Source organism: Tachysurus vachellii, chromosome 17, assembly GCF_030014155.1.
Source record: "Tachysurus vachellii isolate PV-2020 chromosome 17, HZAU_Pvac_v1, whole genome shotgun sequence".
Lineage (NCBI taxonomy): Eukaryota > Metazoa > Chordata > Actinopteri > Siluriformes > Bagridae > Tachysurus > Tachysurus vachellii.
Window position 1 is genome coordinate 13,011,228 of NC_083476.1, and position 72,089 is coordinate 13,083,316.

Here is a 72,089-nt window from a genome sequence, read left to right on the forward strand (position 1 = left end):
AATTATCAGCTGCAGTGGTGTTATAGAAAACTAATCAACTCCTTCTGACCAATCAGAATCCAGAATTCAACAGAACACTGTTATAAGTTAGAGTTATAAGGTATATGCAGTTTATACAGCTCTTATGGTTTATGGTATGGTATAAGTTACGTTTATGGAGTTACTTTTTTACTGTAAATTTTAAGTATCACTATTTTATCTGCGTTTTTCTTCCACCTTTGACAGGTGCTACGCTATCAAACTTCACTAAATTTCTCTATAATAATATGTTTGTGAATTCGTATAGGCAATTTTTAGCCTCAGACATCTTAAATTAAAAAAGACTGTCAAAACATATATTCTGTACATTTGTAAGATGTATTTGCACTTTCTGGCTTAAAGGAGATTAAAGAGTTTATATTTTAGCATAAATTATATAAAAAAAAATTTTTTTTTTTTTGGTTTTTAGTGAAAATATGCATGCATTTTATTTTGCTAGCATGCAAAGCTGTGACATGAATGGAGACAATGTAAGTAATTTCTTACTAACCTTAGTAAGAACTAAAAACTGTAGTAATTAAACTAGAAAACTGACTAAGATTACAGTAGTTTGTGGCAGTCATGGCTCACATAAATGCAGATGTTCTATTTCATTTTCTTACTAATAAAACACATTAAGTACTGAACATTCATGGTTGCTTTGCTATTAGCTCATGAGTATGTCTGATGAACTTTTTAAACAGACTATTCTCATTTTAAAATAAAAAAGTAAGAGTTCTGGCATGTACAGATGCTACAAGGTGTTCGTGTTGCAGTGCTTCAAAAGCTCTCAGTGGACTTTCCCCAAGAAGTCCCTTCAAATCATGTGACAATGCTCATCTCGCTCCCTGCAAGAAGATCTGTAGAAATAAAAAAAAAACAACAACCAACATACAAACAGAAACCCCCACAAATGTGTCTAATCTCTGGGCTTGTATATGTTCTTTATATAAAAAAAATAACACTAAATGGTCAATTACACTGCTGCAGTACTGAATTCTAGGTTCTGATTGATCAGAAAGTGTTAATTAGTTTTCAATAACAGAAGTTCTGACAGTAGTTCAGCTGCAAACCTATTGTTTCTGTATTAAACCCATGGGCATGTATGGTGAACATTGAGTGGGGTGTTACAGTAATTTTATAATAAACAGAAAAACTGAAAAATATCTATGAAAGAAAAAGTATAATCATTGAGGTAAACCTCATTGTATGTTTATATGTTATGTTTTTATTGTAACATTTATTTATCATTTGTATGTATGTACTAGGCTGTCTGTGCCTTTCTGACATCACTTCCTGGTGGAGAACCATCACCTGCAACCAGGAAGCATCTACAGTATTAACTGTTTGCTGAGGTTTAGATGCTGTTAAAAAGCTGATAAATAATCTGTCCAACCAATACATATAAACATGAATATTCTGTGAAAACAACACAAATCCCATCAGTTCTGAAAAGATATTTACAGTTTATTGATGAATTTTCAGTTTCAATGCATTGTTTATAACTCAGTACAGTGATTTTTGCATTGAATTCTGGCTGTAAAAACAAACAGCATATACACTGTCTAATCATAGACGAGCAAAGAGACATTTCAGTGATCAGATGTATTCTCATTAAGACCTGCTTCACACAGTTTCCGTACACACTTATAAACAGGTAAAATTTCAGTTTCACATTGTTCAGTTTCTCTTTCTGTACAAATGTTTACATTATTATTTCCTTAGCCTGGACACAATAACAATGTGTATCTATAAGTATTGTTGTTGAAGATATTGTTAACCCTGCAATGTTCATTAGATAAAAATTTAGATATAACCAGTTGTCTCTCTGACTCAACTCTGATTGGGGCTCTGTGTTTTCGAAACAACCAATCAGTGCAATTTTTTATTAACATACTGTATATTAGGGGCTCATCAGCAAATAAAGAATTCAAGCTCTCAGTGTTAAATGTTAATAAAGAAACTGAAACTGTATAACTGCATTCTATATCTTTGAGTTAATTAACTAACAAACAATTCTTACATTAACACTAGGCAATATGAGGTAATGTCAGTGCAGAAATACAGAGAAATTCACATGAAATGTCTCATCACAACAGTAATACAGAAATTTTCTATCAGCACACAGGTATTAGTTTTTCTCTGTCTTTACTGTGGCTTTTCTGCTGACTCAGCATTTCTGAAGATCTTTCAAACACACAAACACACACTCACACGTATGGTCAGCAGGACAGCAGTCACTCTGTGGCAGTGAGAATCATTTTAAGATGTGTTTAAAAGTCAGCAGGACAGCTGAAATCTAAAAAACTGAAAGTGCACCACCTGTAAATAATGTGTTCCAAGCAAAGGCATGAACTCATCCACATTTCTTGTTTAAAAACAGCAGGAATGGAAAAAGTAATACAAACAATACATGAATGTTGTCCCCCCCACAATGTCAATGTAAGGGTTTGATAAGGTGCATCATCTGGGCAGTGAGCAATAGGGACGGTGGATGTGTGTTGGAGAAATACTGACAGCAGAGCCAGTCCTCAAGCTCTGGGGTCTTCTCAGGTTCCAGTGAGCGCTCTGCAAACTTCATCATGAGCAACGCGCGCTTCACATCCAACCAGTTCAACAGCGTGTCCTGGTCCTTGTCCTTCCTGTTGTCAGCAGTGACACGGTCCAGGAGTTCTCGGCGTGGTCCCCACAGCAGACTCTGCAGGCCACGCTTAGCTTCTGCAATATGGATCCTCTCATCTGGGTCAGGACGCAGCAGGAGGCGGGCAAGACGCTCCAGTCCGGATGAGTAGATGGAAACGGAAGGGATGGAAGGAAGCTCCTCTATGCGGTAATGACGGTTTTGGAGTGATGGGACGGCCTCGAAAGGATTGGGCAGGTGTAGCATCTCGTAGATCAGGATACCTGTCTGGAACTCATCAACCTTGCGATACTGAGAGGCAGACACGATCTCAGGTGCCATGCGAGTCAGCTCAGCGCGCTGCTTCTCATCTGTCTCACACCGCCGCTTCGCTTTGGAGAAGTTGCTAATTAGGAGCCGAGGTAAAGGCTCTTGATTGGTGGGGCTGGAAGTTACAGGTTGTCTCTGAGGTACCAGGAGCATGTTTTCAAGGCAGAGGTCACGGTGAGTGACACCATGAGCTTTAAGGTGCTCAAGAGCATTACAGAGCTGCAACAGGAGAAAACACACACGACGCTCATACACTTCGGGATGAGAGCGATGGAAAGACTGATACTCGCTCACAAAGTCTGCCAGACTCTGGCTTGGCACGTCACGCGTGATTACCACCACACGCTCCTGTTGATCCAAGGGGGTGGTGCTTGGGGAAGAAGGCGGTGCTAGTGTCTCTTCTTGGCCAGGGAGCATGCTCAGAGGCACGCAGGCGATGAAGTGACCGCAGTCCTGCTGCAGGTTAAAGTGATGTGGGATTGACTGCTGCACAGACAGACCAAACAGGTGAGACCGCCTTACTTCCTGGGTATGGCCTTTACAGATCTGCATATAGGACAGAAGACAGACAGAGAAAATGTTACAGAGATACATGTTTGATCAGAAGATGTCACTTTCTTTAGTGACATATATAATATATAGTATATTATAAAGAAATTAGGGGTTTAATGATGCAGTCCAGTCATGACTGGACAAAATTATTAATGAAAAGACACTCGCAGTGCTGCAGAGCTGGTGCCATCTAAAATCTACAGCAGAGCTCCTTTTACTGGATATAACATTGCTGTGTGACAATGTGTCAGGTGTGGAAATTCAGAGCAAATGGGCCCAGTGTGCTTTATGTGTTAATACAGGTTGGGACCTCTGCTGTTCAAACAGTGGAATTATATGAGATGCATAATTAAAAGAACGCTGATGCCCATGTGTTCTTGCTAACTTTATGGGTAATGCTGGTTTGGACCTCTGCTGGTTAAACTGTGGAATTACATGAGCTGTATAATTAATAGAATGCTGATTCCCAGCTAGTGAATCACACATTCACACAATAAACATCAACAATTTTTTTTGTATTGTGATGCACGGAGAACATGCATAGCCATACTCCTAATAGAAATGTATAAAAATCTGTGCAAATATTCACATACACACACATACACACGCTCTCTCTCTGACCTTGACAGCGTATGGTGTGTGTATGTCTGAGGAGCAGGAGGCGGGGTAGTATGCGGCATCCCTGGTCACACACACAGCACGGCTGCAGCTCAGTTTGAACAAACTCCACTCGTGCTCGTTGAAGAAGCGATGTGTGTGTTTCTGTGGCTGTGTAAAACGCTCCTCACACTTCAGTGCCAAGCGCCGCACACACTCGCCATACAGCCCACCCAGTCGAGCGTAAACACATTCCCGACTTGCTCCACTACTCAGGAGTGTCTGCAGAGACACCGAGGATGAATTGGAGAGCTGAGGAGATGAACAGGAAGTGACGGCGTGACTTTTGAACTTAGTTTCTATGTCAGAGGAGGTGGTGCGGCTCAGGAGCTTTTTCTCTGGTAATGGAGGGGGACAGAGACTTGGATTCGGGAACAGAGAAGGACAGGAGTGCTGCGTTGATTCCTGAACAACTAGAGGGAGAGAGAGCGAGAGAGAGAGAGAGAGAGAGAGAGAGAGAGAGAGAGAGAGAGAGAGAGAGAGATTATTATACTGGTCACATGACTTCCAGTCTGAAAGTCATTCCATCTGTCTGTCATGCCAAAAACAAGAGACCTGATGGCTCGATTATATGAGCACTGGAGAGACAGACAGACTGCCTCCTCTGTGTTTGTGTTGAGTGCGTGTTACTGTTTAACTAGGTAACACCTTTAACACAGCGAGAGGTGGAATGAGAGCCGTGTGTTTTATCAGGGTGTGTTGTGTGTGGTCTGTGTACACATCGTGAGACAGCGCTGATTATTACCTGAGACAGATTTACGCACACCTGAGAGAGAGAGAGAGACAGACAAAAAAATAACTGGAAGGAAAAACAAATAGAATGAGAAAAGGACAGGGAATGAGAAAAAGTTAAACATGTGGGATGTGTTAGCTTAGTGGTTAAGGCATTGGAAAGTTTGAATACTAGGTCCACTACTGGGAACTTGGACAAGGCTCTTAACCCCCAATTGCTCAGTTGTACAAAAATGAGATGAGTCTGGGGAAGGGCATCTTCCAAATGCCGTAAATATAAATAAACAGTGAAAAAGATAGAGGACTGTATATATAGTATGTGCGTGTGTGTGCATGTGTAATGAGTAGTTTCATGGGATTAAATGCCTGTGGTACATGGCAGAAACCCTTATTTCCTCTTATTATCCTCTCATTATCTGTCCCCTTATCATTTACTACCCACTTTAGTCTGCTAGAGAGTTCGAGAGCTATTCCATTAGCGGACTCAGGGCAATCAGTTGTAAGTACACTCACCAGAATCGGTCAGAGCCGGCAGACTGTCTGAAGAGGTTGCGTTCATTTCCTTCACCGAGTGAGGGAGTGACTCCACTGATCCCCGCTGATCCAATTCCATACTGCTCACACTGAGCCTAACACAGGATCTGTACACACACACACACACACACACCCTCATCAAACTCATTAAAATAACTAATGACAACATACATGGGACATAAGCATGGATCATATATAATATTTTATATATCCAGAATATACACTAAATATTTCCGTTTCATTACAGTAACACTTCACTTCGTTTTTAATTTGCTGTGTTCAGTTTTAATTCCATCCTCACAGCAGTTAGGGTGTCATGTTTTGCTCACAGTACTGCTGTAGGTTTGCTGCATGTCACTTGGTGGAATAATAATTCACTGAAACTTCCTTGAAACCTACTATGGTACCTCTCACGTCCTGTCAGTTTTTCTCTTGTTCTCTCTCTCAGTTGTATCTGTCCATCTCTCTCACTGGTTTTGCTATATTTCTGTCCCTCTCTCTCCCCATGTCTGTCTTCTGTCAGTATATTTCAGCCCTGATCCTCATGGACTCTCACAGACTCATACAAAAGTGTCACAAAACTAGGGCATCTAAATAGTGTGATTGAAATGAGACCTGGGGCATGTACGGTGACAAAAAACATTACCCAATAATGGCCAAAGGCAAAAAATCTGTCTTGTCCCTTCTCTCCTAGCAAAAAGGATTCTATACTGCCCTGGTTAGTCATTATACACTACTCTTAGCCAATCAGAACACACTGTAGTGCTCCCAGCCAATCAGAACACACTGTAGTGCGCTCAGCCAATCAGAACACACTGTAGTGCTCTCAGCCAATCAGAACACACTGTAGTGCTCTCAGCCAATCAGAACACACTGTAGCGCTCTCAGCCAATCAGAACACACTGTAGCACTCTCAGCCAATGAGAGCTTAGTGGTTAAGGCGTTGACCCACTGATTGGAAGGTCATGAGATTGAATCCCAAGTCGACCAAGCGTCCACTTCTGGGCCCTTGAGCAAGGCCCTTAATCAGTTACTCAGATGTATAAAAAGAAGTCATGCTGGATAGGAACATCTGCCAAATGCCATGAATGTAATGGCAACCAGGACTAAACCTGAATCAGGAACACTGGTGAGTATTCATGCTGTGTGAGAGGATTAATGGTTGGTGGTGGGACTTCAGGGTAAAAGGACACCACCATCTCAGGCTCATCATTGCTTGCTGTTTGTTGTGAAAGCATGATGAGTTTTATCTGTCAGAAAAATGATGAGATCCAAACAGAGAAAGCAGTGTGTATGCATTAGCAGCAATCTTCCTCTCCCTGGGCACGTATGCATATACACACATACTTCATACGGCTTAAATAAAATACAATTCAAATTAGTATGCAATTGTATTCTATTTAAATTAAAGTTGATAAACCTGTAATAACAAGGAATTCATTCGGCTCTAATACAAGCTCATTCAGAGTGTGAATGAATGTGTGTTTGTCATAGAGGGTCGTGGATTTGTTCAGTCTAACAAGAAGACTGTGTGTGGCAGGACTGAGCACCACAGTAATAACCCTTTTTATTTACTACACACTGCCAGAGTTTCTTATGCTATATCATAGTTTATTAAGCGTTAGTGTTGACATTTAAGGTACAGTTTCACTTCTGACTACAATGCTCTTACTCTGGAGACATGTTCCTGTGGATGAGCTCTTACCTTTGAAATAATAATATTATATATTAATGTAAACCTGGGATTTGCAGCTGCACTTTTGGCAGAGCTGAAAATTAATCAGCACCTTCAGATCTTTCGGAATCCAGAATTCAAGAGTGCTATAGTGTATCGTTAACATACACAGATAACAGCTCTACACTGCGCACAGTTTTCTCCTTCACCTAGACACATACATATTTCCTTTACTGTTATTTTGTGTTTGAACATTTCAAAAGAGTCAAGTGCTTAAAGTTTAACCACAAAAGCCAAAAGAATGTTCAGAATTTATTAAGCTGTACTGATCTAATTCTGTAGACTTTTTCCCCTTTGTCCCTTTGTGCACGTTTATGAATAACAGTCACCATTCAGAGCAAGAAACCACATTGGCGCTGAGACATTGCAGCATGCTAAATCGAAGGCTATAAGAGTCTGTTACTTGTCGGTTAATTTAGCATCAAAGTTCTTGTACAAAACAAAAAAAGCAAGGATTAAAGTGGATCCATTGTAGATGACACAAAGAATAGTATATAGTATATTAACATGTAAAATTACTACACTGAAAGTGTTTATTTAAAGATGGTCCTTACCGGTGATGTTTTTTGGGTGGAGGCAGTGGAGGTCTGGGCTCACTGCTGCAGCTGCTGTCAGATTTCATCTCCACTTGTTTCTCACTGGGACTGTTGTTTCTCTCAGTCGTGCCAGGCGTAGACTCACACTTGTCCTTCCATTCTCTTTCTGCTTCCTTCTTCTCCTCCTCCTTGGCTCTAGGCTCTGAGCTCCACAAGCTGCTCAATACTGTGGAGAAAATTTGTTAAAGCTAATCACTGCTACGGTATAATCACACTACATATCTGAAATTACTGTGTTATTCGTACTAAACATACCCTCATACAATCCCATGAATATTTTTACCTGGGCAGGAGGAGTGGGCTTCACCCTGAGACAGTTTAAGGGGTGGAGACATGTGGAAGTTAAATTCAGGAAGAGGAGACAAACTAGACGTGCCAAGTTTTGGAGAACGTGAGTTTCTTTTGGGAGGAATGGGTGGGCTTTTTTTGGTCTCGGTTTGTGTGGACAGGTCTGCAGACACTGGGGTTGTTCCCATGACGACAGGGGAAGATGGCCAGCTGAAAACAGGGCTGGAGGGATCATCAGGGGTTGTAGGGCTGAAGCGGAGCCACTGAGTACTAACAGCAGAATCAGGGCTGCTCAGGTAAAAGGTGCGGTTGTTATCCCCCGTGTGGGCAGCCATAACAGTGATGGTTGCCCTTTGACCTTCCCCATCATCACTGACCTCGGTGATGAGATCAGCGTTTTGGCGAGGACGGCATTTCCTCTTTGAGCTTTCTGCATAGATCGGCTCTGACTGGATCGTGGCCAGGCCAGTCAGTGAGTCCGAACTGCTGCAATGTGAAAAATCCGACATGCTGACGTTATTAAGGGATCCTGGGGTTGCCACAGGCGATGAAAGAACACTGTGCATCTCTGCGGCTGCACCATTAACAGCCCCATTTATATTTCCTGTAGCTGTGTTTGTTATGACCTGCACTTCCTGTTTATGATGATGTAGAAGTGAATCACAGGAAGTGATATAAGTGCATGTCTGTGTTTTGGCCACCTGAGGACTGAAATTCTCTTTTAGCTCAACGGGACTGCGGCAATCCTCCTGCATGATAAACACACAACCTGTGGTGGGTGGTGCTTTAGGAGACACAGGAGTCCTGCTTGAATAATCCAGCTTCGTGGAAATACCATTCTGCAGAATCACATCCTTCAGAGTTTTACTGCAGCCATTACTGTCGATGTAGGGAGATGACAACTCCAGAATATTCTTCAGTCCAATCGAACTCTTATGTGCCTTCAGAAAAATAAATGAATGAAAACATGAAAGAGACAAAAAATAGGGGTCAGTTTGGGTGTGATTATGTGATTAGAAGTGACTGAACACATACAGAGTGGTAACAGAGAGCTCCATTTTGACATTTAATGGAATCTTTGTGTGACTGGTGCACATGCAAAGGAAGTGCAAATGTTTTCCCTCAAATACCTGCTGTGTGTTCATGGTAAACTCTGCTGTCTTCTCGGTTGTGTCCAAGTTTATCATTGTGGGCTTGACGGCAATAGTGGGCTTAATGTAGGTCGAGGCCGAGGCACCTACATCCTCCTGTTCGTCCCTGCACAAGCTCTTCCTGCCTTTAGCGTGGGCACTACGTGGGTGGAAGCAGTTTTTACAGGATCCTGGTTTCCACACGTGCTCTGCAAACTCACTGCACGCTGACATTTTATGCAACACACTTCCACTTTGGGCAGGATATAGCTCTGGATTACAAGTGGGTGAAACAAGTGGAGCACAGAGAAGGCTCACAGGTCATGATGCGTACAAGCGAGGCCTCAAAAGCGAGGCCTAAAACACCTAAGAGGGGGGAAAAAGCAGAAAATTAAAACAGGTTCTATACACAGCAATTATGTACGTGGTAACAGTTAATGCAGCTCCAAACACTGATGGGAGTATATACTGCGTGTATATTGTGTGACTCAGTGACCCTGTATAAGGTACATACTGAAGTTACAGTCTAAACACCCAAAGCAGCAGCACAAAGACTGTTTCATATTTAAAGATCCATTAAATAGAGCAAACATCTGCAAACAGTTTTCATTTAATCTATTTATCGATAGTTAAGTGATTAAGTCCTACTGAGACCAGTATGATAAATCACTAAATAAATCATCTCAAATAAAAGGTACAACCCAGCATAAAATCCTAGTTTATTTTGCAGTCTATTTAAACAACTGCGTAAAGTTAAAATTTAGATATATAAGTATTTGATTAGACCTGTATGATGAAGCAAATAGAAACTATATAAAAAAAATTCAAAGTTTTTTTGTTTTTTAAATAAAGCCGTTCTGGTCCAGGCCTGGTCAGGGTGAAGCTGTTCTGCGACACTGTTCTTTTGCGTCTTGTGTTTTACGTGCAGAAGACAAGAGTGCTCATGCTGGGGCAGGTTTTTTCTGTGAAGTACCACAATTTAGCACAATTGTCAAATCTAATAAAACACTCATGAAAAATCTCACTGGTGAAAGCAGGAATGCTAGGAATGTGAGTGTGTGTGGGGGTTAGTGACTCACACCATGGTGAGTTTCGCACCACAACGGTGCGGAACAAGGTCAAACACACATACATGCATACACAAAGGAGGACAGAAACTTTACCTTTGTCCTGCTTTTAGTTTCATCACAGGAAGTCAGACTGCTCCACCCATTACACACACCCAGTAACCAGAGAAATACAATCGCCTGCTTGCTACAGGGTTTCTGTCATGTGACACATATTGATAACGCTTTACAGCTCTTAAAAGACCACCACAAAATGACCAGTTTCTCTGGTTTTACTATGTGTTTGGGTAAAACATTTTTGTTTTATGGTATAAACTACTGACGACAATTTTCCCAAATTCAAAATAAACATATTGCCATGTAGAGCATTTATTTGCAGAAAATGTCAACTGGTCAAAATAACAAAAAAGCTGCAGTGTTTTCAGACCTCAAATAATGCAAAGAAAATAAGCTTATTTATTTTTTAACCCTTATTTTCAGTCACAGCTTTCATGTGTCTTGGCAGGCTCGTCACCATTTCACATTACTGTTGGGTCACTTTATGACACTCCTGACATAAAAATTCAAGCAGCTCAGCTTTGTTTGATGGACTGTGACCATCCGTCTTCCTCTTGATCACATTCTGGAGGTTTTTATTGCGGTACCGGTCTGGAGATTGAGCTGGCCATACGTTTATTGATGTGGACATAACCTTGATGTGGTGGTCCACCTTCCTCACCATCGACTGGAAAAACCAATCCTCAAAGTTGGGGAACGGTGGGGAAAATTGTCATAGCAAAAGGAAGCAAGTTTTCTTCCAGGACGACCTTTTTCCTGGTCTGATTCATGTGCCCTTCACAAAGAATAAGTTCCAGCCTTTCTAACGCACCCCCAGATCATCACTGATCTGCCACCAAATTTCACAGTTGCTGTGAGACACTGTGGCTTGTAGGACTCTCCAAGCCTCAGTCTAATGATTAAGCAACCTGGTGCTTTGCAACTCTGAACATTGGACATCAGAGATGATCCAGTCCTTGTAGCCTTTTGCAAAACTCAGCCTGGCTTTTATTTGCTTCTCAGTGATAAAGGGCTTTTTCAAGCTTTGCATGACTTCTGCATGATGTCTGCAGCTTGACCTTGTTCTTATGAACTGCGGTCTTCGAGATTTTAAGAATGGAAGCAACCTGACGCTCACTATAACCCTCTGTCAGGACAGCCAGAATTGAACCCTTCATTTCCTCACTCAGAACATTTCTTTTCAACTCTTTTGGCATAGTTAATAGTTATTATTTGACTCCAATTAGTTTTGAGGTACTTTTTTATGGAGATGGATTTTTTTTTCAGAGCTGTACATTCAGCTTCAGATCATTACAACTGTTTATCCCACAGCACTGTTCACTACAGATTTAGTTTGGTGTTAATTCAGTTTTGCTAACAGCAACTGCAAATGAGATTTTTATATTAATGCACTTATTCTAATACATTATCACTTCATATATATATATATATATATATATATATATATATATATATATATATATATATATATATATATATATATATATATATATATATATATATATATGTATATGTATACACAATATATGTATATATATACACATATATGTATATATACACAATATATATATATTCCCTGATGTTTCACTTACACAGACTTAATTGTTGATTTGTTGAAGAATTGTTGATATAGTGGAGATTCTTATTAGAAAATGTTTAGTTAATATTGATGGAAAGATGTTTTTCCAGTGTCAAAAAACATAAAACCATAAAGTTTTCCTACACTTTGTGTTTTTTTCTTCCCCATACCAAAAAGAGTATGATTATTAACTATAAACAGAAGGTGTGATGCATAATATTATGAACAAGTAAATTATAACTATTGGTAAACTGATGTGATTTGATGAAACTCTATCACTTTGAAACCTGCCCCTATAGGACATTAAAATTTCTTCCTGTTTTACTGCACCTGTAGTTTATTACCGTTCAGCATTAATTAAACTGACAGTAATGCTAACACCTGTATTTACCGATGTGTGTTTGAATGTTAACTAAAACTAAAGTTTATTCAATCCATGACTGAAAACGAGGCCACAGAAAATAACTTAAATTAAATTCCATGTTCCTATTGTACTGAGAAGTGAAATGAACCACTAAAGAACAGATTCACTTCATTTGCTTCTCAATGTAGATACTGAAGTGGACAGACAGGATAATGTGAGTTCATTATTTAGAGAGACATTGTGTCACGCTGTAGTGTTCAGCTAAATGTTACAGAGACCTATCATACAGTTTTTTTTTTTTTATTAATACAGAAGATTTGTATGATTTTTCTTGTCCGGCAGCACAGAACACAGGTCGGATATTGTATTTCTCATGCTTCTTGTGGTTTCCTCCGGGTTTTCCGGTTTCCTCCCCAGTCAAAAGACACAAGCTGTAGGAGCGGAGAAGCTCAGCCATGGGGTGATGACTGGACTTTGAAACATCTTTCTTTTTCTGATTATTATTACATTTCTCAAGAAACCAATTGTTCCTGGGTTAAATATTTACTCCAGATGCACCTGAGATAAAATTGATTCAGAGACAGTGTGTGTCATGAGCACATTAATAGCCAGTAACAGTGTTAAGGTACACTAGTTAACTTAAATAAGGGTGTGAACTCTGCTCTGGGTTGGTGTCTTGTTGCTTGATAATTACAGCAGGGTTTAGTTTGGGTGTGAGAATCCTCTGTTTGTCGATTGTTGTTAAATACAAATGGACTGGATTTGGCTAAAAATCTCAAACTGTATACATCTAGTTTTACTCAGGCTTTACTAAAAAAAGAGTGCTATCAACAATACACAAGTAATTTTATTTTTTAAAAAAAGTGTTCAATGATGTAAAGGAGACAAAAAATAATTGTTGATCTGGGTTTTAAATTCTATATGGTAGAATAACCTAGTTAAAAAATTGTTTCAAAAGATATCAAGCTATTAAATCAACCACTTAGAAAAAAACAAGTGCTGAAAATGTCATTTGTTACAAATTCTTAGTAGAATACTGTATTTGCACATGCTCGCACATGCAATTAAAAATAAAATTTGAATAAAATAAAATAATATTCCCTAATTCTCAACATCTTTACATACGGCCTCGGTTATCAATCTTTTGTTGCGCGTAGTTGTGAGTAAATGTCTGCATAAGGCTAAGATTGATTTTTCTGATTTCCAATGTGAATACGTGTGTTAGTATGTTAATCAGCCGAAATGTGCATAGTGCACTTCACAGCTCCTATTGATGTAGTAACGGCCACAAATTTAAGGAGTCTTGAAGTGCAAAGACATCTGTGAAAATGAACATGGTAATTGAGGGGAAGTTATTTTGACTCACTACTGTGCTTATGAAAGTTTTACTTCTCTTAATTTTTGATTTTGAATTGACTTGCTTTTTTAAATTTTTTTGTTTATATTTTTTTAAATGAACGGCAATAACATAAAACTATTTTTTAACAATAATTTTCTTTTGGCATTTATAGTCCCTGACTCAGTGGACTCACGTGAGAACTGCTAAATAACCAATTAAAACTCAATACAAATTATTTTAATTTGTGTTTTAATTAGTTTTAATTAACATGTTCCTTGTGCCAACGCTCATATGAAAGATCTGTTTGTTGATAAATGAGGCCCATTGTTTCTGTTAAGACAAAAAAAAATCTAACTAGCACAGCAGTGTTCAGTGTTGCTGAGTCAAAAAAAATTGTGGTTTAATTTTAGTCAGAAATGCTGCGTACTTCTGTGAACACTTGATAGACAATATGTGTGTGGCTTAAAGTAGGAAACACGCTTGGAGCAGCAATAGAAGGTGTTTACAGCAGCAGTGGATTAAAGAGTTTACAGCACAGTCGTGGCCCTGTGCCGAGAAACAGAGCTGTACAGTGATTCAGGGCGAGTCCTGAGGGAGGGGGGTGTGAAATTTTTGGGGAGTCGCAGTCAGACACAAAAGAGATGAGAACCACTGGAGTAGGGAATACAATTGGGGAAAACTAGACATTAATGACAAAAAGGCATTTTGAACTGTATTTGAAAATAGGTGAGGTAAATTTTAAATCATACTCCATGAGCAAGTATGAAACAGTAACTAGTACACAAACAGACCTTACTGTCCATCCACATACGTCTCAGTGCCTAATGATAGTTTTATAAAAGAACTGACACCTGGTGATATTTTATCAGAAAAGTGGATATAATTGTATTCATATAGATCAAGATTAATTTCATATCGCCATGAGTCAGCAGACATCAGTCTGCACAGAATAAAGAAATCAGAGACACACACACACTAGAATGCACAGGAAAAAAAAGACCTCATAGACACAGAGAGATTGAGAGATACAGAGACACACACATACAAACATATATACATACATACATATATATATATATATATATATATATATATATATATATATATATATATATATATATATATATATATATATATATATATATATATATATACATACATACATATATATATATATATAAATAAGAGAGAGAGAGAGAGAGAGAGAGAGAGACACACACACACTGGTACAAAGCAGCAACACACTGGCAACCTGCTTGAAATTCAATTCAGATTCGTCTACTGTGAAATAACGATTAGCAATTTGAGGTGAGAAACTGCAGAAATCAAGCTGACTTTCATGTTGTGATGTTTATAATGTGAAATATTGCACATTATTACACTTTATATTACACAGACTTTTTAAACAATTATAAACAGTTGATATTTCGGTCACATTATCCACACCAGGTTAAATGCCCACTTTTTAATGTGGTCCCATTAAAATATTCTGCTGTGCAACATGCACAGTGAAAATATCTTCCTGCGTTTCAGGGACTGCATTATTAAACTTACAGTTAACGCATGTCCTATTCATAAGGAAATCAGCCCCTGAGGGCTGAGACGGTGTTTGTTCAGGAGACGGAGTGGAATGCACCTGAACATCCTGACGTTAAGACTCCAGGCCTTCCAGGCCCACACGTCAATAACAAAAACAAGACGAGACACGGCATAAGTTACAGCGTCAGAGTGGGTTTCACTTAACCACTCACCAAGGCTATGTGTGCGTATACACAGTATCAGCCAGGATCTATGTATAATCACCTGCCATTTTAGTCAACACTCATTATTTTATTCACTAAACACACTTCTGCTCTTAACTTCTACAACGTAGTGATGATGTGCAATTTTATACTGGAATCATCTGCACATCAACAGCATACTAGAGAGCTTCAACTCAAACAAAGCATATTCAGATCATTGCAGATCTGCATCCAAAAACAAAAACACACTTTATATTCACTGTTCATATAAATACGGATTCCAAAATTTTTTACTTATGTAGATTTATAGCATATAATTTGTATACATCTGTATTGACAGTTGTGTAGTGTAGTGAGGGTTTAATACCATAATTGATCATGTCGTTGTTCAGACCTCAGGCATAACTACGGATTATTCAGAAGCTGCACAAGAGTTACGTTTTAAGGGGTGGAGTTTCAATACTGACAATTTGATGTAACCACATTTGTCTTTTGGAATGTAAATATGCTTAGAATACTATAGAATGCCTTTCCATACCAATATTAAATACATACACATTACGCTGTTAAATATTAAATATTGCATTTGTAAATAGAATTGTCACTTCAAGCCCATGAAAAGCAAGGACATCACAGATTAAGTTGTAGGAGCTGGAAGCACAGCAGAAATGAATGCTTTTTGTCGGATAATTTTTTCCTTTTTTTTTGGAGGCTTAAAAAGGAAATACGTGTGCTCACTGAGTGTATTTTCTCAGTGAACATCTGGAGACATCTGTGACGGGAAATTTACACAGGTGATTTTAATAGCCCAAATAACCACCTTAAGTCATAATCTGACTCTTAATAATTAATACTGATGCCAAGTCTTTGGCTTTAAATCATCAACTCATACTGTATTAGCTGATTAATATAACGGTGAATATACATGTCTGAGTAGCAAATGACCCATGTGAATTGAACGTTACTGAAACTCTTCCCGTGTTCAAGAAAAGGAAGCAAAATTGATTAATCCGTTTTATTTTCCAGCATGTATCCCAGTCTCTCCAAAGGCCATTGGTAAAAAATTGATGTAGGTGATGTATGCTGTAGTGCAGCTTCACAAAGTCACACCAGTTTATTGATTATTTTATTTTACACTGAAAAGCTAGACACGTAGCAATTCTGTGTTTAGTTAGCTCCATAACATCATATTTCCAAATACTGCCATTAAAGAGCCATATTTTCTGCATTATTGGCTGGTAAGCTGGAAGCTGGCTCTGTGAAGCCAAATCATTATATTCATCCAGGAACAATAACAAAATAAAATATGACCATTAGTTTTACAGAAGGTGGTGAAGGTGGTGACAGAAATGAGTCATTGCTAATCCTGATGCTAATTAGTTTGTTTCTTATCAGTGGAAACTGGGAAGAGAAAATGATGTCACCATTTCAAAATTCTACATCATTTCCTTTATGGACAATAACGGGCATGGTTCCTGCATGAACAGGAACTTGTACAGGAATCAGTTCCTCAACTCTGCAGTCCCTCTAAAAAGTTTAATGTCAATGAGAACACTTACACCTGCTGCATTACATGAAATAAAGCCTCCAACTTCCTTCCAGTGCAGTGTTCTATATAACAAAAGGGGAACCATTTAGCATTCAGCTCCCTACTCCCTAAAAAGGGACACTTCACAGGCTGTGTACAAAGGCTGTCACTTGTAATATAACCAGACCTACACACTATATAACAGTAAACACAGGGTATAAAGTAAACGCTCTTATCCAGTATAAGGCTATGAAAGGTTTAAAACTGAGGTACTCCTTAGGTACTCCTTATACAAACACAGTACACAGGGTAATGAAAATACATGTCCATTAGGCAGCCATGGGACAGTCAGCTTCTCTAAAAGTTTACTACATTTAGGGAAGGATAATGAATCCTGCATTGTGTGTAGTGCACTAGATGTTATTTGAGATTCAGGTTCCTACATCAGAGCACATGTTCAACAGAAAGCCATGTGATGTTCAGCTTCATTCTCCACCTCCAATAAGTTTAATGAGTAGGATGCCTTATTGAAACCACCCTTACACACTATTTAACCCATATGCACTACAGGGCTTCATGATTTTCTAACAGTGGCCCATTTAAATGTATAATAAACTTTAAATCCATTTCTCAACTCGAGCAGGAAATCCCATATTTTTCATTCACTTTATAAAGCAAAGGCATGTTAATGGAAACTGGTTTAAACTCAAAGGCAACATTGATGGAACCTGGTTTGAGGTAAAATTCCCTAATGGGGTTTAAAAAAAAAGACAAAAGAACTACATCCGGTTTAAAAAGCAATACTAAACAAACAACAAAACCTCCCCAAAAACCCTGCAAACGCATGTGACAGGTTTAAAGGGTGTTATTTTGATGGTAAGAAATAAAACAGCTTGGCTTTACCTCAGTTAAACAGCGCGCGGGTCTCGCCTCAACACTCCGGATTTCCGTTACAATTTAAATCCTGAACTTGTATTTTTCGTTATAATTTAAATCCTCAACGGTTTTCTGTATCGTGTTTAAAATGCGACAGGTTGCAGCGGGAAAGACAATGTGAGGCACGCGAGCCCTTTGATGTGTTACAGCCTCCGCAGGATCAGTCAGACTGAAGAGACCTAGAGCAGATGGGCGGGGCCATTAGAGAAGGGGTGTGGCTAACAAATCCGCAGGAGGGACATGTTGCCAGATTGGGACTGTTATATTCTCTCTCTCTCTCTCTCTCTCTCTCTCTCTCTCTCTCTCTCTCTCTCACACACACACACACACACAATCACATACACTCACACACACACACACACACACACACACACTCTCTCTCTCTCTCTCTCTCTCTCTCACACACACACACACACACAATCACATACACTCACACACACACACTCTCTCTCACACACACACACAATCACATACACTCGCACACACACACACAATCACATACACTCACACACACACACACACGCACACACTCTCACACACACACAATCACATACACTCACACACACACTCTCTCTCTCTCACACACACACACACACACACACACTCTCACACACGCACACTCTCTCTCTCTCTCTCTCACACACACACACACACACAATCACATACACTCACACACACACACTCTCTCTCTCACACACACACAATCACATACACACACACACACACACACACAGACAAGGTGAGCATACAGAAAAATGTGATCTCTGTAGTGTTTGTCCATGTCACGGGTGCTGGTAATAGAAGAGTTTGTTTCATTTCAGTTAGTCTCAGAGTTTACACAGAATGGTGCAAAATACAAAAAACATTGAGTGCACCCTCTTTGACTTTTTAACCCTGTTTGTTGTGTCAGCATGCAAAAAACATAGGACCTTGAGGTGGAGGTCTACAACTGCACAAGACTATATAGGTTTACAATCCTGTCAGTCAGAAACAAGAATCTGAGGATATCATGGGAAACTCATTTCTGCAAAAAACTGAAAGACCCCTATAGAAAGTACCTGCAAAAATGGGTGTGCAAAAGAAAAATAAAGAACATGCTTCAACATGACTGATGCCAATGATAAAGACTTCAGGAGACACAGAGACGTGGGAAAGTCAGTGGAAAAGCATGCACTGTGCTCCTCCTCATTTCTCTCTGTGTTTCTGACCGTGCATGTCCCGAAAAGACTGACATACTGACTAGCATGCCCAGTTTTAGTATACTTTCTAATCAGTTCTGGGAAAATTAATCACTAGAATTGTTTATTAACAAGTTTCACATGAAGCATTTATACTACTTGAATTGGACTGGTTTAAAATACATGAATATGCAAATAACTAATTTCGGTAGTTATCTAACTGCTAATAGACTATCTCACACTAATCAGTGGGATTTCAGTATCAGGGTCTCAAGTTTTATTTTCCAACTGATTTATTTCGATTCTTAACATAATTTTCAGTTTGTTATTGAGATGATGTAGAGGTCATTTAGAGTTTTGAAGATTCTCAAAATAAAACTGACTAAATCCATTCCTTCCATTTCTTATTGCAAAATGTTAAACTATTTCCATGTATATCCTGCTGGGACGAATTAATATAACACCTCAAACAAATGAGTCTGGTTTCTTTGTTCACTCACCTTTCTTCCAGCTTAAAACATGCATTTTCTCATCAGCACTTTCTTTGTTGGATGTTCTTTTGACATGCCACACTGACCTTTGACCTTTAGAGTTAATAATTCAGTAAGTCTATCTTTCCTTTTCTTTGCTCTCAGAACGAGGGACGAGAGTCACATGTTTGGGAAAAAAGATAAAAGTAAGAACGAATCGGGGATTCAGAAAAGTTAAAGCTGATTAGTAGATGAAATATAGATATTGATAGTTTGTTAGGTAGATCAATAGATGTGTTAGGTGCTAATGTGTTCCGAACTTATGGGCTACTGTCAACATCCTCATCTGACATTTATATGATGCCCATCTAACACACGCGCAAGCTGATACAGAACTGTTCTTAGGATGGTTGAAAAGATTTGATTAAGTGTATGAAAGGAAGTGGATAAGGGGAAGTGGAATTAGAGGAAGTGTTATTCAGTTTTAACAGTTGCTCCTCTAGTCGTTGTGTAAAGCTATACATGGTTAAAATGACATTGAAGGGCGGAGATAATGCTGCACTGCATTAATGACAACTGTAAACTGACACCTGCCATCATGAGAGCTCATGATGAGAGCTTTTGAAACAGGAAGTCAGAGCGATGGAGTTTTGAAGTGCTTGACTGATTTATGCCAACAGTGTAACAGTCAATAGTGTTAAGGGTACACTGCACCCCAAACACAAGTCTCAGTAGCTTAATCAACTGGGTAAACATGAAGAACGGTAAGACTTTTCATGAGAGACATTTTCAACTGTGAAAGATTTCTCACCACTATCTTAACCCGTGCATGTCAGTTTGAAACAGAACGAGATCCTAGATTGCAAGATTTTGGAGTTATGCTGTATATCTCAGAGAAGGTTGACCAGCAGCTATGCTTATAGGTGCAGATTCATTACTGGAAAGCATATAGGAGTGGTAAATAAAATCATTAAACTTACTCATACCGATGAAGAAACCCAGATAGTGTATTAGATGGAATCGTGTTCTTCATCAGACTGAAGTAGCGACATTCCTGTATTGAACAGCACCAAGCTGATAAAACATTCCTCTGAAAATTTCTTGCCACATAACTTCACAAACCACACCTTCGTCTAAATAATTGAACTCCATCCAAAACATGTTTGTTGGAAAAGGGTAAAATGTGCAGGAAAACACACAGCAAAAAAAGCACAAACAAACATATTTACTGCTAACGAGCTGCTATAACAGGGCAAGGCAGGTTCAGGGGGTGGGTTATACATTTAAAAAGTGTTTAACTTGATGAACGATATACTCGTGTAGGATGAATCAGCAAAGACAATTATAATTTATTATCTATAATAATGACTTTAAAAATTTAAACAAAAATACCTCCAAATCCCTTCTTGTATTTATTTTCTAGAAATCAGTCCATGCTTGCAACAGGGAACAAAAGCTCTGAAACCCCAATTTTAATTTCAGTGCTACAAACATAATTCATCACTCCATATTCTAACTATGAATCATTTTTGAATGATAATATTATATACAGACCTGTGACTATATAATACAGCTTTGGCCTGAATGTTCTGTGGAATGCAGCACACAGGAACTTCAAGGTCATTTTTTTTTTAAACGGATCCAGTTTCAAAAGAGACGATCGGTAAAAGGAAATGTTAGAGACTGAGAATGAAAACTCTTCCTTTATAACATGTTTGTACACCATTAAGTCAATTTGCATTCGTCAGTGAAAAAATGCTAAACTGTCAATGTTTAAAATAAAGCGCATAATGCTTTAATAAAGAACGTGAATTTAAAAATATCATTCATTCATTCATTCATTCATTCATTCAATATCAGTTTTATTATATCAATATCAGCATTCAGCATAGTGTTTTGTTAATGTTGGATACTGGCTGTATTCAAACTGATTAACACTGTGTTCTTCCTCTATTTATTTACTTGTGTGTAATTAAAGCATACACTACACAGAAATCAAGTAAAATGAAACTTCTATACGTTGTGAACTTCCACATTTGAGTGTTGCTAAAAACAATTATTATTTTCAAGATATTCCATTTGATTCCATCATAAACAAACCATACACATGAAAAATATTTGAACATCATTTCATCAAACTCTGTCCTGAAATGACACACACATGTAAATTTACATATACAATAATAGATACATATGTCATGGTATGAAAACACTTTCTCACAAACACTAGCAGTTGGAGCACAGCTGGAATAATTTCACACAAATTCTCCTAACTTCTTTAACAGTGTTATTATGTGTATACACACACACACACACACACACACACACACACACACACACACACACACACACACCCCAAAAGGTAGAGGATTAGAGTTCAGAGTCCTGCTGTGTTTGTGCAAGATAATGGGCAAAACATGTCCTGAAATTCCTCCACCCTTCCACACACACATACACACACATTATTACCAGTCATGCAGGTGGCGTCACCAAGGGAGGAAATTTCTAGAAAGATAAGACGTTTTACACACACACACACACACACACACACACACACACACACACACACACACACACACAGAGGTTATTGATGTCCATAGGGAGCAGGTTTAAGTGTGTAACTGTACACCTATGGGTGTGAAACGTGATTTAAAGAGCATTGTGTGTGTGTGTGTGTGTGTGTGTGTGTGTGTGTGTGAGAGAGAGAGAGAGAGAGAGAGGGGTGGGTGTCATTTTCTAATACTATTGGTGCTGGTGTTATAGAAACAATTTCCCACAGCTCTTCATGCATAAATCATAATACATGTGTGTTGTAGTTTAATGCTGCTGCTATTTGAAAAATAAGTTAATTTAACTATGTGGTATTGGTTACATGGTTAGTGGCACTAGCTAGCACTAGTGAGCAGGCTGCAGCAGGTTCCTGATCACAGAGATTATGAAATAATGTCTTTAGCTAATGTTGTGAGAGACTTAACTGTAATTGTGATGGATTTGTGAACAGTGTGTCCGCTGTTACAGCATGGGGAAAGTGAAAACAAACCTTTCATTTAGGAGTATTGCATAACTTACAGATCCTTAATTACCTGTAGGTTTTTATTTTCACAGTAAATATAAGTGCATGAACAGTATATTGATATAAAGGTCTGGTAGAACAGTGATACATAATTTTATCACAAACAAATTTACATTCACGTGTATGATTAGTTATTAGCACATCAAAATTAATACCTTAAACATGCTTTTGATGTGAAAACACACATGTAATGAGACCACTGTTGCTAAGCAAATGAACAACATAGACACATAACTAACGACTGAAGCTAATGATTTTGCTAGATAGCTTTTAGATGTTAAGACTTTTATACTGACAGAAAAACTTGAAAGTAAAAAAGAGACAGATTCATCTGGAATGGCAACATTTCCTTCATGTTTTGGAATATTAGTTTGAAAACCTACTACAAATAAATTTTCTCTTAGCATAAACCAATAACCCACCATACTAAAAATCAGCAACGTTGTGTTAGGCCTCATAAAGAAAATTTAGAGTTCTGGATCAGAGAATAACAAAAGAGTGAGTTGCTCATGTGAAATCATTTCATAAACATGTGAACATAAATAAATTAAAGCTAAAGACTAAAGAATGATAGCATTATACTATGTAAAGAATGCATCTAACATTAGGCAGTTAATACAGAATTCACTAAAAATTAGTATTTAATTAAATATAGATCAGAAATCTAAATGTTTTGATTGGCCATCATAATCAAATTGTTAATTCATTTACTTTTCTATTACACCGCAGCAGTGTTAAATTCTTGAATCTGAAAGTGTTGAGTAATTTTCTACATTTTTCTGTAGCAATAGCTCATTCACTGGGACTAGTATGGCATTGAGAATAAAAATAATATGCATCTTTAAAATGTATGGCTGGAATCTACAGTGTCACTGCTTTGTAACTTTTTATGCTTTGCGGTTTTACATCCTGTGTTTCTTTTTTTAGCCTATCTAACTTCCGAGAAAGAGAAGCTAGTCACTGTTTTACCTTATAATGTAAATGATAACAGGGAATATTTGTTTCAGTGGGGTTCCACAACATTTAATGCAACAATAAACAAATAAAATGTTTCATTCTTTAATGAAGGAAAAATATCTTTAATTATTGGCAATTTGGTGTAAGTGGTATAAGAAGAATAAAGACACTTGTGCTGTTATAGGAAAATAATGAACATCAGTCCATCAAAACCTCAATCAAGAAGTAAGCAAAGCTCAGAATTAAACCAGAAATCTTGTCATGTGGCAACTCTGTAATAATAATAATAATAATAATAATAATAATAATAATAATAATAATAATCTGAAGAAGACGAAGAAGCTTGCACTTGCGACTGCAATGAGTGTTTGCTACAGCAGAAAAACAAACCAGGAGAAAACACTGATCTCAGCAGGTGTGTGTATGTCATGCTGTGTGATGGATTACTCAGAGTGTGTGTGTGTTTGTACGTGTGTGTGAATAAGCGAGCCAATTTTCAAGGTTATTTGTTATTTGTTGATTTCTGATCTTCATGCATACGTTCAACTGTGTATGTGTTTTGTTTTGTTTAAAGATTCAAATTTTATTTCTCGGTTTCTTTTCTTACCATAGGTTTTGCTTTTGACATAATTTTTCCCACATTTTTATAAAAGGTACCAATACTTCTGGAAGTGCCAATTCTTTGCTGATTATATAGAGGCTTGTTTTATTCACTGAGTGAAGGTGATGACAGTAACAGTGACATGTCAGAACAGAGTGAGATAAACATAACTGAAATTCAGGAAGGGTGATACAACAACACAACTATAACATCTGGTTTTTACACACACGTACACTCACACACACTCTCACATACACACACACCGAAAACCACAGAAAACATCATGGTGGTTGTCTAATGCTTTTCTCACAAGCAAATACAACGTTCTCATAAAACCAGGTGGATGAAAAACCCTGAGAGTACACACACCCACACACACAAACACACACACACGCACACCCATGCAGGCACATACTGAGTTAGAATATTCTAGAATAGCTCTGCAATAATGTACAAGACAGAACATGTACATGAACATTGCCACTGATAAAGCTTACACAGGTTATACAGTATACAAATTGTATACTTTGTAAACTTTGTATATTTTTGTGATATATGTTCTATGTAACATTCATCATTTTAGATATTATCTAAACATCCGTGGAGCACATGATTCTGTGCCTCTCACTCTGTATTCAGCTCATTTTCCAAGTCATATGTGAGGGGAAGTGGGATTTAAAAAATGGCTAAAAATAATAGTCATTTACTGAAACCTGATGATGAATCTTGGCTGAAAGCCTTATCACACACACACATACCGCGCATACACACGCACACACACACACACACTCACACACATACACAGCACACTGTGCATTGCAGTTCCTGGAAACATAAACAGGTAATGTTTCAACTTGACAGACACTATTTTCATGTTGGTGGTTTCTATGTTCAAGTGAGTGCAAGGATAAACTAATTGCCCCACTTCTTAAGCTTAGAGTATGACAGTCAGTGTGTTAAAGCCATTAGCAGTCCATTAACACTCCCGATACACTTCACGATCACTAACAGCAAAGCCAGATGGTGTGTGTTTTTGTGTGTGTGTGTGTGTGTGTGTGTGTATGTGTGTACTGTATGTGATGCAAACAGATATACATACAGATACAAATATAAGGTGTATTATTCATTTTTTTTCTTGTCTATGATTGGTAGCCTGACCTAAACGCTGCACTCAACCGCCTTCTGGACAAAAAAAACAAAACTTATCAGGTGTCGGCACACACACTGCCCTCATTGCACATGTTTTTGTCATTCTACATCTTTTTCCAATGCAAATCTTTGTGGGTATGTTAATGAAATGCTTAAATGGCTTTGTTTTGATTATCAACAGCACTCAGAGTTGCCAATTTAGTGATTTCATTAAAAAAAAAACATCTGGCAAAACTTCAACAGTTTTTTTGTCTTAGCATAGCCACAAGATGCTAAATTGTGATTAGGAGAATTGAAGGATGTAGGTGATTTTATCACATTTTAATGTGGTAATCTTTTAGTGGTGGTTCTCCTTTAATTTTAGTGGTGGTTCTCCTTTAATCTCCAAACATGCCTACAGTTTGAAGGATAAATAAACTTGGTATCATTTGCTACAGCTCACATTATATATTCACAATTTTATCCATTATTAATTCAGTTCTATACATAAGCAATGTCTTTATTATGACGAGTCTCTTCTGATGTCTTCTATGTGGGGAAAAAACTATAAAGAGTTTATACTATTAATTTACACAAGAAATATAGCATTCTTGAAAATACCAAAAATAAATAAATAAAAAAAATAATTGAAAATATCCCTTTAGCATCAAAAATTAATCTTTAAATTAATTTATGACATTTATCACCGATAAGACCTGTCATTCAGTTAAATATTCAGCACAGTATTTAAGTCTGATAGTCCTGAACTTAAAATAAAATTTGATCCCAAAGCTTCTTGGTGTGAACATGAGCTACTCCTCAGAATGTAGGCGAGATCTTCAAAACCAATTGAAGAGGAAAAGAAGGAAATGTGTGGCTGACAAGGGAATCAAGGGAAAAGCCTTCACTGATCAGGTCTCTGATTGTTGCTCACAGAAGTACCACAAGCGCCACTGCCTTGGCCCACTTCCTGTTTCCTGTTTCCTGTGAGCATCATGACACGGTGTCCCAAAGCAACAGAGAAACACTCAGAAAGTGAGTCAATATCAGGTGCTGTCATTAACAGGCACCAACAATTAACACTGTTAGGTCATGGAACAATACAGTGTCACTTCCTGGCATCCATCTGTTACTTCCTTTTAAGAACCGTTCACTAAAGACAAGGTTTCCGTAAGATAACATTCCTCAAGGACGATTAACAAAAGAAAAGATATCTGTTAGATAAAGCGATGTGTAAAGTGGAAAGAGAGAGAGAGAGAGAGAGAGAGAGAGAGAGATGCTCAATAACATTTAATACATATTGCATTAGTATTATATATCATGTGTAAGATTCAGTACAGAAGTATTATCTGTATCCACAGGAAGCAGAGACTTTACAGCTCAACATGTCACTCAGCAACAGATTCACTCACACGCTCTCTGTTTTGCTTCCTGTTTTTTTTTTTTTTTTTTTTTTCAGTTTTTAATTTAGAGTCAGAAGTTCAGCCTTAGAAAACCAATAGAGCAGTCAACACCAAATTCAACCAGGATCAATATTTCTACTCTTATTACAAATGCAGGAAAAACTCACAATGCATTTCATTATGGAGCACCAGTGCTCAGAATTCTGCTGAGGAAACAATAAATCCTGCAAAACTAGCAAAAAGGAATTCAATTAAAAAGTTATTTGTCTGGCAATAAATGTTACATTTTCATGAGCTGAAATACCTTTTAATAGCGCATAATGGAATCAACTGAGAACTTCTTACATTTCACAATTTAAGTAAGAATAAGAATAACAGATTGGGGTTAGAACACAGCTGAGCAGATACTATGTGAACAATTTAAAACATAGCATTTATTATTCTTGTGCTGAAATTATCCAGCATCATAAATTGCCAAGTGCACAAACAATGTCATTCAATAAAAAAATGAACCGACTGAATGTACTGACTGTGGCACTCAGTGTGTCTGCAAATGTATACTCTTGCTGTCCCTCTAGAGAAACCATTAAAAGTTCAACATACTCTACAAAACAGTCTTTCTCCGTACAACTAGTCTCCAAGTAAATACAATTTGAAGATCTTCTGAAATCAAATTTGATGATTCAGAGCATTTTGTACCTGTCTCTTAATGTTACAAATACTAACAAGTCACTACACTGTTTGGCCAAATGTAGGGTGACACTCCTGTATATGCTTTTTGTACATCCAAGTAATGATTTATAACAACCACCACTCTTCTGAGAAGGCTTTCCAACAGATGTTGAAGCTTGGCTGTGGGGATTTGTGTTCATTCAACCAGAAGAACATTAGTGAGGTCAGGTGTTGGGTGAAGAGGCCTGGTACATAGTCAGCATTCCAGTTCATCGCAAATGTTTTCAGTGGGGTTGAGGTCAAGATTCAGGACACAGATTCTTCACTTCCCACCAACTCTGACAAATCATGTCTTCATGGAACTTGCCTTTTGCACAGGGACTTTGTCATGCTGGAAATGGTTTTGTCCTCTTAGTTTAAGTAAAGTGAAGTTGTAATGCTACAGCACACAAGACATACCATTGTTCATATTGTCCATATGTCCATATAGTGTGTACCTGAAAAAAAAATTCTACTTGAAGCAGAAGCAGGGTGTGACCAATGAGCGATCATTAGCAAGGTGTGAGTGTGTGTCACTGCTTAGTGCATAGAACAGAAGGCACTGGTGTTCCTGTGTGTAAACATCTCTGCATGCTTGTTACACTGAGCTCCTGAATAGCTTTGTATGCTCGTAAACCACTCATCTGTTGCTAACCACACTCGATAATGCTGTTCCACATGCTCAGGTCAGCCACCTTTGATTTCTGTATTAATGACTTAAACTTATAGTCATCTTTTCTGTGCTAATGATAAAATATTGTGACGATTCATAACTAGGCCTATACTTTATAACTATCTTAATTTTATTTTTTAAATTATTTTATTATAGTCCTGTTTAATAATCTCTAGAGCCATAAACTATATCCATTTGCTTGTTAGCTTGCTGTGTTTTCTCTGTGTGTTATTACCACTTTGGAGTGTTTAACAGTGAAATGTCCTTTATACACAGTTAGGACTTCTACATCAGTAAGGCTATATAAAAGCTTCTTGTTAGTCAATTGTCTGGTCTCCATATTTAGCAATCTTGCTAAACTTCAGGTTTGTTTACTTTTTAGTGTGGTGTATCGCAAATGCTATTGACTGTTGTGTTAATTAGTTCAGCTCTTCAATACCATTTTGTTTTCCTGTTTCAGAAGGAAATATATCAACCTACAGAAAAAAATCACAGCTAAAAAAACATTTCATTGAGACTATAACTATTGAAAAATAACTCCCACAACTTGAATTTACTACTGGAAAAATTGGGAAGGTCTCCTTAAACCAGAGTTCATTTAGTAATGACATATCAGCATGGTGGCTTCCAGTAGTAACATTGAACAAACTAGCATTTCTTTAATGTTCTAAATGAGTTATGATGTACAGACTAGTATTTGTTTTAAAATGATTCAATAAACAGAAACATTAGACTGTTATATAGCTATTTTGTTATTTTTATTATTATTATAAGTCTATATGATCGACTCAAGATGCTGTTTTGAGGAATTAAATAAACATCGTTCATGACAGTTAGCTTGCTAGATTTTTTTCTAACAAAAGAAACACGGAGGCTCACACACAGAGTTTCCCTGTTGTCCTGCTTTAGAGGTAAGTTTAATAGCGCACACCTAAACAATGAGTGTAGAGAATCAGGTTACAGTGACTGGAAGCAGTCCTTTGGGAACCTGAGCATATGAATAATTTGTGCAGATTGGAACAATTTACCCTGATATGGATGTTTTATTAGTTTTTAAATAAGTAAATTATAAAAACATGAATAAAAATAAAACAATAACAACTCCTGAAACCTTAATTGCAACATTTCCTTTGGTGAATAAGGGCAGATGTACTGTAGAACAGCAATTCTACAGTAATTCTACAGTAATCCAACACCTTTAAACCTTTAAAGTTACCTAAATAGTCCATGATATGCTGAAATTGCAAACGGTGTGTTGTCAGTACAGGATTTCTGCTGTTGCTACGGTGATGACATTAATCAACACTATCACTAAAGAGTCAAACAACAAGCCACTGTTATCAGACTAAAATCTGAGTTCTTTTAAAAATGGCTGACATCATTACAGCTTCAGGTGTAGGAACATTAAACGTCCATCAATAATGTCATCTTATACGCAAAACCCTATCATTATGAAGTAACAGCTGTGTGATATAGAAGCAATAAAAGTAACAAATAAATCAGTTTCTCTGCAATAAAGTAGACATAATTCCACGACGGTTCCAAGGCTCAGGTGAAGAAACTTTATAAAAATAAGTGTAAGATTTACAAATGTAGGGCCACCTACTGTACAAAGGAAACAGATGAAGCAGGAAGAAGGGAACATTACTCTATGGTAAAATCCCCCCTCGCAAATTGATTGACTTCTGACCCCCTGAGGATCTGTCTGAAGATCAGATAACACGTGTGGACTGTGATCTCAAGGTCATATCGTAATTCCCTCTCACAGTTGTTTCTGAAATTGAATCTGTCCTTTCTGCTGAGTCAATGCCACACTTCCTATTAAAGTGATGGATTTCTTGTAGATTAATCATTATGCAGCATTAAGCTGCATTTTTCTCTTATTAAATCTAAGAGCGTGAAAAAAGAGAGAGAGGCTGTAATGAAAGAGAACATAGCTCCTTAAATCATGTACCTTCCAAAAGATTAACTGTAACTATAAATGGATTAAAATGAATTGTTTATAAATAACAAACTGTATTCGTTTGCAAAGTGCTGTGATAACACATACACACTCTTTCCCTCTCTTGCTCACTCTCTTCCTTCCATTGTTTTCAGCCCTCAACATGTCATTTACTCACTTTATTCCATTTTAGACTTTCTTCCACATTAACATTTCATTCAGTTCGTTCCCTGACTGTTTTTCCTTCCATTCATTTACTCTCTCTCTCTCATTCTCTCTCTCTCTCTCTCTCTCTCTCTCTCTCTCTCTCTCTCTCTCTCTCTCTCTCTCAACACGAATTGCATTACATTTAAAAGCTATTTTTCCATTTTTGGTTGTCCGAACACAAGATTTTTTTTCACTGAGACTGATGACTGGAAATGTACATAATGTACTCTCTCTTACACATATATACAGCCACACACACACACACACACACACACACACACACACACACACACACCCACACACACACACATATACAGTTAAAAGTTTGCATACTTTGAAAGAAATTTGCCAAACATTTATTTCAAAAATATGACTGATAATGCAAAATATTTTGCATAGATAGTGGTCATGTAAAGTCATACATTATCACATAGCTGTTTGACTCCTTTTTAAAACCTAATGTTAAATGAAATCACCTGATCCAAAGTTTATATATTCTTGAATGTTTGGCCACATTATAAACACACAGGTTGACACACAGAGGTTTAAATGGCTATTAAAGGGAAGTTTCCACACCTGTGACTCATTGCAATTTTAAATAGTGTCTGTGCATGAATAGTAAGTGAGTTTCTCAGCTCATTAGGTGATGCACTGACTTGGCTGGATACTGCACCATAGGGAAGATAAAAGAACTGCCAGTGGACCTGCGTAATAAGGTAGTTGAACTTTATAAGGCAGGAAAAGGATATAAAAAGATATCTCAACACTTGAAAATGCCAGTCAGTACTGTTCAAACTCTGGTAAAGAGGTGGAAAATAAGAGGTTCTGATGATTCTAAGCCACAGTCAAGTAGACCAATAAAGATTTCATCCACTAATGCCAGAAAAATTGTTTGGGATGTTCCAACATGACAGTTATCCGAAGCAAGGCAAGGTTGACCATCCAATGGCTACAGCAGAAAAAAGTGAAAGTTCTGGATTGGCCATCGCAGTCTCCTGGCCTCAATATCATTGAGCCACTTTGGAGAGATATCAAACTTTATGGTGTCCAAGACAACCAAAAAAATTGAAGGAACTGGCGGCATTGAATGATCAGCTATACCAAATGAGAGAATTAAGGACCTCAAGCACAATTATTCTAAAAGACAGCATGCCATTATTAATGCTAAAGGGGACAATACACAATATTAAAAACTAAAGGTGTGCAAACTTTTGAACAGTGATTATTTCCATTTTTTCTTTTTTGTTTGATTGTGCCATTCTGTCATGCCTTACATATTAACTCGAGTCCAGTAAGAAATAAAATAAATTTGTTTTGCCTTCTCACTTGTTTTATTCAAAAATGGTACACATCTTGCAAATTCTCCCAAGGTATGCAAACTTTTGAGCACAGCTGTATAAACAATGTATATAAAATGTCTACAAAAACATTAAAAATAAAAATTTTGCCAAACATTCCTTTTATAATTATGAAATGATTACAGTCCATAACACATTTTCTGACATGGTTTCAGTGATTTAATTGAGCTTTAGTTCATTTATGTGAGAAAGGTCTTTTGTTTAGCCCGCTACTCTATAGCACATACAGAGTGTAATGTGCACTTGTTAAATGTTCCTGCAGTTCCTTTAATTTTACTGTAGGTCTCTTGGCAGACTCCTTGGTCATTTTTTCCTTGTCCTTTTATAAAAATTTGAGTCGTCCTGTTTTTTCCTAATGTCACTGTGGTGCTCCAGTTTCTTTATTTGTTGATGGCCTTTACAGTGTTCCAGTAGATGGTACAGCTAATGTTTAGGGAATACTTTAGGTCGATGATATACCTCATAATGATCCATACGTGTTGGTACATATGGCACATGCTGTACCTCAAATATGTGTAATATGCTTTACTGTGATACTTTGTGATGCCTTATTGTGATGTGATGCTTTATTCTATTTTATTTTCCATTTAGCTTTCTTTATGCACAAAGTCAGCATGTGGAGCAGGTGGATGAAACACAGTCTAGCCTGTGGTAAAATTCAGAGCAGAGTGAGCCGGTCTCAGTTCAGTGTTTTAGAGGAATTTCTTCCTTTGTATGCTTCAGTGACACGGTGCGTCCGTGGAACATTGTTCACAATCATTAGTTCTGCTCGACAGCCAGCATTGTGCCTCTGCATTTGGCAAGAATTTTGCATGGCAGTTGTGCTTTTGGCAACACATGGCAAGTTTTTTTTTTTCATTTTAATGTTGTCTAAGATTTCTTGCCAGGAAACTAAATCTCCAACACATGATACAGTTCTGGAATCCTCAGTGTTACTGTCTACATGTGAAGAAAATGTGTTTCTGCCATAATATGAAGAGATATACCCAACACTGATGCCTCTTACAGTGACTGTTGCTCCCATTTGCAAAGGTGACACACCACAAATGATACATTTAAGTACTACCTGAAATGGTGAAGGAGCTTCTGTGACCATATATAATTAATATTATTTATATATGAAAAATGGTCGCAGAAGCTACATCACCACTTCAGGTGTCTGTCACCATTCAAACAGTGAGTCAAGTGTGTTTTATTACATTTCCAGTTCAGTCCTTGATAATAATAATAATAATTAAAAAGAAATCAGCCTTGGGCTATAATAATCAGCTCTAATAAATGTATTGCAGGTGCAATTCCACAGGAATTAGGGAGGAGTGCTCAGCTCAGTGTAGCCTGAAAATCTGACTATTAAACTGAACAAACAAGAATAAAAAAAACTAATTTATCATTGTAGGTCGTTACTACAGCAGTGAGATTTTTTTTCCTGAACTCACCACATGGTGGCACTAGAAAGCTTATTTTAATTTTAATTTTAATGCAATGGCGGTAAACCCATTTTAGATTAAAGTCCAGTCTACGGTTAGTCGAACATTAAGTGTGTTTAAGAATATTTAAATATTAAATGTGTCACTAAAACATGCAAATACACACACCCAAAAATACACAAAACACATTGCACACACACACACACACACATTTTACAAATTAATATTTGACCATATACATATAGGGCTGTGCATAAATATTCACCCTTGTAACTTTTTCAGAACCAAGAAGTGAGTTGCAACCTTACTGGGATTATATATCAGGAATATATAATATAATTTAGGTCAACAGAATTATTGTTGTAAGATCACAAAATCGATGTGGCCATAATCAGGAGTCCGTCAGGTCATGCTGACTACTGCTAATTTAATAGTATAAAGCTTAAAACCTTAGTTGTGTCTGATCAGTCACGAGTTTGAGTAGTGATGAGGTGAAGTCCCAAGTCAGTTCACACTTAATGGTGTGAGCAGAACAAAAAATGTAATATCATTTTGGCTTCTTTCCACAGAAATCCATTTAATCCTGTCAATGAAACTGATCTGCAGCATCATTAAATTCTCAATATCTCAGTCAGCCATTTGTTTAGGCCTTATTCTACTGTATTAGGGCTGTAATTCAGCTGCACAGACATTCTGATGGATGTCAAAATATTATACACCTAGACACTTTATGTAAAACTTCTATAAATGCTGGGTGATAACTGTAGAGTAAAAATATTGCAGTAATTTAGAGCCATCTGTACAGTACAGTACTAGTCCAGAATGTGTTTATTAAGCATTGATATAGCCTGTGGGGAGAATCTGTCTCTGAGTCTGTTTGTGTTTGACCCAATACTGCAGTATCATTTACCAGAAGGCAGTAGTGTTAAAAGAGTTTTGCAGACAGTACTAACAACAAAAAATGTTGCTGTTGCCTCCTGGCCATTGTTTTCCTAAAAACCATTCCAAATAAGTCCCCTTTTGTATAGATGTTAATGCAGCTGGGTCAGTTGTGGAAAATGAAAATTGGTTATGATTTAAAGAAAAAAACTGTACCAAATTGTACTAACAGTGACAATAAAATCAGGTTTAAATAATTGTGTGTTTGAGTACTATTTAAGAATAGCCTACACTATACAGGTTTATCTGGTGCATCACATATGCAAATGAAATATCACTCATTTTACTTTATTCATGCAATATCTCTTAACCTAATTTATTATTCTGACCCATGGATATCAATGACAAACATAGAAATGAAACAATTTCATTTTAGAGCACAATATCAAAAACTGGTAGAACAAATAAAGGATGGAAACAGAACAAAGGTAATTGGGGTTTAGTTTTTTACAGTGTTCACAGTTTTAATTGTCTTTTTAAATTCTGTGACAGAAATAGTTAATACACTTAGCTGTGTTACAAATTGTATGAATACTAAATTTAACATTCAAATTCAAATTTATTTGTATAGCGCTTTTAACAATTGACATTGTCTCAAAGCAGCTTTACAGAACATAAATATAAAACAAAAGGTTAATATAAAAAATAATATAAAGATTAATATAATACAAAATCCAAGATTAATATTAGATATATTTAAATATGTTTGTGTTTATCTCCAATGGGCAAGTCTGAGGTGACTCAGGCAACTGTGGCAGCATAAGCTTCCTTGGATGGTAAAGGAAGAAACCTTGAGAGGAACCAGACTCAAAGGGGAACCTCGTCCTCATATGGGTGACACACGAAGGTGTGAAAATATACAAGTCTGACAAATGTTGTATTGATCAGGAGGTTGTTGTCCACAAAGACCACATGGAGTTGGCATCTCCTCTTAGTATGTCTGAATACTTCATGAGTCCAACTGGAGCTGGTAAAGATGCCTCAGGATCCTCACATGGTTGGCCTCATCTCAGTGAATGTCCAAAATCTTCATGGCACGGAAGACAATCGGAGCTGGTACAATTTCTGGATGCCTTGGGATGGGTAAAAAGAGAGAAGCAGTGGAGAGGAATTAGCGTAGCTGCTGTTCATAATATTAGCAAGCACTAGATGATAATGTGCATTTGGTCAGATGTATTAGAGCACAAGATTATGGGATGCATTATGTGTACACCTGACACAAGTTTTTAATCTACATTTAAACTGGGAAAGTGTGTCTGTGCCCCGATGACTATCAGGAAGACTATTCCAAAGTTTGGGAGCTTCATACGAAAAAGCTCTACTGCCTTTACTAGACTTTGATATTCTGGGAACTAACAGTCCTGAGTTTTGTGATCTCAGAGAGCGTGAAGGATTGTAACATGTTAGAAGACTAGTTAGATACATGGGAGCTAAACCATTAAGAGCCTAGTATGTAAGTAGCAGCAGTTTGTAATCAATTCTAAACTTAACAGGTAGCCAGTGTAGAGATGATAAAATTAGTGTTATATGATCATACTTTCTTGTCCTGGTAAGAACTCTGGCAGCTGCATTTTGGACTAACTGTAGCCTATTTATTAAAGATGCAGGACAACCACCTAGTAATGCATTACAATAGTCCAGTCTAGAGGTCATGAATGCATGAACTAGCTTCTCAGCATCAGATAAAGATAGGATGTTTCTTAGCTTGACAATATTTCTAAGGTGGAAGAAGGCTGTTTTTGTAATATGGGTGATATGATTTTCAAAACACAAGTTAGCCTAAAAGTCTAATAAAACACCCAGGTCTTTCACTGTTGAACTATTTAGACAATAATATTACAAGATTTTTAACAGAAGTTAAAAATAGTATGAAAAGGTACAGCTAAAAAAGCAGAGCAATTCAAATGCGAGGACTCGCCACATGCACACACCTGATTGGATACGCCTTTTTCTCTCCACCTATCACTGAGCTCCAAATCGGATCGCAGGAGCTCTGATTTGAAAAAAAGAAGGGGGGGGGGGGAAGAGATACGTTGGTCACGTCAAAGGCGCCGCCATCTTGAAGAGGGAAACCTTTCTCTTTGATCTTACCGAGTTAAACCTAAATTAGAGCATCAATTTAAAAATTCTACAAAACCTGGATGTAAGAACTGCAGACACTTCAAAGACAGACAAAATTGAGCCATTTTCTGTGTTTATTTTCATTTGGACTTTACAATGTATTCATGTAAACATTATTATTTATCTAAAGTTTTTAGATATTTCAAGATTTTAGGTATTATTTATATTAGTTTAGTTACTTTAGTTAATAATTTTGTGTCAAAAGTTTTCTCAGAAATGTCTTTGAATTATGATCATTTCTGTGCAGCCAACAGTAACTATAATCCCATTACCTTGTTGTTAGACTAAACGAAAATATATAGAGTGCATAAATGTTACTTGTGCATCTCACAAGATGAGCAGGATACACGTGATCTTTAACGGCAAAGATAATACATGAAAAAGTATATATTTCATACACCTAGTTTCATCAGTCCACACCCAGAACTAAATCCGCCCTTTCCAATATGGCGGACTCGTTGACGTATACTGCAGTACCCAGCCAACGTGGCTGCGACGTCAGAGGATGGAGGACATTCTTGACGCTATTCGAGCCGTTGGCTCCGCCCATCGAGATCAGCTGTTAGCCGCTGTGCTAGCACTTCCCACCTGCTGCAGCTGGCAGACTGACGGACCAGCAGCTCTCATCTGATGCTCTGGAAACAAACCGGAGAGTTAAAGGAATAACATTGTAATGTGAGAGAAAGAAGGAAAGAAAGGGAACGGAATGGATTTGTTCGGGTTGCTGAATGTAAACGAGCTCGCTGTAGCTTTGTCCAAACTCAACATGTTTCCGTATTTCGAAGCTGCTCATTACATCGTGTCAGTGATGTGTTTACGGGAACAACCAGGTAATAAAAAGTCACTGATTCATTCCAAATCTTTCTTAATGTACACATGAAACTCAGCATTAAATCCTGACCCCGAGCTCTGACTAGTGTGTTGATGAGATTAAGTTTGTGTTGAAATCAGACCAGAGTTTGGACTTTATTTCACTTTGTTTACAGAACAACAACGAATCGATCGAGACGACGTGTAGGGTTAAGTTTAGTTTAAAACAACAGCTTTAAATGGGATCATGAAAGAAACATATAGAAATAGACCATCTTTTTTTTTTTTTTTTTTACCTCACAGTTTACATTCATTTGAAGGGATGTAGTAGCTCAGTGGTTGGAATACTGACCAGAAGGTCATGGGTTCGAATCCCAGGTCCACCAAGCTGCCACTGCTGGGCCCCTGAGCAAGGCCCTTAACCCTTAATTGCTCAGTTGTATAAATTGAAATAAAAATTTAAGTCACTCTTGATAAAGGTGTCTGCTAAATACCATAAATTAATAAGGTTATAATGCACAATGTGAGTTTAGATACTTTGGTAAAATTAATTCTGTTGCATTTTAAGAGCAATTTAATGACATTTAAACTTAAATTTACATTTACAGCATTTGGCAGACGCCCTTATCCAGAGCGACGTACAAAAGTGCTTCTCTCTATCATTGGATACATTAACTCTGGGTCACTAGGTTACATACTTAAGATACCATGAGTCTAAAACAACTCAAAAACTTTCAAAAACTTGCTAAAACAGTCTAAAACTTTTGTGTACTATCTGCTTAACTATAAAGAATAAATAAAAATAAGGTCGCTCATCCATTCCATCAGTGTAACGAGTTTATGATATCAGTAAACTTTAGAATCACTAAACCTGTCCTTACAGAGACGAAAGTTAACACAGTTATTTAAATCGTGTTAAAATATTAGCTCCTTCATGGTTGTTGGTGGACAGTGACAGGGTAAATTACATGTCTGGATCTCCTTGTGCGAGTTATTTTAGTTTAACTACAGTAAGCGCCTGAAGTGTTTATACCGAAAAACCTGATGTCGAACCCGACCGTCCTCCTGATAATCTTTTAATCAGTTTCTCCAGAGTTCATCTCACCCCTTGAAGGTTGGCAGCTGTGTATATTTTCTTCCACAACAAACCGAGACCCATATAATATAGTTCTGCAGACACTTTTATCTGCAGTGATTTGTGGTATTATGAGTTTGGGGTTTTGTTTCAGGCTCCAGTTCTGTAAATGACACAGGATTTGAACCCACAACCTTCTAAATAGATTATTTATTTATTTATTTTTTTTAATATAACATTTACTACATGCAGAGCACAAGCAAACTATTAGACTGCTCTGAACCTGTGACGGGAGGGTTTACAGGTTTGTTTTTATAATTTGTTCTCTACATACTTATTTACATTTCTCGTATTTAACAGACACATTTATCCAGAGTGACTTTCAATTTATACAACTTAGCAATTGAGGGTTAAGGGCCTTGCTCAGGGGCCCTGCAGTGGCAGCTTGGTGGACCTGGGATTCAAACTCACTTCTGATTAGTAGTCCAACACCTTAACCACTTGGCTAACACATCCCACTTATAAGCATGGTAGATTTACACTAATGAGCCATTTTGTGATAACTCGTCCTACTCACTGTAACATACAGGTGTGAATGAATGCATAAATAGACCTGTTTGGTAAATATGATCAAATGTATAAAATGCTACCAAATCCACTTAATACTAATCCCCATAATTACATCTTAGTAAACTTCAGTTACAGAACAACTGTTAAAACTCTAACAGTTTTGCACCAGTTGCACCAAAAGTGTTAAATGCACACACTTTCTTTTCTTAACCTCTCTCTCTCTCTCTCTCTCTCTCTCTCTCTCTCTCTCTCTCTCTCTCTCTCTCTCTCTGTGTCTCTCTCTCTGTGTGTGTCTCTCTCTCTCTCTGTGTCTCTCTCTCTCTGTGTGTGTCTCTCTCTCTCTCTCTCTCTCTCTCTCTCTCTCTCTCTCTCTCTCTCTCTCTCTCTCTCTCGCTCTCTCTGTGTGTCTCTCTGCCTCTCTCTCTCTCTCTCTCTCTCTCTCTGTGTGTGTGTCTCTGTGTGTCTCTGTGTCTCTCTGTCTCTCTCTCTCTCTCTCTCTCTCTCTCTCTGCAAACATTTACACAGATCTTCTCCGGTGAACAATATAATAATTAAAATAACTAAAACACTAAATAGAACAGTGTTTTTAAATGTAGGCTCTGTAAAGCACACCTGATGGTTCGATTCAACTTGTTGTAGTGATGGAAATGACATTCCTAAATTTGCTAAGAGTTCTAGTTCTAGTTCTAGTTTTTATCCTCTTGTTACTGATAAATGACTCCAAACCTCAGTAATGTTTGCACCAGTAATGTACACTGTTGGCAGAATCTTGAGGAATAAACAACTCTCTGGCTTTGATAAATAGACAACCTATAACTAAAGGTATTTAGAAAATATCAACAAAACATATCTGTACCTTGAGCGCTGCTTTAGAAGACGGTTGTATTTATCTCAGGCCAAAACATGACACTGTTGATTATCTGCTCATCCTGACTGTAACATACACAGAGGGACTCCATGATAACAGCAGAACCTTTAACAGAAAAGCACACTCAGAGACATTATTTCATACCCACTGTAAACATTTAGAATGCGTTTAATGAAATAAATGATGTTATTTTAATAATACACTCCATTTTTAAGGTTTGGGTTAGAGCTGATTTGCCAGACAAATACAAATAATCACACACCCTTACACACATCCTCCAGCAGTGTTCTTGGCTGACCATCAACATTTCCAAGAAATTTGGATTGTAAAATCTGTGTGCAGGTGTGTGTGTGTGTGTTCAGCAGAACACATTCACAGTTCAGAATGATCACTTTCTCTACACTCATGCTGTTGTGCTGAATATGACTAGGACTGTGATTAATCACAAGAGACTGCAGGAGCCGTGCTGATATCACACACAGCAGCTTGACTACGCGTGTGATCTTTCTTTTAGTACAAAAGTTCAATTAGCTATAAATTTATAGTGAGTAACCGTATACAGTACGTCTGTAATTCCAGACACAAAAACAGTTTTTAAAGAGTCTATATAGCTGGATAGAGTTTTGAGGAGTTTTTTTTTTTGATTGTTGTGGCAAATGATGGTTCATTTTGCAGTGGCTTTTTTTTTCAACAATTGCAGTGCAACATTTGTGTTTGTTTGCATGTGTGTGTGCACAAGTGCGTGTGTGTTTTGAAAACTTTAATTGAGGAAATAGCAAGCACAGGCTTTTGTTAAACTCCTACCTCTGAAGACCATGTAATTGTACTCGTATTCACGTTTGACACACGTAACTCGTAGAGGTCACACAAGGAGTCTAGTAAAGAAATCTAGTATAGAAATTTGGAAAGATTTGCCATATCATGAAATTCTGGAGGGACCGACAGACTGTAGTAATATCCAATGATGTATAATAGTTAGTAGGTTAGGTTATGTGTAATGTTTCAGATGTTCTCTTGATGGAAAGAGAGTCTATTATTTCTATAAACACATTACTAATTGTGTGTGTGTGTGTGTGTGTGTGTGTGTGTGTGTGTGTGTATGCGTGTGTTCAACAAAGTTGGTTAATTTAAACACAGTGAATGGAAACAAGCTCACTCACTTTTCCATTAACAGAATGAGCTGCAGTTTAAGACCAAATATAGTCAGGATTTTTAGAGAGAACAGGACGGAATGTTTCCTCAGGGGACAGACAGAGAGACGGACATGAGTTTTTAGTGCTCGTCTTTGAAAGCTAGATTTTTTTAAACAGGATGAACTCTGGATGATTTATTACTATAATAACACAACAGACAAAAAATGTCATATTCACCCCTATTACAACATCAACTCAACAAATAGATTCAAATATAACACTTTTATTTCGCTAACCGAGTCAGCATAATAAAATAGTTCTTAAAAAAAAAGATTTAACTAAATTTAAACTGAATGAAAACTACAAAAAATGTTTTGAAATTGTAGCATAGTCTCATTAGTTTACTGGTCAACAAAGTTATATTACGGTGTAATGTGTTGTAAAAGTAAGTGATATTACATTTTATTATGTTTATCTGTAATTTTGTGTATTTGTAGAACACTAAAACCACAATCCCAGTTTCACTTTTGCTATGTAGGATTTTTGCAGTATTTTTGTTGCTGAGTTGTTTTTTTCGGGTGAGAGAGAGAAGCGAGAGAGCAGAAAGAAAGAGAGGTGTAAACAGAGATGGGGGAGATGCCAGTGCTCATACTGATCTAAAAATAAGTGTGTAACAACGGTGCTACAATACAATAAGATTGTTCTAGAGAAGGTCACGGCCACAGCAGTAACGTTTCTCCACCTGTGCTTTGCTCCGATTGTAATACAGAGTTTAGTTTTAGTTTTACACCAAGCACTTATTTAATATGAGTGTAAAGTGAATCTCTGCGGATCTGATGAGTGTAAAGTGGCTTCTGTGTTTCTCAGTTCAATACACACAATTTTTTTTTTTTTTCTTTTTTCTTTAGCTTCAATAATATTTCACTGATTTCACTTTTATAATAAGGATTTCTGAGTGTACAGTTGTAATGAAATAAAAGAAAGGTTTGGAGCGATATTTCATTAAACATTCAAATGCACAATCAACTGACCGTAAAACCTAGGATCACTTTTATTACAGATAACCGAACCTGAACCAAATCACGTGAGAGACGTGTCCGATCGGCTTCACCAGCTCGTGTGTGTGCCATGTGTGTATTTATACTATAATTATGATGAGTGATGTTGCAAGGTGAGGTGTGATAAGTAGTCTTCTTTAGTCTCTTATTACTATGTTCCACTGATGTGTTTGTGTATATACTGTAGAGTCTGAACACAGAGTCTGAACCTGGTATATGGTAGGGTCTGAACACATGAATACTGTATAGAGTCTGAACGTGGATCACGAACACAGGGTCTGGACATATTTATCCTGAAATATGAGCTTCATGAGCTTCAATATTAACTAGTGCAATGTGCTTGAAAGCTTAACTACTATTGTTCGCTTTCTTTCTTTTGTATTTATACACTGTACTGTATATATTTGTACTTTGTTTTACTCTTTATATTCGCACATTATTTTCTTTGCTGCTGTAACATAGAAATTTTCCCACTGTGGGATGAATAAAGGTATGTCTTGTCTTGTCTTATCTCGTCTTTTCTTGTCTTTTCTTGTCTTATCTTATCTTATCTCACCTTTTATTGTCTTATCTCGTCTTTTCTTGTCTTATCTGATCTTATCTCGTCTTTTCTTATCTTATCTCGTCTTTTCTTATCTTATCTCGTCTTTTCTTATCTTATCTCGTCTTTTCTTGTCTTATCTCGTCTTTTCTTGTTTTATCTTCTCATCTTTTCTTGTCTTATCTCGTCTTTTCTTTTCTTATCTTATCTCGTCTTTTCTTGCCTTGTCTTCTAAAATTAGCTGAAGAAAACCCAATTTTATAAAAAATATTATAGTTTTTACATTTTTTTAACAAGCGCTATCCAACATTACATACTTTTATAATACCTTCATTTGAAAAAGTATGTGAACCATCATAAGACAACAAATAAAAAAACATTGAGTAAATTGGCCAATTGGCCTTGTGTATGAAAACTAATTGCCTTCTTAGTTACTCAATAAACCACTTAGACTAGACACACAGGCTTGCTTTCTGTCCGTCATTGCGACTTGTATTCAAACATCTCTTAAACAGAAACGTTCCAACAATGTGAAGTAGGAAAAAGATCTCAACAAGCAGTACACTATGTTGTGATCGAAAAAGATGAGAAACAAAGTTAATAAGATATCAGTCTGGGAAGGGTTACAAAGCCATTTCGAAGGCTTTTGGACTCCAGTGAACCAATAAGAGTCATTATAAGTTAGAACAGTGCTGAATGGTGTTTTGGGACTGATGTAGTAACGATGTAGTCCAGTGACATGTAGTTTTAAAGTAGGTCTGGTTATGTGTTGGAGACGTTGGAACAGTGTTGAATCTTTACAGAAATGTCTGGGCTACAAAAAGAGTGTTTCCATGCATGAGAGAGCTGCTATGAGTTTAGATGAGATCTACATTTATTAATCCCTCATAAAAGGAAATGTAAGAATTTATAGAAAAATGTTTACCTCGAATTATATACGATCATCTGAGAACTGTTTGGTGACTGAAGTTTGTCTTGTACTGGAACTATGAGGATAATGAAGCTTACTAACAATACAAGTGTGACGTGTAACAAAGTGTTGTTCCGATTCACAACAACAACTTCTGGAGCGAATCAAAAATAATTACAGAAAACGTATTCCTCCACAAATATCCTTTTTTTTTTTTTTTTATAAATATTGGGCAGGGAAAAAAAAGGATTTCATAAAGCAGCTTTCGGTGAGAGACATCTGACACAAATGAACTCGATGTTTTCCTTGCTGTGTTCAAGCAAAAGATTTTTTGGAAAGATTCATTTCTGATCTTTGTTCATGTGGAAATGTTGTCCCATCACAGTCAGTTTACATGGCGTTTCAGTCTGATGTTGTTTGTTTACAGGAGCATTAGAAGTGTCCCGCCGCAGTCCTTTTGCGTGTTGGTTCAGTGCGATGCTGTACTGTTTTGGAGGAGCTGTGCTCTCAGGAGTCATCATGGCTGAAGCTCCGATCGAACCGCTGGCCAACAGCACCAACATCCTGCTTGCATCTTTAATGTGGTCAGTACACCAGTTCAATAACATGTTTAAGTAAGGAATAAAATACACATGCATGCTTTTATAGAAAAGTTACACACACTGACTAGCAAGACCTTTGCTGAGACAACGACAAAATGACTGTTATCACCCTGAATCTGATTACAGGAATACATACCAAGTTTTTTATTTCTCTTATACCACAAAACTTACAAATAGTCAGGTACAAATAGTTGTGTTACAGTTCATTTTGATGTTGTGGAACACTGGTGAAAGTTCAATCCTGTTATCGGCTATATAATAGGAGCTACAAGCAGCTATGTCATTCCCTCATTAGCCTCTCTTTTGTGCTCTCACTTGAAGTTAATAATTTAGCTTGTTTTGTTTCAGAGAAGCCACGAAGCGTAAACGACTGTATACTCTTTTTTTACTGAATAAATATAACATGTATCCTAACCCTAACCTGTCAGAAAACGCATCTATGTTTTGGATAACACGCGTCTCCTAAAGCTGATAAAGTAACGTGGGAAAATGTGGATGAGGGGAGTGTGTTTGCTTTCCCTCTAAACAAAGGTGATCTCTAATCCAAGGTCCAGCTTGTGTGCGTGTGCCAGTGTGTGTGTGTGTGCAAATGTGTGTGTTTGTGTCTATGCGTGTGTGTCTGTGTGCGTCTATGCGAGTGTGTCTATGCGAGTGTGCTGTTCTGAGTGTGCCGATGTGTCTATGCATGTTTGTCTATACGCGTGTCTTTGTGTGTGTTTGTGTATGTGTGTTTGTGTTGATGTGTACGTGTCTGTGTCTGTGTGTGTGTGAAACTTTGAGTGGAAGTAATAAAATAAAAGCAGAGAAGTCAGAGGGAAAGCTTTATTGTTCTTTATGGGATTGTGCTGCCCCCTGGTGGGTTGAGAGAGCATTACATACCCTTCACACAATAAAATCTCTATAAGACTTCCTCTTTATAAAGTATTTAATAAGACATTGTTTTTATAAATGTCACCTTTACTCAAATGCAGGTACTACAAAAGGGCTTTTCTAGTTTGTACTATACATTAAGAGAATAATTAGCAAAGTGAATCATTAGCATATAATCAAAGATAAAATCTAAAAATTAGAAACAAGCTTGTACACGTCAAAGTCAAACCTATTATTATTTCTTATTCATTGTAGGCCTTTCATAGTAGTGAAATAGCAGGTATTCAACTTGTCATTTGTCAAATTTGAAGACTGAAATCTTTTTTTTTTTGGCTAGAAAGAAAAATGTCTGTGTGTCATTAGACTATTAAAATGCTTTTTTTTTTAATCTCATTATGTCAGTAGAGGTGCAGAGAATTTCTCTGCTTTTATAAAAAAAAAAAGGACACACACACTCCCTTTCTCTCTCTCTCTCTCTCTCTCTCTCTCTCATTTTGCATGAGCGTCTACGATAATGAAGCACAAATTACCCTAATGGACAATTAATTGACCACTTTCTGGGCTCTGAGACAGAGATGACCAATTAAGCAATTAGCCATGCTGCCGTGTGCACGTGTGTGCGCATGTGTCTGCGCGTGTGTCTGCGTGTGTGTGCACACGCTTTTGAATAGAAAACCCCATGTTTCTCTCCCTGTCTGAAATCACTGCACACAAATATGAAAATGAATTAATTGAGTATTATTCAATTATTTGCTTGTGGAAAATGTGAGGTGAATCTAAGTGTCCATAAACTCTCTCTAGCCTTGTGTCTGAACAAGACTATAGCAGACTACAATAAATCATTTAGTAGACAATAACACAAACACACATTGAGTGTTAATAGGGATTCAGAACATAAAAGACTAATGCTAGATTATAAAGGTGTAGGTGGTAAAGTGCATAAATAATAATGCAATAAATGTAAAATAGAAACTAATGTAAGATCAGTGCAGACAAAGTGAGATGTTTTACAGTCTGAAGGTCTTTAAAGCTTTACAGAAGGAACAGAGACACGATGTGTGAACAATAAAAGCTTATTACACCACTGAGGTACCTGGACACTGGGGCAGTGACATCTTACACTACGAGCATGTCCAGCTTCTTAATTATTAGGTTAAGATATTTATTGCAGTAGGAGCTGTTCTGCTTTACCTTTTACAAACTACTACGATCTGCAGCATATTAACCTGCTCTCAGCGAGAGAGAAACGAGGAAACGTTGGCCCACATGCACCATAGTATGGGTCTGAGGAATCCCCTAAGAATTTGCTAGGCATGTAAACGTAGACCACAAGTTTGCAGGCGTATTCTTGTATCAAATGCAGCAAGAACTTAAGCACAACGTAATATTTACAGCTATCTACAGTGAATGAAAGCTCTTTCAATTTCTCATGTCCTAACGTTTTCTCTCACTTCAGGTACTTGGTGTTTTACTGTCCTCAGGATGTGGTGTACTCCAGTGCCTCCTTCCTGCCCATAAGATTGGTCCTCACGGCTATGAAGGAAGTGACGCGTACGTGGAAGGTTTTGGGTGGAGTCACACAGGCGAGCAAGAAGTACAAGGACAGCCTGTTTGTAATGATTGCAGTGGGCTGGGCTAAAGGTAAGACAGACAGGCTGTATTAAAGAACACAGGCTGTCTGAAATCAGTCATTTTTACTATATGCTACATGATCATGTTATAATTTTGTAATTATTCACACATGAAGTCTATGGTGTCTATATAAAGCAGGGATTAGTGAAATATTTCAGACAATCCGATGAATTATTATTTTGAGCTGAAAAACATCAACTTTTGATCTTTTTTCCACTTTTTAACCTTGATTTTTTTTTTGGCTCAGCAGCTTTTATTAAAGTCATTACATGTCTCAGTGGAGATAATACTGGAAGGCTGAGGTGATGCTCATTAGACAAAATTGCACAGATGGGAGCTGTTTACACATCTGAATCAAACGTAGAGGGAAAAAAAAGTAACCCTGCTTGTATGTCCTCTGACATTCATGTCATGTCATATACATGATTCATAGGCAGAATCTTTAGAAATACAAATCCTGTAGACAGCAGAAATAATTTTAAAGAAGGACAGAAAATGGATATGGTTTTGGTTCAAAATCTTGCACTGTTACGTACATAAATTGAATTTTGTTTAAAATTTACTGTAAGCTGTAGAACTAATGTTGTATAAAATGTATTTAATTTGGTAAATTTGATCTCACACAAGGGGGGGCACGGTGGCTTAGTGGTTAGCACGTTCGCCTCACACCTCCAGGGTTGGGGGTTCGATTCCTGCCTCCGCCTTGTGTGTGTGGAGTTTGCATGTTCTCCCCGTGCCTCGGGGGTTTCCTCCGGGTACTCCGGTTTCCTCCCCCGGTCCAAAGACATGCATGGTAGGTTGATTGGCATCTCTGGAAAATTGTTCGTAGTGTGTGAGTGCGTGAGTGAATTAGAGTGTGTGTGTGTGCCCTGCGATCCTGCACTCCGTCCAGGGTGTATCCTGCCTTGATGCCCGATGACGCCTGACAGGCACAGGCTCCCCGTGACCCGAGGTAGTTCGGATAAGTGGTAGAAAATGAATGAATGAATGAACTCACACACACACCCACCCTCACTCACTCACTCACTCACTCACTCTCTCTCTCTCTCTCTCACACACACACACACTCACTCTCTCTTCTCTTTCTTACACACACTCTCTCTCTTTCCATAGGTGCAGGTGGAGGCCTGATGAGTAATTTTGAGCAGCTGGTTCGAGGTATTTGGAAACCCGAAACCAACGAGCTCTTGAAGATGACATAGTGAGTTATACTCCTCGTGTGATTAATTATAAACCCTCACAGTAAGTCATAAACATGTCATATTAAATGCAAGCTTGCTTCAAGTAGCTGTTTTTATTATTGACCTGAAAACTGATTTGTGTTTGTGTGTGTGTTTGTGTGTGTGTTTGTGTGTGTTTGTGTTACAGCCCCACTAAGGTGACTCTGATTGGCTCAGTGCTGTTCTCTCTGCAGCAGTGTCAGTATCTCCCCATGCACCGGCCGCAGCTGATGCTCCTCTACACCGCCTTTACTGTCATCAATAAGGTTACATAATTAACTCTTATTAATGTCCTGTATCCTACACAGAGTGTCACTCATACACTATGTAGGGGAATTACAAACGCTTACACCTTTATAAAGACACCGTGGTTCTTAAAATCCACCTACAAGATGAACTCTCAACTTCTAAAGCCACATACATGACAGATGAAACATGATCCTCTTAGTTGCTTCTCTGATTAATCTCTTTATTCCACAGTCACTGAATTTTGGTGGACTGCCTCGTCGTGGCAGAGTCACTGCTGAAATGTTCTTTCCAGTTTTTAGTAATGGATTTAATGGGTGCTCCATATTAATACTGTTGTGATAGCTTCTTGGTTTTCATGATGCTGTTTGTTTAAGCATTTTCTCGAACAAACTCCAAGGCCGTCTAGGAACAGGTGCGTTTCTATTAAGTTTGTGTTTAATTTTATTTGTAGACAGATCCAATTAATTCAACTTCCAGTTGTGTCTCGTTGTATCAGAATAGCTAGGCACTTAATAGAACAACTCATTCTGGGTTACTGCTCTGTTACAGTCATCATAATATTATTACTGGTTTTATGTGAAACGAGCAATGTTTCACTAATCAGTTGTGTAGATGTTGTTCAGCGTTCTGTAGTGTAGATATTTATGGGTCCGCTGTTTGAATGTTGTTCAACATTAAGTCGTCGATTGTTGATTGATGAGTTGTGTAGATGTTTTTTATTGTTCAGCTGTATAGATTTTGTTTACAGTTCTGTTGTATAGATGTTGTTCACTGCTCTGTTGTGTAGATGTTGTTTAGTTTGTAGATGTAAGTTTGTAAGTTGTTCACTTTCAGTCACAGTTCAGTTGTGTAGCTGTTTTTCACAGTTCAGTTGTGTAGATTTTGTTCATAGTTCAGTTGTGTAGATGCTCACTTTTCAGTTGTGTAGATGCTCACTCTTCAGTTGTGTAGATGTTTTTCACTCTTCAGTTGTGTAGATGTTTTTCACAGTTCAGTTGTGTAGATGTTCCTGGCAGGTTTCTTCCTCCTGATTGCTATTAAACCTGATTGCGTCATTAACTGCTGGATGATGATCCGTTAATGACCTGCCGTCTCGTATTTTATTCCTCTTTATCCCATCTGATCGGGAGCTGTAGCAGCATCGCTCTTTCCGTTTTCACTCGTCTTTTGCCTCATCATTTCCTCTAATTGCATCACTCTACTTCATCCTGCACACTCAAAATGCTGTTAGCTCACATCTCGCTCCCATGCTGCTATTTATACACCACCATCTCACTGAGAAACCTGTGGCCCATACGTCCTCTTCTCCCATCTACACACAATGAATACACAGTTACACACCTTCACACACCTTCTAAGCATAGGCACCCCTTTGTACACATATACAACCCTTTACACACCTTCTGCACAAATGTACACATCTTTACTCAACTTATACATACCTTTGCACTTCTTTACACATCTAAACAACTTAAACACCTCTTAAAAACTCTGTTTATTCGTCTCCTACACACCTTACACACATTTTAGACAACTATACACACTGTCTACATCTCTATCCATGTCCTTTACACCGTTACACATCTTTCCAAAACATTTATAACTCTTTACACACCTTCTACACCCGTGTGCATGTCTTCCACGTTTCTTTACACAACATCAGTGCACCAATACACAATGTCTACACAGCTTTACCCAGCATCCTTGTTCAATGTTATTTGCATAGCGATTTAAACAATGGCCAGTGTAACAAAGCAGCTCTACTCTATCTCTTACATATAGCTGAATACCTTTTACACACACCTTTTCTTTATACTGTACACATTCTCTGCACATTTCCAGCCTATATCTGTTATAATAATAATAATAATAATAATAATAATAATAATAATAATAATAATAATCGTTATCATCATTATCATAATAATAATACTTTCTTTGTGTTGCAGACGAGGATGATGCTCATGGGTTCCTCTTTCTCTCTGTTGGCTGGACTTGAGTCGGCTCTGTACGAAGTGCTGTTTGCACGACCTGTGACCTGCTCTCCCTCGACCGATCAGAACCAATCCCACATCACTTCTTCTTGCTCCAGCTCAGAGGCCAAAAGCTCTTCTTCTGTCAAGAATGGCTTGTCGCGTCCACATGAACAAAATGATCTGGAAAAAGACAAGAAAAAAACAGAATAATGCTTTTTTTTTTTTTTTCCCTTATTTTTTCTGCACGACTGTGATCTTTTCTCTAAAACACTTTTCCACTTTTGTGGGTAAAAATGTGGGTAAAATTGAGATATATTAATTTATCTCTACATGTAGCTGTAGATTTTTTTTTTATATTTTAAGGTTTTGCTTGAAATTTTGTATAACCTTACTACAGAAAATTTGTAGTAAATTCTTTATTATTATTTTTTTTCCAAAACTTTTATCTGTATATTTGCTGTGGATCTGTAAATATTTCTATTATGATTTTATAAAAGAAATCTATTCTCACGATTATATTTTAGATATTATATAATATCATTTATATTATAAGAATGTGCTTTTGTCTGCTTGACTACATTCCTGAGGTAATTTAAAATATACTGTAAAATCTATTACGTTCATGTGTTATTGTGTATTATTTTTTTGTACACATTCTCAACTGTTGTCACCTTTTTGACATCACACTGCCATCATACTGTCATGTAAAGAGTTTCTACAGTAATAATTGAATCTTTTTTAACCTTCACTGGGTTAAACACTACTGTGAATGAAAATATTTAACAAGTTCAAATTTGGCGTGAGTGAATGAGAGTGTGTGTGTGCCCTGCGATGGGTTGGCACTCCGTCCAGGGTGTATCCTGCCTTGATGCCCAATGACGCCTGAGATAGGCACAGGCTCCCCGTGACCTGAGGTAGTTTGGATAAGCGGTAGAAGATGAATGAATGAATGAAGTTCAAATTTGTTTACTGAATAAAATTCTGTCAAGCAATCAGTCAAACCCAAATGCATGGTAGTGTGACTAAGGTCCCTACAGCAAAATTGATACAACACAATACAATATAGTATAATATAATATAAAAAAAATAAAAATGTGTAAATTAAAAGTAAGCCAATTTATGAGCTATAAACGCTTGGGTACTATTGAAGTTGGGTCGAAAAGTGTGTGTGTGTGTGTGTGTGTGTGTGTGTGTGTGTGTGTGTGTGTGTTGTCCACTAGGGGGGGTTGTTATCTCCTCCGTGGTCCCCCCCCCCTCCCAGAGGAATGGTATGAGCCAAACGAACAGAGTGACACAACGGCCGTCAAAACAGACACAAAGAGCGCGTGCACGCATACGGAGACACGTTGACCATCCAGAGCTGTCGTCTTTGTCTCCCAGATATGATAAGTGACACTGAGACAAATCACCATCATATATTGTTATAATATAGTAAGTTACAGTGTGTATGAATTATAATAATAATAATAATAATAATAATAATAATGATAATAATAATAAAGAGAGAGAGAGAGGCAGAAAGAAAGACCGTCATACAATAATGTGACCTAAATAATTGATTCAAGTGCATTTTTTTCTTTGGTGAGTCTCTTAGCACAGTCTCTCTCTTACTAAGCACAGTCCCTCTCTTACTAAGCACAGTCCCTCTCTTACTAAGCACAGTCTCTCTCTTACTAAGCACAGTCCCTCTCTTACTAAGCACAGTCTCTCTCTTACTAAGCACAGTCCCTCTCTTACTAAGCACAGTCCCTCTCTTACTAAGCACAGTCCCTCTCTTACTAAGCACAGTCCCTCTCTTACTAAGCACAGTCTCTCTCTTACTAAGCACAGTCCCTCTCTTACTAAGCACAGTCCCTCTCTTACTAAGCACAGTCCCTCTCTTACTAAGCACAGTCTCTCTCTTACTAAGCACAGTCCCTCTCTTACTAAGCACAGTCCCTCTCTTAGCACAGTCTCTCTCTTACTTAGCACAGTCTCTCTCTTACTTAGCACAGTCTCTCTCTTACTAAGCACAGTCCCTCTCTTACTAAGCACAGTCTCTCTCTTACTAAGCACAGTCCCTCTCTTACTAAGCACAGTCCCTCTCTTAGCACAGTCTCTCTCTTACTTAGCACAGTCTCTCTCTTACTAAGCACAGTCTCTCTCTTACTAAGCACAGTCCCTCTCTTACTAAGCACAGTCTCTCTCTTACTAAGCACAGTCCCTCTCTTACTAAGCACAGTCCCTCTCTTAGCACAGTCTCTCTCTTACTTAGCACAGTCTCTCTCTTACTAAGCACAGTCCCTCTCTTAGCACAGTCTCTCTCTTACTTAGCACAGTCTCTCTCTTACTTAGCACAGTCTCTCTCTTACTAAGCACAGTCTCTCTCTTACTTAGCAGTCTCTCTCTTACTAAGAATGTAAGAGTGGTATATATATATATATATATATATATATATATATATATATATATATATATATATATACAGTGCCTTGCAAAAGTATTCATACCCACTGACCTTTTCCACATTTTGACATGTTACAACCATAAACAAAAATGTATTTTATTAGGATTTTATGTGATAGACCAACACAAAATGGCACATAATTGTGAAGTGGAAGGAAAATGATAAATGGCGTCCAAATGTTTTTTACAAATAAATATCTGAAAAGTGTTGAGTTCATTTGTATTTAGCCCCAATGAGTCAATACTTTGTAGAACCACCTTTTGCTGCAATTATAGCTGCAGGTCTTTTGGGGTATGTCTCTAACAGCTTTGCACATCTAGAGAGTGAAATTTTTGCCCATTCTTCTTTGCAAAATAGCTCAAGCTCAGTCAGATTGGATGGCGATCGTCTGTGAACAGCGATTTTCAAGTCTTGCCACAGATTTTCAATTTGATTTAGGTCTGGCCTTTGACCGGGCTATTCTAACAAATTAATATGCTTTGATCTAAACCACTCCATTGTAGCTCTGGCTGTATGTTTAGGGTCATTGTCTTGCTGGAAGGTGAACCTCCGCCCCAGTCGCAAGTCTTTTGCAGACTCTAACAGGTTTTCATCTAAGATTGCCCTGTATTTGGCTCCATCCATCTTCCCATCAACTCTGACCAGCTTCCCTGTCCCATCCCCACAACATTATGCTGCCAACATGATGTTTCACGGTGGGGATGGTGTGTTCAGGGTGATGTGCTGTGTTAGGTTTCCGCCACACAACGTTTTGAATTTTGGCCAAAATGTTCAATTTTGGTCTCATCTGACCAGAGCACCTTCTTCCACATGCTTGCTGTGTCCCCCACATGGCTTGTCGCAAACTGCAAACGGGATTTCTTATGGCTTTCTTTCAACAATGGCTTTCTTCTTGCCATTGTTCCATAAAGACCAGATTTGTGGAGTGCACGACTAATAGTTGTTCTGTGGACAGATTCTCCCACCTGAGCTGTGGATCTCTGCAGCTACTCCAGAGTTATCATGGGCCTCTTGGCTGCTTCTCTGATTAATGCTCTCCTTGCACGGCCTGACAGTTTAGGTGGACGGCTATGTCTTGGTAGGCTTGCAGTTGTGCCATTCTCTATCCATTTCCAGATGATGGATTGTACGTGAGATGTTCAAGGCTTGGGATATAAATTTATAACCTAACTCTGCTTTAAATTTCTACACAACTTTATCCCTGACCTGTCTGGTGTATTCTTTGGTCTTCATGATGCTGTTTGTTCACTAATGTTCTCTAACACACTTCTGAGGGCTTCACAGAACAGCTGTATTTATACTGAAATGAAATTACACACAGGTGCACTCTAGTTACTCATTAGGTGACTTCTGAAGACAGTTGGTTTCACTGGATGTTAGTTAGGGGTATCAGAGTAATGGGGGCTGAATACAAATGCACACCACACTTTTCAGATATTTATTTGTAAAAACAAATTGGATACCATTTATAATTCTCATTCCACTTCACAATTATGTGCCACTTTCTTTCAGTCTATTTCATAAAATCCCAATAAAATACATTTTTTCTTTGTGGTTGTAACATGTCAAAATGTGTGTGTACGTATATATATATTTGAAACCATTCTTACATTCTTAGTATACCGGAGTGGTTTCAAATATATATAATTTTATTTAATTTTTATTCATTTACATCATGCAATGTGAGCAAGCAGAAGAACAATTCAAATCAAATCAATATTTGGTGCGACTACCCTTTGACTTCAAACCAGCATCTTGCACATGTTGTATACTTACACAAAGTCAGGGATTTTGTATGATCAGAGTCAGGAGTATGATTAACCAGTTTTACCAAACAGGTGCTAATGATCATCAATTCATAAGAAGGTTGAAACACAGTCATTAAAAAACTGGGTGAGGAACAGCTAGACTCTGCTACTAAGGTGAAAAGTGGGTGAGGAACAGCCAGACTCTGCTATTAAGGTGAGACTGTGGAAGAGTGTTTCTTGTCACAGGTCATTGTGGTATGACTGAGCATGGCAAGACTGAGCACAGCAACAAGAGACAAGATAGTTATCAGTATATTCTGTCAGGTATGGCTGGGACTATTCTCTTCCTGGACACTAGGAGGACATTCTGGCAGGTTTGTCTTGTGCCATGTGCTTTTGTTTTTGTGTATCACATGTGTTGCCCCACCCTATCCTTAATCTGTCCGCCTCTGCACACCTGTTCCTTGTGTTTCAATAATTGCCTCCACTATTTAATCCTGTGGACTTGCGTCTGTTTTTTGTTGAGTCCTCTGACTTTTTTTTTTTCTTTGTGTGTGTGTGTGTGTGTGTGTGTGTGTGTGTGTGTGTGTGTGTGTGTGTGTGTGTGTGTGTGTGTGTGTGTGTGTGTGTGTGTGTGTGTGTGTGTGTGTGTGTGTCCCTACATGTGTGTTTTTTTATGTGTGTGTGTGTGTGTCCCTACATGTGTGTTTTTTATGTGTGTGTGTGTGTGTATCCCTACATTTGTGTTTTTTATGTGTGTGTGTGTGTGTATCCCTACATTTGTGTTTTTTGTGTGTGTGTGTATCCCTACATTTGTGTTTTTTATGTGTGTGTATCCCTACATTTGTGTTTTTTATGTGTGTGTATCCCTACATTTGTGTTTTTTATGTGTGTGTGTATCCCTACATTTGTGTTTTTTGTGTGTGTGTGTGTATCCCTACATTTGTGTTTTTTATGTGTGTGTGTGTGTGTGTGTGTGTGTGTGTGTGTGTGTATCCCTACATTTGTGTTTTTTATGTGTGTGTATCCCTAATTTTGGGTTTGAAATTTTCTCACCCTGTTTTCTGACAAGGCCTCTTTCAGGCAAAAGAAAGCAGACTGAGTTATCAAGATGTGTTTTGAAACACAAGCTATTTTGAAAAAGCGCAAAAACTTAATGCAACACATGAAAGATTCACCATGCTTACTTTCCTTCAACTTTGAAAAATGTCTCAGGGCTGTCAGTGAAGAACTTGCGTAAACCAGTAGGACCCAGGTACAACCATCTACTGTCTGGAGAGGTCTGGCCAGAAGTAGACTTCATGGAAGAATTGTAGTCAAAAAGACTAACCTCTGATATGGAAACAAGCTAAGCTACTCTACAATGCACAAAAACAGAAACTGGGATGCAGAAAAGCTGTGATCTGGACTGATGAGACAAAATATTAAATATTTGGCTGTAGCAGGAGGCAGGTTGTTTGCACGCAACAGTAAAGCATGGTTGAGGTTCCTTGCAAGATTGCAGCTGCATTTCTGCAAATAGAGTTGGAGATTTGGTCTGGATTAATGGTGTCCTTATTCCTGAGATATACAGGCAGGTACTTATCCATCACGCAATACCGTCAAGGAGGCATCTGATTGGCCCCAAATTTATTCTACAGCAGAACAACGACCCCAAACATACAGCCAATGTCATTAAAAATTATCTTCAATGTAGACAAGAACAAGGAGATCTGAAAGTGGTGGTTTGGCCCCCACTGAGTCGTGATCTCAACATCACATCTGTCTGAGATTACATGAGACAGAAGGATTTGAGGCAGACTACATTTACAGATGATCTGTTCTCCAAGAGTTTTGTGTACAAAAATGTGTGCAAGTGTTTTGCAGGCAAATTGTAGTCAGTCTAAAATTGAATTAATTGAACAGTGCATGTAAGAAACCACTCAAACATCACAAAGCTGAAAGAATTCTGCATTGAATATTGGGGGAAACTTTCTTCCAGTTGATGTCAGAAACTGGTAGATGGCTATAAGAAATATCTCATTGAGGTTATTTTAGCCAAAGGGGGAATCACTATTATCAATATTATCACTACTAGCCATTAGGGCATAGGGTGTCCTAACGTTTTCCTCAGTCATTTTGTTGATTTCTTTGGTTTGTTTAGTGAAAATAAAGTGATTTTTTTTTTTATTTACATGTAATTACATCACTTATCTACAGATTACAAATACAAATTAAAACAAGATCAGAAATCGACATGTTGACATTTCTTAATAAAGAACTGAATATTTGATGGGGTGTCCTATTTTTTCACATGACTATATACTGTATATATAATGTTTATATATCATGTTTTTTTTGCTAAATTCATATTGATATTTTAAAAAATCATGCACATACAGGTCAGCAGTTCCAGGTAATGTTCATCAGAATGGAGGAATAATGTGATCTCAGTGACTTTGACCCAGGCATGATTTTTTGGTGCGAGCTGAGCAGGTTGGATTATTTTTATAACTGCTAATCTCCTGGGATTTCATGTACAACAGAGTAATCAGAATGATGCAATAAAGAAAAGTTATCCCAATAATCAGAATGCAATAAAGAAATAAAGAAAAAACATCTAGTGAGCTGCAGTCAGAAATGCCCTGTTGATGTGGGAGGTCATAGAAGAATAGAAGAATAGCCAGACTGGTTCGAACTGACAGTAACTCAAACCTTGAGGCAGGTGGGCTACAACAGCAGAAGATCTCATCAGGGTTCTGCTGTGGGCACAGACTCACCAAAACTGGGCACTGTCATGACTAAAAAAAATGTAGCCTTATCTGATGATTTTCAGTTTCTGCTGCAAATAATCCATGCTGTCAACAGTCCAGGCTGGTGGAGGTGGTGTAATGGTGTGGCAAAATTTCTGCCTCATTTTGGGCTTGTTAATACAATCATTAATTGTATTAATGCCACAGACTGCTTGAATATTGTTGCTGATCATGTGCATCACTCCATGGGCACAATAAAATTATTAGCCAACATCTTAGAATGATTAAACACTGTCATTTACATTTATGGCATTTGGCAGATGCCCTTATCCAGAGTGATGTACAAAAGTGCTTTTAAGTCTCTATTAATGAATACATTAACACTGGTTCACTAGGTTATAGCCTTAGGATACCATCAACCTAAAACTCTGTTCAGGGTTTATTTTTAAATTTATTAAAAAAAATTTTTTTAATAAAATATGCACATACAACAAACAGGGAAAAAGTGCTAGTTCAAGTGTTTCTTCACCCATCACTGAGTGGTTCGGACATCTAGGAGAAGTTCATTCCACCACCTTGGTGCCAGAACAGTGCACCAATTAATGCCTGATGCACAGTCATCGACAAAGCACTCTAGTTAAAATGTGTGACCTGGGGCCTGGCAAGAAAGTCTCATTATAAACAAACAAATCCAAAGCCATATGCACACACAAGATGATTTGCACATGCAGATTCAACAATTCATTCATAAATGTAAATGCATTTACACGTGTGTATTTCTGAATTGTGTTTTGCATTTGTGAATTTTACTTTGCGAATTTAAATGTATTGATACACGGCAAATTGTATTTTTGAATAAGAAATAGGAAGGTTCGGATTGTGTGGATTGCTGTTTGCAAATATATTCCCTTTTTTGTGAGTGAGTTTTGTGAATGTGAATTAGCTTAGGATCTTTTTAACATATTCATATTGAGATGGTTCTATTTCCATATTCTTAGCTTCCTTAAAAGATCTAGATGAACTCTACCTGAGAGGGAAACACTCTGTTGTAGGGTAGACAATAGAACCTTTAAAGGTTCCCCCTGAGGGACAACTGAAAAATCCATTAATATGAATAGTGTAGGAAACTGGATATTTTAAAAGAATTCTGAACCTGTGAAAAAGGAAAACTTGCAGCTTATCCACCTGGAAAACATGAAAACTGGATTTTCTCCCTTTTCACCGGCCAACTTTGACGTGAAGGACAATATGCTTTCTGCTTTTCTGTTCTCAGTGTAGTTAAACAATAACGTTAACACTGTTATAAATCAGGAGCTGTTCTGAGATCAGTGTTCAGGCACACCAACCTCTCTGTCGGAGTTTTTATTATTAATATTCTGTCTTTTACGTGGCAGCGGCGAGACATCAGAGCCTCGGCAGATAATAAAAAAGGAGAAGAAGGAGCTATTAATCCGAGGAAGATTTCCAGCACAGATTCTTTTATCCTGTTGGAATAAGAGCAGCACGTGAACATTTATTTACACTGAAAAACCTCCTTTATACAAAAAACAGACAAATACACCAGGGCTGTTTGTATGTGTGTGTGAGTGTGTGTATGTGTAATTTAATACAAGGTTCTCAAAAGGTAAAAATCTGGATTTTTAAAGAGGAAAAGGTAAGAACCATTTAAGCCTATATCTAAGTTGACCAGTTAGCTTCTAACTTTAGTTATAGGCATGAAGGATGGGGTTAGGAATACCATAGCATTTACAGCTGCCAAATATAAAATGCTAGCTTTTTTTCATGTAGAGTACTTTATGTTTTGTAACAATTTTGGAAAATATTATACCTATAGACTTATAGGCTGGTGCTGGGACTAAATTTAGGGCTTGCCATGTACAGGGGCTGGTACTAAGGGTTACAGGAAGTGGAGCATCTTTCAGATAACATGCGCTAATAGATCTAGAAGACAATTTTTTTACATAGCCTACAAGACACTTAGTGGCAGGAGCTCGGGGTACAGAAACCAGAGCAGGTAAATGTCCAAGCTTCCAAAGATAATATTCTAGCAGATAAAAAGTAATGATTCTGCAAGCAGATTTTTTCATAGATTTCTTTTGTGTAGAGTTAATATGCAGTATAAATAGGTTTGGATGACAGTGGTTTTTCCACAGACTTTTATGATTTAACAAAATAATTGCCTTTTATTCCACTTTAAGGGACTGGAGTTATAAAAAACTGCCATGTACAGCTACAGTACTTTAGATTGTAACAGGTAACAGTGCAAATGGTTTGCAATTGTCAGCACAGCCTTTTTCAGTAGTAGACTGAAACCCAGTCAGGTTTCCTTTACTTTAAGCTGAGAGAAAAAGAAAAAACTGATAAAATGGTAGCACAGTTACAATGGGGAAACATTGCATGCTATTGCCTATTCTGTGAGTTTTCCTGCGCTCTAAAGCCCGGCTGAATGATAGGCATGTCTGTTTTTGACAGGTTGGAGATAAGAAAGTGCCCTCAGGTATTAGATGTCATTCCTTTTTTTTATTTATTTTAATTTTTTTCTCAGTCAGGAGGAAGCGGTTAGAGGAGCTCCTGCAGAAGAAAAGAGAATTTCGCAACAACAAAAGCCCTTCGTTTCTCATTAATTCGCTCCGGAGAGCGGCGTATCTTAGACGCGTAAATCCCTCCTGCTCAAACCTCGCACTGCGGCAGAATTTCAAATGTCCATAATAAGCCAAGTTCAAAATGAAGGGCACACCGTCTCACTCACTCACTCAGACACACACACACATACTCAAACACAAACAAGGAGTAGAGATGTAATAGTAATAAACTTCTAGTATGATGATAATAATCATTCTATGAATAAAAGCATTTTTCAGAATTTTTCAGAATAGTGATATTATGGCAATTTCCCATTTTTTAAAAAAGAAAAATAAATGATTTTCAAAAAGTTACAGCTTTTTATTGCATTTATAAACAATAAATCAAAAAAACTGCTTTGTTTGTTTTTAACCTCAAATGCATTCATCTGACTGCATTGTCACTAAACAACGAACGCCTCTCCCACAGCTATGTACAGAACACACCCTGTAAGTGACTGAGCTTTTAATGGTTTAATGAGATCAGAAAAAAGATTTTAGACTTTACTTTACTATTTACTATTTTAGACTTTACTATTTACTATTGTTGTCGATCTCTACATTAGCATGATTGTTAATTAACTTAAATTAACAATCGTAAATTCTTAATATAAATCAGGAGGCCTTTGCAGTAATACAAATATTTGTATCCCTCTTGGTTTTTGAAATGAAATGAAGTAAAATTATTGTCAAATCTGAACATAAATGTAATACTATATTATTATTTAGTAAAACAAATCACAGATCAGGTTTTCAGGTATTAGATATTGCCTGTTGCTCTGACACATTAAATAAATATCATTCAATTTGTTTCACAAAAGCCCAAGCAATAGAATAAGTTAGATATTAGAATAAGAATAATTTCCAATAGATTTTGGAGTGTAGCTTTGTGGATTTGTGTTCATTTAGCTACAAGAACATTAATGAGACCAGCCACTGTTATAGATGAATGTGAGGAGGTCTGGGGTTCAATCAGCATTCTAGTTCATCCCAAAACATATTCAGTACGGCTCAGGGCTCTGTATGGGATCCTTGAGTTCTTCCACACGAACTTTGACAAACCATTTCTTTATAGAGCTCATCTCTTGCACAAGGGCATTGTCATGCTGGAACAAATTTGGGCCTCTTCCAATAAAGACAAACTGAAATGCTACATAATACATTCTTTTTAATTGTAAACGAATGCTATACAATTGTGGACTTCCAACTTTGTGGCAACAATTTGAGGAAGATTCACAGAAGGGTGTCTGCAAAGCATTTGGCTATAAGCTGTATATTATATTATATTGTATTACACTTTCCTGTTAATGTTGGACTGTGTTTATGATTGACTGATGATTGTGAAATACAGTCCAAAAGTATCTTTTTCCCCTTATACAGTACACTAAAAATATTTGGGCAAGTTAAATATGAGACAATAGATTAGAATCAGCTTTTATTTCCTTTTAATCTATATGCATTATATAACAGAACAAGGCACTTTCAGTGGTAGACCACCCGATTTTCTCCACCCAAAAGTCCTTAAGCAAATTAAATAACATTTAACCTTTAGTTGATATCCCTTGCTTGTGAAAACTGCATCAAGCTGACAAGCAACAACTGTTGCATTCTTCTGTAGTGATGCTTTCCTGGCTTGTAGCAGTTACTTTCAGGTATTGTGTGTTTTTTCCCTTCAGTCTTCAGGAGGTGAAATGTTGCTCAATTGGGTTAAGGTCTGGTGATTTACCCAGCAAGTCTAAAACCTTTCAGTTTTTCCTTTGTTATCTTGGCAGTGTGTTATGCATTTCTCTGTAAATTAGCAAACAGAATGTTTCTGAAGACTTCTGTATTTATTCTGTTGCTACATTCCTGGCTTACATCATCAATAAAGATTAGTGCCCCAGAAGCAGCCGTGCAAGCCATGACACTACCTCCACCATGCTTGACTGATTAGTCTGTATGTTTTAGATCCACACATTGGCCTTTTCAGCAGCCTGGTTACAGAGGTTGGTTCCAGAGGTTTTGTAGATCAACTCTGTATTTCTTTGTGAATTACAATCTGTCTTTCAGATTATTATTGCTGATTTGCATTTTGTGGTTCGGTGGGAGGTGGGTTGTTGGTTATTGTTAACATGCCTCTGTGCCTTGTTTGGTCTTAATATGGGCCTGCTGAATGCACAGATACACCTCCAGATTACACAGTGATTAATTTGACTTCTTTGTATTCAGTCCTTTTTAAAACACAAAACACTACCAACAGTAGCTCTAGTGTGATTTGGTGATGTTCAGAAGCTGAGTTTGTGGGATGAGTCGCAGGAAGAGATTCTTTAGTACTCCTTAACATCTTGTTGTTATGGAAACAGAAAAATTGAATTTTTATTTGTTTATTTGTATTTTTAATACCCATATTTTATGCTGATCAACAGTCATCTTATTTTTTTTGGTTTTTCTTTCATTGTGATAGATAATAAAGAGCTTTTAAATGTGTGCAGCTGATTTATTTTGTAAGAAAAAAAGTAACAATAACCATTAGGCAATAGGCAATAACAGGAAGCATTTATTTGAGTATTAAATGTTTAGTATAAATTTACAATATTATTTAAATAATTAATATGTTTGTGAGAGCAATAGAAATAGTTCTAATAATTATTTTAGGATAAGTAAGTATTTTTTTCCAGTTGTGTAAGTAAAAAATTAGAATGAGTGGCTTTTGACCATTCTTTTGTAAGGTGGCAATAATTTTTACTCAGAGCGTGTGGAGAAAAGAACTGAAATAAATATTGCACTGTAGGATTGACCTTGTGTGATGTTTCGTTTCATCATGCCAGCGCCTGTCAAACCCTCCACTGAATCTACAGCATTAGAGTGTGTACATGTGTGTGTGTGTGTGTGTGTTTGAGGAAGTGTGTGAAGCACATGATGAGAGAGGGATGATGAATAAGAAGAAGAGATGAAGGGAGGGGGAGGAAGAGAGCAACAATGTCCTTGAGGTGAAGGTTCCTCTTGAGTGTGTGTGGTCTTCAGGATTTTTTGAGCGCTTCTACAGGAAAGAACTCTTTTCTTTGTTGATTTGGAACAGTTCATGCTTAGGGAACCATACTAATTCTCCATGAAGGTACCTCATAAAAACACATCTTTTTTATCATCAGATCTGGTAGTAAAACCTCCACGATTTCCCTGGTTGTCACTATAATATCGCTGTGCTCAGAGAGCAATGATATTCTGTTAAGTCAGTCAGGGCGGTGTTCAATTTATTCTTAATTCTCACAAATCTTGAAAATATTTCTGTCTATATGAGTGTCAGATGTTGTTTCACTAGGAATGTTGTTCACTAGAAATGTTGTTTCACTAGGTTAGTAAAACAACACCCCCCCATTATTTCTGTATTGATTTAAATTTAAGCATATCAGAATGTGATTTCTTTCTGCTTCTTTTGAAGTGACACTGAAAAGAAATAAAAGAAAAATGAATTATAGTTATCTGCTCTTAGAATTTTTTGAAATGTGAAATGTGATTTGACTTTTTGCAGAAATTACAGACTCCAGATGTCACAGATGAGTCACTCTGAGCTTTTCCTGTTTTTATTTTGACATTTTCTTTTATTCCTCAACACAGGTTTTCTCCAGCTCTGTCAAATTAGATGGAGAATGGTGGTGGACAACAGCTACTTCAAAACCCATGCTTTTTTAGCCACTCCATTGTAGTTTTGGCTCACTAGAGTAGGTTATCCTTTGCAATATGCTTATATTTCACTCAATCCATGATTTAGGGTCTATTTCATTTGCACCAAACTAAATTCCAGACCAGATTTTTAATTTTTCTAAAATTGTTGAGAGTTTCTTACACGGCCTTTCTTAGAAATTGCTTTTGGCCGCTCTCTCACAGAGGCTGGTTCTTTGAAGAGCTGATGATATTATAAAGGTTTGCACAGTTTTAGACAGTCATCTCTGTAACTCCTGCAGTGTTGTAGCTGGACTCCACTCCACACTTGTCTTTCAATTGCTCTTCTTGCTCTTCTATTGTCTGGATTGTAGCATATTTTTTTACTTTGACCTAATGGATTTCAGAGTGGGAAAAGACAAAAGCTTCAAAGCTTTGTTGATATTTTATGATTTTTTTTCAGTCAACTATTTTTTCTTGAAGCTTCATGGGTACTTCCTTGACCTTCATTAAAGCAGGACTGATCTGATCAACCATTTTAGCTGTGAGAGCACCCAAAATTAGAGATATTTATAGTGCACACATACAACTATATGTGTACACTGTATAACAAATTTAGTGTGAACTCTTGAAATACTAGACCTAATTAGATTTCTAAAAAAAAAAATGACAAAGGCTGTAATAAGCCCCACTGGCACTAGTAGTGCATACGCTGTGCTACTGGTTCCATACAGATGTCTCACATAACACTTCACAAACCTATCCATCTAATACAACCAGAACCATACAGGTGTCTTCAGTGAATAAGGCTGTTAAAAAGCATATTTGGTATATTTCCCTACTGGTGTTTTGTCTATTTAAACCCCTTGACAGCAGCAACAGCATCCTGGAACTGTCCTGTCTACTGCGCCAGACATTCCCTGTTAAGCTTTGCCTTAGCTTCTTTATGCTAGTTAGATTTTTTTTCTATCACTCTTCTCTCCACAGCCACCTGGTTGCTGTTTCAGCCTGCTTACTGATCTATGTTACCAATTTCTTCCAAGATGGACCGAGAGTGATTGCCCTGGAAAACTTATGTAACCCACCCACAATGTTGTCTCTCAAAGATCAGTGGCTGGTATTTCCTGAGCTTTTGCTCATGAACCCTCTTCCATCCGCTCTCCAAGGGCATTGTCAACTCAATTAATATCACCTTTTTTTCGCCTTTCGTTTGGAATTAAGTGACCACAGGTGTCTCTCAGAATTGAGCTTCTCAATTTCCCAATCTCCCAATCTCCCAAATTGGCCAAGACCCATGGTTCAGATAGTGGAGAAGCCAGTTGGGGCAGCACCTTGACATGCCACCACTAGAACTTCCCATCTCTCATGCTTCCCCATCTTCTAAAGAAGCAGTCTATTTTATTAAGCTGTCCACTCATGTGCTTTGACTGTGTAACAAGGCACTTCATAGATTAGTAGTGACCACAGGAGCCTGGGTAGGACCCCACATTTATAGCCTTAAGCCTTGAACATACCAGGTAACCTACTCTTCCCCAGATGTCTCATTTAAGAATCTGCCTGGACCATCATTATTTGCACTCTATCTATCATTGGTCTCAGTAATACTGTATATAAGTTCCCAAGACTCTTTACAAGCTTTTCAATGACAATGGGGATGTCCTTACCAATTTTGAATCAGATCCACTCTTGAACATGGCCCCTCTTCAGGACAAGACTTTTGAACTTCAATAGTTTAAACTCCATTCTCATCACTTTGGTGATTTCTTCCAGAACTTCTAAGAGACACATACATTCCAGCCCTGAACTTTGTTATTGTCAGGTAATCCATAAAAAAAGCCCTGGTTGTAGCATCTTGGTTTCTCAACCAAACTGACCAAGCTATTTATTGCTGTGTAAAACAGAATCATTTAGATTGTGCTGGCACTGACAATTCTCCAGTCTCTGCGAGTCTGTGATAAAGTTGTCTGCAAGTGAAGTGCATCAAAGTAAGCCTGGAGAAGCTGCCAAAATTTGTCAGGTACATGTGGGCTCCACAAGCTTGACGCCTATTTTTTGGATTGAAGTGTTAATGTAACTTTTAGCCAGCAGTAAGGTGATTAGTATCTTTGCCAGGATTTCAAGTAAGATTTTCCCCTTCACATTTAGCAGAGAGAAGATTTGAAACAGCTTGATGTGATTAGAGTCTTCTTCCTTAGGAATGACGCAACCATCTTCATATAGTCAGCAGAAAGATTATTTTTCCTTCATGCCACCTCCAATAGCTTCCACACACATCTTCTTGAATGAATCACAACTCATATGCACCCTGTATGGAGTCGAGTTGGGTCCCAGCACTGATATTACCTGGCTTTGTTAACAAATTCATTTACTATTTTTTACCTGGGCTTGTCTGCATCAAAGAGGGTTAGTGATTCGAGCTCCCAGTGTTTTGAGTTCTAGTGTCAGTGCTTCTTCATTCTGGGCCTACCTGATCAATCCTGACGCCCTACAGTCTGGTTGTCAGGACTCAGCCCGGACTTTGGCCACGTGCTTTTGTTTATGTTTTGTGTCACGTGTCTGTCCCGCCCTTGTCTCTTCCTCCTCGCCTCTGCACACCTGTTCCTCGTGTGTCTAATTGTGATTAGTATTTAGTCGAGCCGTGTTGCCTTAAGCAGCGCGGAATCCTCTGTTGTCGTTATGTTGTCTTTTCTCTAGTCTGTGTCCATGTTTCGTGTTTTTTAGTTAAATCCTGTTCATTTTATGCTATCCTGCATTTGGGTCTATTTTATCCCCTCATTCCTGACACTGGTTGGAGTCTCGTCACTTGGTGGTGCACTCTGCTGGCAATAGATCTGCATGGACAGCGTCATGACCCATGGGATAGAACCACTATCACGCCATCTTTGAACTGCTGCTGCGTTCAAAGCTTGTGAATATTTGAGGACTTTGACAGGAAGGAATTAGTGTCTTTAATAAACTCAGAAAATACGTTTGACCTAAGTTCCTCATTGTTAAAAGCACTATACATATAAATTTAAATGAATTGAATTGAATAGAATTGTATTGGTTCATCAGGCTTGAATTGTTTCACTGCCACCACTAGCACCTATTGCCTTGGGTCACTGTGGTCTTCACAGGAGTTTCTGGTTTCAGTAGATTTTGGTGCCTCCTTTGTCTGCCTCCTAACTTCCCTACAGTGGCACTGTGCCTGAAAAAAAATATTTTTTTCTGGTTTTCCTTCTCACTTACTTGAGTATATGCCTTTCTCAGCCTGCTCAGTTCAGTCTGTAGTTTTCAGATTTTTTTCAGATGTAAGTGATCTTAACTCCATGCTCCAGATGATTTCCCTTTATTTTTACACTAATAACTCAGCAATATTGCTATCACTGCCCATTACATCATTAGCCCAGAGCTTCTTGGTACTGTAGTTAGACACCAGCTCCAGCCTCTCCTTTGTCTCATCACTTAACCACACTTTTTTTAACACAACTGGTTGTTGCCTCAATTTCTTTGTCCGAGCATTCCCTTTCATGGAGTGTTTCAGGCCTAGTGGTTTCTTTTCATTTTCAAATAGCACCTGTCCTCACTGGTGTTTTGCCAGTTGAAGCCCAAGGGTAACACAGCTCTGAGCTCAAGCAAGACTCCTTAAACACACAGACTCAACTGATTAAATGAACAAGAAAGGAAGGAATCTCAGTCTTGGCTGAAATCATTCACTGACCTATGAGGATCATGTTACATACAACATGACAACATGCACAGATTAAAACAGTTCAGGTTCATCAGACCAACAGTTAAATTCTCTGATAATCATTGGGGGTTAAAACAAAGTCAGAATTTGGTACTGGCATCAGACAATTTCCTTTCTGATATCTAAAACATTTTATCTCCTTCTTCTTGGAGAAAACTCAAGCCAGAAGCAAGTGAAAGCAATTACATCACCTATTGTTAAACACACACACACACACACACACACACACACACACACACACACAGGGTGCTGAAGGGGGAGAATACATTAACTCAAGAGCCAGGATGAGAGAGAAAAAGAGCACAATGTTGAAACCCAATGTGACGGAAAGAAGAAACTGCCCACCATCATGGCAGCAAACAGATGAAAGAAAGAAAGACAGGAACGGAGCATAAAAGAGAAGGAGTGAAACCTCAGACATGTCAGAGGGGCCTCTTTTCTCTGCGGCTGTTCATTCATTTAAATAAAATGTGAAAAAGGAGAAACACTCTTCAAAACTGTGCAGTTTGTAGACTATCGGTGTGACGACATACCATGATTTGAGGTCCCATGAAATCAGAAGTACAGAAGTATATAGCTATTCATTATCTACAGCTGGCCAGAATCCACCTTTCAGAAACATATCTAGTAAACCAAAGAAAAAGATTACTACAGTGTTCTAAAAAAAAGAAAGACTAAGACGCCCCTCATCATTGAGGCCTTGAAACTGTAATGTGAATAAGATATATGTTTATTCGTCCCACAATACAGTATAACAAAATTATTACTCTATTATATAAATACCAAACAATATAGCAAGCTATGTATCAGACAGTAGAGCAGGTTATTTTCTTTTTCTCCATGATGGCACCTTGTTGAAAAGAACATTAATAAGATCTGCCAATCTTTTCCTCAGACCTCTATTTTTATCCTTCATTCCCCCAATCTCATCACTGTAACACATTTTCTTTCCTTTCTACAAAAGAGATCCTGCAGATTCTCCTCTCCAGCAATCCTATAACATGTCCTTTAGATCTCATCTCTTCCACAGAGCTTAAGACCATCTCTCAAGACCTCCTGCCCTTCATCACTTCCATCATAAATAACTCCAGAACATCTGGTCACTCGTTATGCCCTGGGGTGGCTATTGTATATGTGCAAGTAGGACTCAGCTTCCCTTGTCTTTTAAAGATTAAAAAACAGCTGTAAAAGTTTTCATTTTTGTGATCAACATCAGCTTATTTTTCTGTGAACAAACGTCTTCAAGTTGATTGTCTTAAACGACTCAAGGCTTGAGACGATCTCTTTCTAGCCCAGACTACAAATTCATGCAGATGATTAAGGAAAATCATTGCACAGAGTGACACACCCCTCAGATCTGATCTCCATTTCCCCATTCTATTTTATTTGACACATCTGTAATGGATCATTAGCAGCGAATGAGAAGTGCATGTGAAATAAAGTTGTAGATATAATGAATGTGATTGAGGTGGAACCTTGAAGTGAATTAGACTATGCATACATTGAACGATTATACAGAAAACAATTACACAAAAAAGACAGAACCATAGTGAGATGGTGAATTGGTTGCTGCTTTTTTTGCTGTAATCTACCATGTTTCATATTTGGAGGAAAATGTCATAAAGACTGTAGAATCACTGATTTATTTATATGTAAGGAACATTTTGAAAATTATCGCTCGATAAAATGCTTTAACTAAACGCTGTTAATTTAAATTTAGTTCCATACTTTATTTAGAAGCAGCCATGCTCTTCGTCACACATAAACCAATGACTGGTAACAACTTTGATGTTTTTTTTTTTGGATATAATATATGATAATAGTAAAACAAAAGAGATGTTCTTGTCATACAATAGACATTAGGTTGAACATTACAGTTTTTGTATTACATTACAATATTGTTACAGGCCATTGAAAGCAGGCAGCAATGTTTGATTTCCTCAAAGGTGCAAGGTTCCTCAAGTGCTGCTCTTCATTACACACTGAATTCCATGAACAACATTAGGAGGATTGGAATAACAATATTTCTCATCATGTCTTTCATTTTTCTTTGTTAAGAGAAAATAAAGCACTATTGTCCAGCTTGTTTTAGGAGGTGCTGAATGATTAAACACATAAAAAAACACAAATATTTATATTTAGTAATTAAATTTACCTTTACTAAAATGCCAGAATAAATTCCAGGATAAGGAAGTATAAATTCCAGGACATGTACACGTATGCAGTCCACTCTGAAATTATTGTAATGGAAAGGCCAATTTTTGCAGGACTGGTTTTTGCTATACACAAAACATTTGAGTCTGAGATCAAAAGATCAGTTCCTGATATACACATCTGGATGTGTTAAGCAACTTAGGACATGGCACCTGTGGTGGCAGACCACCCAATTTTTAGATGAGCAAAACTGTTGGAACTTCTTATTTTGGTTGTTGTTTGTTTTGGTGGGAGTTCTCGTCAGTCGTATCTTTAGGAATTGAAATGCGGCTACATTTGGTGTAACATCTGGTGATTGACTTGACCAGTCTAAAACTTCTTTTCCCTGGAAGAAATCCTTTTTTGTGTTGGAGTGTGTTTTAGGTCATTGTCCTGCTGCTTGGACTATGATGAAGTTCCTCCCAGTTGGATTGGAAGCATTTCTTAGTAAATTGGCAGACATAATGTTTGCAATTCGGAACTAATTTTGCTGAAAAAAATCATGAATTATATAAACATTAATGAAGCCCATTTCAGAAGCAACTATGCAAGCCCAAACCATGACACTATCTCCATCAAGCTTAACTGCCCTGTTTGTATATTTTCGATCAGAACTATCAGAACAGATCATTTCAGTCACATTTTCTTCATGCATTCGAATTGAGAATCCAGTGTCTATAGAGCCCTGTCAAACAGTGTGTCTCTGTGGGTCTGTGGTAGTCTCGCCTGGGGGTTGTTGTGTGTGTGTGTGTGTGTGTGTGTGTGTGTGTGTGTGTGTGGCAGGGAGGGGAGTTCTAGAGTCCCCCAAATGCTGGCCATAGGTTTCTGGAGAGATGTCAGTTTTAATGCCTGCTTCAGTTCATTGAAGTTGTCAGCCTTTGCTTTATCGATTGCTCTGCATTCAGTACAGGCTGACGGTGGATCTGGAGAATGTTACGGAGAACCAGGGTGCGAGTTTGGATTTCAGAGCTACTCAAACACACCAAACTGAGCAAAAATGCACATAAAACCTATTCACACCAAGACTCAAACAATGCTAGGTTCATGGATAAGTATGTACCATGCACCACATCCCCTATAATTTAACCCTTGTATGTTGTTCAGGTCTGTGGGACCCATATTCATAAACATCAATAGGTTTGAAAAACTTTGCTTCCTTGTAAATTTGTTGATTTTTTTTCCACTCATAACTTGATTAAATTTGATTTTCTTTTTTTTTTTATTACATTTTATTAAAAAGCAACAAAAAAGTAAAAAAAAAAAAGAGTAGCACTTTAAATAAAAAATGTGATATATAAAGGTAAATATTAACCATATATGCTGTTTATATTGCTTGTAATTAGGAAAACATCTGTAGAGTATTTTAACATAAAATTTTTGATTGTATTGAATTAAAACCCAAAAATTCAGTGGGTCCACCAGACCTACCAACACTGGCTGAGTAACAAAAATACGAACACCATACAAGGGTCTATGTCTGTATTGTCTGTGTGACATGTTGAGCAGGGAAGTGTACTGATTAACGTTGAGAATTTCGATGAGACTTGAACACTCAACTCAAATCTTAGTGCTGCTGTGGATGGTCCCACATGGATGCCTTAATGATTTGCACTTTCAAAAATCCATTTGTGCTCAGGTCTTTCTTTTGCTTCTACGGATAATCTCAGCTAGATAGTGCAGACTTGTACCTTAGTCTGCCTGCTGTAATGATATGTCTGTCCTGTACTCATCCTGTTATTCACAATTTACTCACACTGTACATCTTTTCATAATAATTAATACTTACAAACATAATAATTAATAAATACTATGTACCTTTATGCATAGTACACACAAACGTCAATGTCAATGTTAATTTCTGATCTTGTTTTAATTTAAACCTGTAGATGAAAGTGATGTAATTGATTGTAAACAAACCCTTTTATTTATTAAACAAAATAAATCAACAAAATTAGTATTTCAACTGAGGAAAAAGTTAAAACCCTATGCCCTAATAGCTCGTGTGAAATAACCTTAATGAGACCTTTCTTGTAGCCATCTTCCAGTTTCTGACATCAACTGGAAGAAAGTTTCCCCCAATCTTCAATGCAAAATTCTTTCAGCTGTGTGATTTTTGTGTGTGTGTGTGTGTGTGTGTGTGTGGCAGGGAGGGGAGTTCTAGAGTCCCCCAAATGCTGGCCATAGGTTTCTGGAGAGATGTCAGTTTTAATGCCTGCTTCAGTTCATTGAAGTTGTCAGCCTTTGCTTTATCGATTGCTCTGCATTCAGTACAGGCTGACGGTGGATCTGGAGAATGTTACGGAGAACCAGGGTGCGAGTTTGGATTTCAGAGCTACTCAAACACACCAAACTGAGCAAAAATGCACATAAAACCTATTCACACCAAGACTCAAACAATGCTAGGTTCATGGATAAGTATGTACCATGCACCACATCCCCTATAATTTAACCCTTGTATGTTGTTCAGGTCTGTGGGACCCATATTCATAAACATCAATAGGTTTGAAAAACTTTGCTTCCTTGTAAATTTGTTGATTTTTTTTTCCACTCATAACTTGATTAAATTTGATTTTCTTTTTTTTTATTACATTTTATTAAAAAGCAACAAAAAAGTAAAAAAAAAAAAGAGTAGCACTTTAAATAAAAAATGTGATATATAAAGGTAAATATTAACCATATATGCTGTTTATATTGCTTGTAATTAGGAAAACATCTGTAGAGTATTTTAACATAAAATTTTTGATTGTATTGAATTAAAACCCAAAAATTCAGTGGGTCCACCAGACCTACCAACACTGGCTGAGTAACAAAAATACGAACACCATACAAGGGTCTATGTCTGTATTGTCTGTGTGACATGTTGAGCAGGGAAGTGTACTGATTAACGTTGAGAATTTCGATGAGACTTGAACACTCAACTCAAATCTTAGTGCTGCTGTGGATGGTCCCACATGGATGCCTTAATGATTTGCACTTTCAAAAATCCATTTGTGCTCAGGTCTTTCTTTTGCTTCTACGGATAATCTCAGCTAGATAGTGCAGACTTGTACCTTAGTCTGCCTGCTGTAATGATATGTCTGTCCTGTACTCATCCTGTTATTCACAATTTACTCACACTGTACATCTTTTCATAATAATTAATACTTACAAACATAATAATTAATAAATACTATGTACCTTTATGCATAGTACACACAAACGTCAATGTCAATGTTAATTTCTGATCTTGTTTTAATTTAAACCTGTAGATGAAAGTGATGTAATTGATTGTAAACAAACCCTTTTATTTATTAAACAAAATAAATCAACAAAATTAGTATTTCAACTGAGGAAAAAGTTAAAACCCTATGCCCTAATAGCTCGTGTGAAATAACCTTAATGAGACCTTTCTTGTAGCCATCTTCCAGTTTCTGACATCAACTGGAAGAAAGTTTCCCCCAATCTTCAATGCAAAATTCTTTCAGCTGTGTGATT

General features: G+C 37.5%; 2 protein-coding genes and 1 long non-coding RNA gene across 4 annotated transcripts; 1 reads left to right on the plus strand and 2 right to left on the minus strand.

The window, feature by feature from the left end:
* Positions 1–1,464: 1,464 nt before the first annotated feature.
* Positions 1,465–17,981, minus strand: LOC132860443 (inactive tyrosine-protein kinase PRAG1). Of its 2 annotated transcripts, XM_060891641.1 has the most exons (8): positions 17,772–17,981; positions 9,193–9,558; positions 8,058–9,003; positions 7,733–7,940; positions 5,423–5,550; positions 4,923–4,943; positions 4,142–4,590; positions 1,465–3,514 (listed from the first exon to the last, which is right to left on the minus strand). In XM_060891641.1, the coding sequence occupies exons 2-8, from the start codon at positions 9,424–9,426 to the stop codon at positions 2,456–2,458; spliced, it is 3,045 nt and encodes a 1,014-aa protein (XP_060747624.1). In that variant the 5' UTR covers positions 9,427–9,558; positions 17,772–17,981; the 3' UTR covers positions 1,465–2,455. The 2 variants fall into 2 exon arrangements, with proteins under 2 accessions (XP_060747624.1, XP_060747625.1); XM_060891642.1 differs by lacking the exon at positions 4,923–4,943.
* Positions 17,982–34,588: 16,607 nt separating this feature from the next.
* Positions 34,589–39,670, minus strand: LOC132860483 (uncharacterized). Its single transcript, XR_009649822.1, has 5 exons — positions 39,578–39,670; positions 39,304–39,420; positions 36,393–36,627; positions 35,803–35,864; positions 34,589–34,944 (listed from the first exon to the last, which is right to left on the minus strand). It is a non-coding gene; the product is annotated as an uncharacterized LOC132860483 (long non-coding RNA).
* tmem38b (transmembrane protein 38B) lies at positions 36,580–50,043 on the plus strand. The gene is made up of 6 exons (XM_060891690.1): positions 36,580–36,822; positions 43,385–43,541; positions 45,886–46,070; positions 47,175–47,262; positions 47,430–47,547; positions 49,480–50,043. The coding sequence occupies exons 1-6, from the start codon at positions 36,699–36,701 to the stop codon at positions 49,714–49,716; spliced, it is 909 nt and encodes a 302-aa protein (XP_060747673.1). The 5' UTR covers positions 36,580–36,698; the 3' UTR covers positions 49,717–50,043.
* Positions 50,044–72,089: the final 22,046 nt, after the last annotated feature.

Excerpts from the sequence above, each read along its gene's own strand:
- LOC132860443 (XM_060891641.1), bottom strand. The coding sequence starts at position 9,426 with ATGTCAGCGTGCAGTGAGTTTGCAGAGCACGTGTGGAAACCAGGATCC. Across the intron at positions 9,004-9,192 it reads TTACCATGAACACACAGCAG|GCACATAAGAGTTCGATTGG; the intron begins GTATTTGAGGGA and ends ATTTTTCTGAAG. Across the intron at positions 7,941-8,057 it reads AGCCCACTCCTCCTGCCCAG|TATTGAGCAGCTTGTGGAGC; the intron begins GTAAAAATATTC and ends TTTTCTCCACAG.
- tmem38b (XM_060891690.1), top strand. The coding sequence starts at position 36,699 with ATGGATTTGTTCGGGTTGCTGAATGTAAACGAGCTCGCTGTAGCTTTG. Across the intron at positions 36,823-43,384 it reads GTGTTTACGGGAACAACCAG|GAGCATTAGAAGTGTCCCGC; the intron begins GTAATAAAAAGT and ends GTTTGTTTACAG. Across the intron at positions 47,263-47,429 it reads GAGCTCTTGAAGATGACATA|CCCCACTAAGGTGACTCTGA; the intron begins GTGAGTTATACT and ends TTTGTGTTACAG.